The sequence below is a fragment of the Heterodontus francisci genome, chromosome 16 (assembly GCF_036365525.1).
Source record: "Heterodontus francisci isolate sHetFra1 chromosome 16, sHetFra1.hap1, whole genome shotgun sequence".
NCBI classification, from domain to species: Eukaryota; Metazoa; Chordata; class Chondrichthyes; order Heterodontiformes; family Heterodontidae; genus Heterodontus; species Heterodontus francisci.
Genome location: NC_090386.1, coordinates 54,057,152 through 54,129,240, shown reverse-complemented (window position 1 = coordinate 54,129,240; position 72,089 = coordinate 54,057,152). Strand labels below are relative to the sequence as shown.

The following is a 72,089-nucleotide window of genomic DNA, read 5'->3' as shown; positions in this document are numbered from 1 at the left end:
GGTCAAATGTGAAGAGGTTGGGGGCGAAGTTCGGGTTGAGACTAAAATAAATTTTCTGCATATAGGCCAATAAAAAAACCATTGGGGGGGTTGGGAAAAGGCCTCCAGCTTTTAATATTTTTTTAAAAAATGAACAATATTATACCTTTAAAAATCCAAATTTTTGTAAGGGTTTGAAGCCCTTTAAAAATGGTGCCGGTGCCCATGCAGTGTACACAATTATCGGGGATGGTGTGGCCGCTCCCTCTACATCATCGGGGCGGCCATTCCACCTCCTCCACTTAAATGAGCACCCGCACGTAATATCACGGGGGCTCGGTAGCGGCCGATGCGTGTGGGCATGCTGCCGACATCAGAGTGCGCTGCTGCGATCTGTGGCACGCTCATAAAATTTAGCCCATAGTTTCAGAATAAAGGATTGCCCATTTAAGACCTAAATAAGGAGGAATTTCATCTCTCAGAAGGTTGTGAATCTTTGGACTTCTCTACCCCAGAGAACTGTGGAGGCTGCGTTATTGAATATATTCAAGGCTGAGATAGACAGGTTCTTAAACTATAGGGTTATGGGGAACAGGCAGGAAAGTGGAGTTGAGGCCAAGATCAGAAAAGCCATGATCTTATTGAATGGCGGAGCAGGCTTGAGGGTACTCCTGCTCCTATTTCTTATGTTTTTATGTTCTTAAGACTTAACTTACTTACCCTTCTCAACTGCCACCAGCAATCCATTATAGTAAGTTTTAGAGGGAGGGAACAGATTATATCCTGATTTAATTTCCTCTGTTATCTAGCGTTCAAATGGCTAGCGGATGATTGTCATCTCTGTTTTTACTGCAACCCATGCTCCCTGCCATATCCTTGTTCCCAGTGAACACACCGCCCAGATCATTTCCTGTGACTTGTAATCCCTCTCTCATAGATACATAAAAAATAGGAGCAGGAGTAGGCCATTCGGCCCTTCGAGCCTGCTCCACCATTCATTATGATCATGGCTGATCATCCAACGCAGTAGCCTGTTCCCACTTTCGCCCCATACCCTTTGATCCCTTTAGACCCAAGAGCTATATCTAACCCCTTCTTGAAAATATACAATGTTTTGGCATCAACTGCTTTCTGTGGTAGCGAATTCCACAGGTTCACCACTCTCTGGGTGAAGAAATTTCTCCTCATCTCAGTCCTGAAAGGTTTACCCCGTATCCTTAGACTCGGACCCCTGGTTCTGGACTCCCCCACCATCGGGAACATCCTTCCTGCATCTACCCTGCCAAGCCCTGTTAGAATTTTATAGGTTTCTATGAGATCCCCCCTCACTCTTCTGAACTCCAGCGAATATAATCACAAATGACTCAATCTCTCCTCATATGTGAGTCCCACCATTCCAGGAATCAGTCTGGTAAACCTTCCCTGCACTCCCTCTATAGCATGAACACCCTTCCTCAGATAAGGAGACCAAAACTGCACACAATATTCCAGGTGTGGCCTCACCAAGGCCCTGTATAATTACAGCAAGACATCCCTGCTCCTGTACTCAAATCCTCTCGCTATGAAGACCAACATACCATTTGCCTTTTTTACCGCCTGTTGCAACTGCATGCTTACTTTCAACGACTGGTGTACGAGAACACCCAGGTCTCGCTGCATATTACTCTCTCTCAGTTTATAGCTGTTCAGATAATAATCTGCCTTCCTGTTTTTGCTACCAAAGTGGATAACCTCACATTTATCCACATTATACTGCATCTGCCATGCATTAGCCCACTCAGTCAACTTGTCCCAATCACCCTGAAGCCTCTCTGCATCCTCCTCACAACTCACCCTCCCACCCAGTTTTGTCTCATCTGCAAATCTGGAGATATTACATTTAGTTCCCTCATCTAAATCCTTAATATATATTGTGAATAGCCGAGGTCTTAGCACCAATCCCTGCGGTACCCCACTAGTCACTGCCTGCCATTCGGAAAAAGACCCGTTTATTCCTACTCTTTGTTTCCTGTCTGCCAGCCAATTTCCTATCCAGTGCAATACACTACCCCCAATCCCATGCGCTTTAATTTTACACGCTAACCTCTTATGTGGGAGTTTGTCAAAAGCCTTCTGAAACTCCAAATAAACCACATCTACTGGCTCACCCTCATCAACTCTACTAGTTACATCCTTGAAGAACTTTAGTAGATTTGTCAAGCATGATTTCCCTTTCGTAAATCCATGCTGACTCTGTCCGATTCTACCACTGGTCTCCAAGTGTCTTGCTATAAAATCTTTGATAATGGACTCTAGAATTTTTCCCACTACCAACGTCAGGCTGACTGGTCTATAATTCCCTGTTTGCTCTCTACCACCCTTTTTAAATAGTGGGGTTACATTAGCTACCCTCCAATCTGTAGGAACTGTTTCAGAGTCTATTGAATCTTGAAAGATGGCCACCAATGCATCCACTATTTCTACGGCCACTTCCTTAAGTACTCTGGGATGTAGATTATCAGGCCCTGGGGATTTATCGGCCTTCAATCCCATCAATTTCCCCAACACCATTTCTCTACTTATACTGATTTCTTTCAGTTCCTCTCTGTCACTAAGCCCTGTGTTCCCCAATGTTTCTGGTATGATATTAGTGTCCTCCTTTGTGAAGACAGAACCAAAGTATGCATTTAGTTGGTCAGCCATTTCTTTATTCCCCATAATAAATTCCCCTATTTCTGACATTTGTTTTCACCAATCTTTTTCTCTTTACATACTTATAGAAACATTTACAGTCAGTTTTTATGTTCTCCGCAAGCTTGCTCTCGTACTCTATTTCCCCCTTCTTAATCAATCCCTTGGTCCTCCTTTGCTGAATTCTAAACTGCTCCCAATCCTCAAATTTGTTTTTTTCCTGGCAAGTTTATATGCCTCTTCCTTGGATCTAATGCTATCTCTAATTTCCCTTGTACCTCCCTCCTGGCCTTCAGAACATCCCTGAAGACATATCTCTTCATGCATGCTTTGATAAGCTGTCCTAACTCTTCAACAAAGCACTTCATTCCATTCCTTTTCTCCTCTGTTAAACTATTCTGTGATGGTTTCCTACTTGAAAAGTATTGTATAAGTATTAAGTCAGTGTTATGTGCCATTCTTTCTGCATGAGACTTCAGTATGCATAGAATCATACAATCACTTCCGATTCTCTTTAGAAAGCCCGGATTGAATTTGCCTCCTCCACACTCAGGCGCCGGAATTAAGGAGGGGTTGGGGGGGGGGGGTGTGGGGGGCCATAAAATAGCGATGGAAGGTGGCAGGTAGAGCGCCTTTCGGTTTCCTGTTGCCTTGCGATTAAGTCAGGGGTATGAAAGGCCAAGGATGGCCTTCCACGCCCAGAGGCCAATTGATGCCCTTAAGTGGCCAATTAATAGACACTTAAGGGCCTTGTCCCACTGCTGCTGGTATTACAACAGCGGCGGAGGGGCATCCACCGTGAGGGGAGGTCTCCCAGTAAAACAAGGTGGCATTGCGGGCTTGAGGAGTGGGCCTCCTCCGTGGGCAATCGGTGGCCCATGGATGGCCTCCAGCATCAAAGGTCACCCCTCCATTTCCACTCTCCTGCCCTCAACGGCCACCCTCCCTTCACCCCCCTCCATCCCTGTCCAGGGCCTACTGGACTGGCCCCTGTGACCTCGCCACACTTACCCGAGGTCTGGGGCTCCAGCAATAATCCTGGCCCAGGGCCTCTTGTAGTATTGACAGTGGCCACCGCTCCCAGTAGAGCTGCCGCTACTACTGAGTTGCTGTCCTTAAAAGGATGGGGACCCTGGCACTAAGCAGTTAATTGCCCGAGTGCCATTAAATTGAGCCAGGGGTTTCCAAAGGGTTGAAGTGGGGTTCTCCTTGCCTTTTCAGCCCAGCATTGGGACCGCCACTGGCTGATTAAAATTCAGCCCAGCCACTGTGTTCCAGAACATAACCTGAACATAACTTTTCATAATGCTGGATTGTGCTTAAACCTAGATTAAACAAACCTTAATGCACTCACTGTTCAACAGGAAAATTAGTGATGGAAAAAATAATGAAATGAATTTCAAATTATTCTCCCTTCCATTTTAAATGTTATTTAAATTAGGTGAAGAATCACTTTGCTGACTATTGATGGCCAGTGGACCTCAAGCATTTTCTGATCAAGTATGGCATGTTACTAGTAAAGCTTCCTCACAAAAGCCTCCTTCGCTCCTTTGGAGAAGCAGCCTCCAATGCACCAATAAAAAAATTAATTACTCACAAGACATCCATGAACATCTCTGAATGAGAGTTGCAATTTGTTGAACTCAGGCACTGCAAACTCATTGTGTTTCTACTGTAATGAAGCTAAAAGGAAACCGATGGAAATTATGTTGCAAAACACATCTTAAACCCACATGTTGAGCTATACACCGAGCTGAATTGGCCATGATTACTCAACAGCAACAACAACAGCAGCACAGATGCTGGGTCATTCATTGTGTCATGCAGGCCCCAACCTGCCAAGAATGGGGCACAGATATTTCACCACATGGACATTAAATTTTAAAATTGTTGCTGGAAAGAAAAGGGGTTGCCAAGCCCCTGACTGGAAAGACATTTGCATAGTAACAGACAGTGCTTGGAAAGGACAAAGAGGACACTCCCTGCTCCAATTTAATCCACAATGGACTTTTGATTACCAGACGTTGAAGGTGGAGAGGCTAGCATTCCAGATTAACTGCTAAAATGGCCGAATGCATAAACAGATTTCTCACCTAGTTGTAACAGAAATTTGGGTCAGATGACTAACTGGCTGCTGGAGTTTTTTGAATTTGAACTTGCCACAGATGATTTGAACTGAGAAAGCTCTTTGCTCCTGGACTGAGAACGTTTCTCCCCAGTCTGCTCCCATCTCTTTCTCATGGAACTGAAGACCCATTGAAGATATATGAAACCCAAGAAGGTGAGGCTCAGCGAGCCGACCCAATATTGCAAGAGTTAGCACAGGCTGCCCAAATTGAAAATGAAGCAGAGGGAGTCACTGACTGTTACTATTTAAAGAATGAGGTACTGATGGGGAAATGGAGTTCTCCTCACAGACCTGAGAGCAAGGAGTGGATAGTAGATCACTAGTTAGTGGTGCCACAGAGGTACCGAGGAGAAATATTAAGAAGGGCGCACAAGACTACAGTGGCTGTACATGCCAGTATACGAAAGATCAAAGCCCACATAAGACAGAGGTTTGACTGGCCAAAACTCTACAAAGATGTGGTGGAGTACTGCAGGAGTTGCCACATGTACCAGGTTGAGTGAAAACCCCAACCTACAGTGAAATCTGCACCCCTAAGTCCTGTAAGGGGCCCCCGCCGAGAACAAAAAGGGATAGGCAGGCACACAGCTGGAAAAAGTTAAGAAGGAGAAGGGGAAACAGTGACCAAGAGGGCAGGTTAAAGGAAGTACGGGAGGAATCACGGATGAAAATCCCTACTGTCCGGTCTGCCAACCCCGAAAAATATGAAAAGTTAGACCCCACATTCTCCTATGTAAATGCAGATTCTAACAGCATTACAGGAACCTGGAGAGACAAAGAGAGACCTCTAGGGGGCACAGAAACCGTGAGGGTGATGCCTCACCTAGTTGAAGTGCCACAGGATGGCGCAGTCAAGTCTGCACACATACCTGCACGTAGGAGTGTCCCAGAAAACAAAAGGGAGATTAACAAAGAACCCTCCCCCACAGTCAGAGAAAAAGGGAACCACCCATCCTGGGAAGTCAAAAGTCTTTGAATGACTCAGAGAGTTCAGGATAGACCCATCCACTACTCCTGGAAAAAAACATTACCTCAACAGGAACAAAACCCTAGGCAGTCATAGCAATGGGCATACTGAAGATAAACTTCCCCAAAGAACCACATGGCTACTGGGATGCCAAAAAAGGGGAAATTAAAGCTGCACTGGCACCCGGAAAAGACAATTCTAATAGGCTTTAAGATTGATGAATGAATGGAAATGAATGAGAGAAATGCAGAGTTTTTCTTTCTTTATCTTATATTTCTCTCAAACCTTGTAATCAAATGTGTGTTTTTTTTCAAATCGCATTTCATTCCCCTGGGTGTGGTGGTGTCATGCAGGCGTCCACCTGCCAAGAATGAGGCACACATTATTTTGCCACCTGAATATTAAAACTTAAATTGCTGCTGGGAAGAAAAGAGGGCCTATCACAAGGATTTTCTAGGCCCCTCACTGGAAAGACCTTTTTTGCATACTAGCAGACCGTGTTGGAACAAAGGACCCAGTCCCTGCTTCCTCAATACACAGGAGACCTGGTCAGACTAGTTTAGTCACATGACTAACTGGCAGTTGGAGTTTTTTGAATTTGAACTTGCCACAGAGTTTTAAAACTCAGAAAGCTCTTTGCTCCTGGACTGAGAACATCTCTCTCCAGTCTGCTCCCATCTCTTTCTCATGGAACTGAAGACCCATGAACCCCAAGAGAGAAATGTCTCTTACGGTGAACAAGGTTTAAGATGAGTACTGGGCCCCAACAAAAAGCAAACTACTTACAAAAGGACTGCAGTGAGCTCAAAGCACAGTAACAAGAAACTCTTCTGATATTGCCTCAAACTTCTCTACTTTATTTTTTCTTCTCTTTTCTGTCTCTATGTGCATGTGCGTATCACGTATGCATGCTAGCGTGGGGCGTGGCATGTATCCGTAGGTGTTAACTGAATTAGAGTTTAAGTTTTAATAAATTTCAGTTTCCTTCTTTAAACCTAAGAAAGCCTGTTTATGCTCATTTATTTGCCTTAAAATTAGAAAGTGGTGAACAAGGATTCACCAAGGGGGAGCTCAAAAAACAGTGTGTTTAAAACATAAACCCTGTTACAATTAGACCAGGTGAAGGCTAAAAGGGACCCCTAGACACCTTTCTCACCTAGTCGTAACAGTGGGAATGGGCCGGGTTGGATTTGTCTTGCTTTTTGTGTACAGAACATACCTGGGCAATTTTCCACATTTCCGGGTAGATGTCAGTGTTGTAGCTGTACTGGAACAGCTTGGCTAGTCCTGGAGCACAAATCTTCAGTACTATTGCCAGAATGTTGTCAGGGCCTTTGCAGTATCCAATGCCTTCAGCCATTTCTTGATATCACATGGGGTGAATCAGATTGGCTGAAGACTGGCATCTGTGATGCTGGGAGCCTCAGAAGGCGACCGAAATGGATTAACCACTCAGCACTTCTGGTTGAAGATGGATGCAAATGCTTCAGCATTGTCTTTTCCACTGATGTGCTGGGCTATTGTTGAGGATAGGGATATTTGTGCCATTCACGACTAGATGTGGCAGGACTGCAGAGCTTAGATCTGATCCGTTGGTGTGGGATCACTTAGCCCCGTCTCTCGCATGCTGCTTCCACTGTTTGGCTTGCTAGTAGTCCTGTGTTCACTAGACTGGCACCTCATTTTTAGGTATGCCTGGTGATGCTTCTGGCATGCCCTCCTGCACTCTTCATTGAACCAGGGTTGGTCCCCTAGCTTGATGTTAATGGTAGAATGTGGGTTATGCTGGACCATGAGGTTACAGATTGTGGTTGAATACAATTCTGTTGTTTCTGATGGCTCACGGTGCCTCATGGATGCCCAATTTTGTGTTGCTAGATCTGTTCTGAATTTATCCCATTAGCATGGTGGTAGTGCCACACAACACGATGGAGGGTATCCTCAATGTGAAGACGGGACTTCGTCTCCACAAGTTCTGTGCAGTAGTCACTCCTACCAATGCTGTCATGGACAGATGCATCTGCAGCAGGCAGACTGGTGAGATCAAATATGCTTTTAATTCTTGTTGGTTCCCTCACCACCTGCCGCAGGCCCAGTCTAGCAGCGATGCCCTTTAGGACCTGTCCAGCTCGGTCAGTAGTGGTGATGGACATTGAAGTCCCCCAGCAGTTCTGAAGAAGGGTCACTGACCTGAAACGTTAACTCTGCTTCTCTCTCCACAGATGCTGCCAGAACTGCTGAGTATTTCCAGCATTTCTTGTCTTTATTTCAGATTTCCAGCATCTGCAGTATTTTGCTTTTATTGAAGTCCCCCATCCAGAGTACACTCTGTGCCCTTGCTACCCTCAGTGCTCCTTCCAGTTGATGTTCAATATGGAGAAGCACTGATTCATCAGCTGAGGAGGGGCTGTAGGTGGTAATCAGCAGGAGGTTTCCTTGCCCATGTTTGACCTGATGCCATGAGACTTCATGGGGTCCGGAGTCAATGTTGAGGACTCCTAGAGCAACTCCCTCCCGACTGTATATCAATGTGCCGCCACCTCTGGTGGGTCTGTCCTGCCGGTGGGACAGGACATATCCAGGAATGGTGATGGTGATGTCTGGGACATTGTCTGTAAGGTATGATTCCATGAGAATGACTATGTCAAGCTGTTGCTTGACTAGTCTGTGGGACAGCTCGCCCAATTTTGGCACAAGCCCCAAGATGTTAGTAAGAAGGATTTTGCATGGTCAACAGGGCTGGGTTTGCCATTGTTGTTTCCAGTGCCTAGGTCGATGCTGGGTGGTCCGTCTGGTTTCATTCTTTTTTATTGACTTTGTCGTAGTTTGATACAACTGAGTGGCTTGCTAGGCCATTTCAGAGGGCAGTTAAGAGTCAACCACATTGCTGCAGGTCTGGAGTCACATGTAGGCCAGACGAGGTAAGGACGGTAGATTTCCTTCCCTAAAGGACATTGGTGAACCAAATAGGTTTTTACAACAATTGACAATGGTTTCATGGTCACCATAAAACTGGCTTTTTTAATTTCAGATTTATTAATTGAACTCAAATTTCACCATCTGCTGTGGTGGGATTTGAGCCCATTTCCCCAGAGCATTAGCCTAGGGCCAGAATTTTACAGTCCCTAACTGGGAGCTGGGGGTGGGGGGGCTGTTAAGCTGAGTGGGAGGCTGAGGGGGCTATTCCCATTGCCTTCATGCCCCCACTGCAATTTTATGTGACGCAGCAGCGGCAAGAAACCGCCAGCCTGTCCCCAGGCCAATCAAGGCCCTTTAGTGGCCAATTAGCTGACACTTAAGAAACTTCTCCTGCTGCCGCTAGTATCTTACCCACATCGACTGAACGGCAAAGGCACGAAGAACACAGCCAGCTAAAACCTGGCGGCCTTCTTGCGGACTGGGGGCAATCCTCCTGATTGGGCACCCTGTGCCCCATGGAGGGCCGCCCCTAAGCCCCAACTGCCCCCACCGCACAACACTCCCCCACCACCCCCCCAACTGACTCCCCTTTCCTCGGTGGGGCCCGACCGGTTGTCCCCAGTGAGGGCCCAAAAACTTACCATCATTTGGGGGCCGTCGTCCTTTCTTGCTTCTGATGGCTGGTTGTAGTCCCGGCAGTGGCCACCGCTCCTAGTGCCATGCTGGGAATAAGAGCTGCTGGCTCGCTGTTTGGCCGGCAGCTCCATTAGGTGGGACTTCCTGCCTTCAGAAGGTGGAAGTCCCGCCCAAGGCCTGGGGAGCGAAAAATCCCTGCATGGCTCCCCAGGCCCAGCAAAGTCGGGCTCATCCCTGACCTTTTGGCCGGTGGACGGGGCCTCCCGCCCAATGTTAAATTCCAACCTAGGCCTCTGGATTACTAGTCCAGCGACAATACCACTACACCACCGCCTCCCTGAGCCAAGTCAACGGATTGGAATCTGCAGCTGAACTAAATCAATAAATTCTGACTTCTGGGTTTTGAGCCTCCAAGTTGCAGGTGTGATGTGCACCTGCATGACACAAATGACAGCTGTAATTTAAAGGACAAGTCCTTAAATGAAAATTGGACCAACCAGACGGTGTTTAGTATGGATGCATATGGATTAAGGGGAGCACCCAGATTTACTGACACATCACTGGAATTACTGCTGGGTGCAGTCAGGAACAGGAGGGACATACTTCTCCCTAGCAATGGAAGAAACCTGCGGCTCTCACCAAGAAGGCATGGGTGGAGATAGCTGAGGAGATAATGAGCAAGAGCATTGAGGCCCCGTCCTGATGCAGCGCAGCAAGCAGTTTAATGACCTGACCGGGTGAGGAAACGTGAGTACATTTGCTGATTCACCTCCATCCTGTGGTTTAAGCCCCCAACCCCTTTCACTCCTGTGGACCTTTCTCCTGTAAACACAGGTGATCCCACCACAGCATGGCATGGCTATGGTGGATGGTGGTGGTCTTCCTCTTCTGGTGTGCTTGTCAAACACATCCAACACACCTCCCATCCTGATCTAGTCAGTTTGAAAGCCTCCAAAGTTTAGAAAAAGTTGTATTCACACAAGAACTCTGTGTCAAACATTTGCCAGAGGGAACTGAGACACCAACTTTAATCAGTTAGATTTTATTCAGATGGGACAATGACAAGTTTAAATACCCACCTGAGCTGGTTGAATATTGCCTCTGTTTCACCAGTCTGTTTCCTGAGCCCCAGGAAACCCATGCTGGAGATGTTAAATTTAGATCTAAGTAAAATTCAGATGAAAAAACCTCATGATTGCCTCTAAAGGAACCAAATTGCTGTGCTAAGTGCCTGCCCACCCACTCTAAATAAAGTCCTGACTTCAGGGAGCAGGTTGCTCATATGCCTCCGTTAAACCTGAAAGTGGATGCATTGGAGCTGGGTTGTGGTCACGATCTAATCATTATTTTAACTCTTTATCTGCCCTCAACCCACCTATTCTTAGGGGTTAAAGCTCCCCCAGTGTTTGAGGAATGTTTCAACATGTTGCTATATACACGGGGTGAAACTATGCTGTGTGACGTTAACATACAAACACAATAGCACATTCATAAACTGTTTACTTTAGACATTTTTAATTCTTAGACAGAGAGATTTCATGTAATGTGTTAACACATTACTTCATAAACTTATTCCAAATATACAGAACTAAGGCTGTTATGTGAGGCAAGGGAGGAGATAGCAGGGGCTCTGACACAACTTTTCAAATCCTCTCTGGCCATAGGAGAGGTGCCAGAGGACTGGAGGACAGTGAATGTGGCACTATTATTCAAGAAGGGTAGCAGGGATAAACCAGGTAATTACAGGCCAGTGAGTCTAACATCAGTGGTAGGGAAACTATTGGAAAAAATTCTGAGGGACAGGATTAATCTCTACTTGGAGAGGCAGGGATTAATCAAGGATAGTCAGCATGGCTTTGTCAGGGGGTGATCATGTCTAACAAACTTGACTGAATTTTTTGAGGAGGTGACTAGATGTGTACATGAGGGTAAAGCAGTTGATGTAATCTACATGGACTGCAGTAAGGTTTTTGCTAAGGTCCCGCATGGGAGATTAGTCAAGAAGGTAAGAGCTCTTGGGATCCAGGGCAATTTGGCAAATTGGATCCAAAATTGGCTTAGTGGCAGGAGGCAGAGGGTGATGGTCGAGAGTTGTATTTGCGATTGGAAGCCTGTGACCAGTGGTGTATCATTGCGATCGGTGCTGGGACCCTTGCTGTTTTTAGTGTACATTAATGATTTAGATGTGAATATAAGAGGTATGATCAGTAAGTTTGCAGATGACATGAAAATTGGTGGTGTCGTAAATCGTGAGGAGGAAAACCTTAGATTACAAGATGATATAGATGGGCTGGTAAGATGAGCGGAGCTATGGCAAATGGAATTTAATCCTGAGAAGTGTGAGGTGATGCATTTTGGGAGGACTAACAAGGCAAGGGACTATACAATGGATGGTAGGACCCTAGGAAGTACAGAGGGTCAGAGGGACCTTGGTGTACTTGTCCATAGATCACTGAAGGCAACAGCACAGGTAGATAAGGTGGTTTGGAAGGCATTTGGGGTACTTGCCTTTATTAGCCAAGGCACAGAATATAAGAGCAGGGAGGTTATGAAGGAGCTGTATAAAACGTTAGTTAGGCCACAGCTAGAGTACTGTGTACAGTTCTGGTCGCCACACCATAAGAAGGATGTGATTGCACTGGAGATGGTGCAGAGGAGATTCACCAAGATGTTGCCTGGGCTGGATCATTTCAGCTATGAAGAGAGACTGGATAGGCTAGGGTTGTTTTCCTTAGAGCAGAGAAGGCTGAGAGGGGACCTGATTGAGGTATACAGAATTATGAGGGGCACAGATAAGGTACATAGGAAGAAACTTTTTCTATTAGCGGAGGTGCCAATAACCAGGGGGCATAGATTTAAGGTAAAGGTCAGGAGGTTTAGAGGGGATTTGAGGAAAAGACTTTTCACCCAGAGGGTGGTCGGAATCTGGAATACACTGCCTGAAGGGGTGGTAAAGGCAGGAACCCTCACAACATTTAAGAAGTATTTAGATGAGCACTTGAATAGCCATAACATACAAGGCTACGAGCCAAATGCTGGAAAATGGGATTAGAAGGTATAGGTGCTTGATGGCCGGCACAGATGTGATGGGCCGAAGGGCCTGTTTCTGTGCTGTGTAACTCTATGACTCTATGACTAAAGTGGTACTAAAAATTGCAAACTTTTGAGATAACAATTTATATGATCTCTTGATTGTTGTAAATATCTTATACATCTTCAACATACTGAATAATCTGTTTTGTTACCCTAGGTGGATCTGCACGATGCTTTCAGTGTTAAAAGTGATAAAAAATGTAATGAAATTTTATCATGTTATAGTAGATCTTTATCAGGCTTGTTGGGCAGTGTGTCTATTGCAATCTCAATATTTTCAGTTGGAGATGTCATGCTTCCAGTTAGCATCACAAATGTAGTTGTTAGTATGGGTCCGTGTACTGTATTGTTATCACTTGAAGTATCAGTACTGGCTTTGGATGTGGATCCTCCTGAACTCTGAAATTTCGGATGGTTACCAAAATGCTCAAATGTATCTTTGCATGTGTCGCAGGCATCCGGCATATTCACAAATCCATTTGGAAGCTTGGGCAAATTCAATGTCGACTGATCACCAATTGGTTTTAAAGAAAGATCAGGTCCACTGCTGCAGGGTCCACGCTGCTGCCTGCACAGATTGAGTAAGTGTGCCACTTCTTTGCTCAGAAACTTTCGAAAGTTTGGTTTAAACAGCAGATGGATGACTGGGTTGTATAATGTAGATGATTTTGCAAATATAGCTGACAGAGCAAATGCCAATGGTGGAACCTTGTTAGCATTCCCAAATGCCGCCCACATTGCTGTAATGGCATATGGTGTCCATGCTGTTAAGAATCCAATGCACACAGCCACACTCAACTGTAGAATAACAAAGAGCGAATGGTCACATTAGTTCACAGCAGCAATGACTGTGACAAAATTTAACCCTCCCCCCCCCATAAAATTGCGATCACTAGCTAAACTAGCTGTTCAGCAATTTAAATGGCAGTCCCGCCGTCTCGGGGCAACAATGCCGCCTCCGAGCTTTCCAGCTGCTGACAAACTCCGGAACAACACCAGGTTTCCGGGCAAACGTGTCCATCCTGATTTTTCGGACCCCCAAGCCTCCACTCCTACTCCTTCTGGCCGGACATAATTCAGCCCTACTTGTGCAGTTTTGGCTCCAAAGTGGCAACCACGGCACGTGTGCACACTTCTGGTGCAAACTGCAATGGACGCTATTTTGGTGAGGGTATTAGTGTGCGCGCAGGAATCGTCCACCGGAAGAATGCAGATCATGACGTCACTCAGCGGGTAACAATGATTTGTTACCGGCTCTGCCATTTTTGAGTTCAACATTCCAGCTAACGTCATCTCGTTACGCACAGTTGATCACACGTTCAGCAGCAGGATGGAACCCTCACCAATGCTATTGAAAAGCATCATCAACTACTTTCAGGTTAGTTGCTGATTGATTTCTAATGGCTCTTGCTGTGATTGCAGAGGTTTTTGGTGCTTTCTAGAGTTATATAAAGTTGCTAAAATCTACAGGGAGTGGCCTGGCATGTGTTGAAGGACTTTTTCCTGACTTCAGGGATTCTGCACAAACCACTTGCTCCCATGCAGCAGGACTACAGCATGACCTAGAGACTGAGGAAAGACAACAGACAGCAGGTCAAGCTGCTGGAAGAAAGAGGAGTTGGGAGAAGGGGTCTCAGCAGGAGGCCATATCTGCTCAGGGTGTTCAGGAAGCAATTCTCTGACCTGAACCTCAGTGAGGAACAATGTCCCAGATATCTATGCTTCACGAAAGAGCTCCTCATTGAAATCTGCCACCTGCTGCAGCTACAACTGAAACCTTAAAGCAGGGCAAGGATGGCACCGCCAGTGGCTGTGAAGGTGACCACAGCTAATAACTTCTATGCACCAAGCTCCTTCCAGGCTGGTGCAGGTGATATTTGCAACATCTCACAGTTTGCCATCTACTGTTGCTGATGCTCTGTATTCCAAGGGAACTGAATACATTTCATTTTCTCTTGCCAGAAAGAAGCAGCAGGAGCGAGCATGTGGTTTTGCGAGGATTCCAGGCTTCCTCATCGTGCAGGGTGCCATTGACTGCACACATGTTGTTTTGCAGGTGCCACATGTCAACTCTGAGATGCACCACAACCACAGAGGGGCCCACTCACTCAACATCTAGCTGGTGTGCAACCATACACAGTGTTTCATGAAGGTTAATCCTGGCAGCGGTCATGATGCCTTCATTCTGCGGCAGTCTGCCTTTGAGCCACACAGCAAACCAAAAGGGTGGCTATTGGGTGACAAGGGCTCTCTGTTGACACCATGACTCCAGTGCGTAGCCCATGCACACGTGTGCAGCATGCATTTCACAAAAGCCATGCTGCCACACAAAATGTGTTAGGGCAGACCATTGGCGTGCTGAAACAATGATGCTGCCTGGACCGCTCTGGAGGAGCCCTGAAGTACTTGGCAGAGCATGTATGTTACGATTCATATTGGTCTGCTGTTTGCTGCACAACCTCGTCATCATGAGGGCATCTCTCTTGCCACCAGCCATCTGGTGGCCAGCTGATGAGCAGGAGCAGGAGGGAGGAAAGGAAGGGAGGTGGCAACCAACGCAGCCTAATTCTGGCAGGGCTGTCCATGATCACCTCATACAGCTGTGATACAAGTAAATGCAACCCCAATTCCCCATTCAATAACCGTCTCACACTTACCTTCCCTCTGTTACTAACCATCACAGCATCTGCTTGGCCAAAATGCAAAAAGCCAGCACAAAATAAATATTCCAAATCAAATTTATAAATCAAACCATGCCATATTGCATACAAACATCAATTAATCACCCTTGTGTATTCCCTTAGTGCTTGCCTTCCATGTGCTTTTTCCTGTCTTTGTTCATCTTCTTGGCAGGCTTCCCTATGCACCAAATATTTCACTGTGCATAAAAAAAAAGCAGACACTGTGCATAACCAGGTTCTGCCCCAAATTCCACCCCCACAAATTAATCTAATATCGGCTGGAATTTTACATGGTGGCAGTGGTCCTGCCCACCAGCTGAAAAGTCGGGGGCAGGTCCGTCTCTGCTGGACCTAGAAGCCACACAGCAATTTTACGTGGCCCAGGCCCTTAATTGGCCACGGTCGGGACTTCCGCCCCTCTGAGGCAGGAAGTCCAGCTTTCAAGAGCTGTCAATCAATCAGAGAGCTGGCAAATCCTCAGTCCCAGCAGCGCCCCTGGAAGCACTGGCCACTGCTGGGACTGCACCCAGCTAGAGAAGCAACAGGACGCCAGCTCCGATAAAGGTGAGTGGGGTTTTGGGCCTCGCCGGGGACAATCAGCTGGGCCCCAGCCAGAGATGGGGGTTGATCAAGAGGGCGAGGGGAGGTGCTCCAGTGGGGGGAGACATGTGCTGTTCTGGGGTGGGGAGGGGGGGACATCCAGGGAGAACAGGGTGCCCGATCAGGAAGGCACCCCAAGCCCACAAGGAGGTCGCCAGGTATTACCAGTCAGCCCTCTCAGCTGGCAAGGTGCCCAATTAATTGGCCACTTAAGGGCCTCAATTGGCCTGGGGCGGGTGGGCTGTTCACCACCTCCCCCACTGCTGACAAAATAGCAATGGGGGTAAGTAGGTGATGGGAACGGAAACCCCGCCTCCCACTTGATTTTACACCCCCCGCCATCCACCTCCAGCCCACTCCTGGGTGTGTGGGGTGGTGGGGTGGGGGCATAAAATTTTAGCCATTAACTTTACATCAACACAAAAGCAAAATACTGCGGATTCTGAAAATCTGTAATGAAAGCAGAAAATGCTGGAAATGCTCAGCAGGTCTGACAGCATCTGTGGAAAGAGAAGCAGACGGAAAGGTGATCGACCTGAAACGTTAACTGTTTTTCTGTACATAGAGCTGCCTGACCTGCTGAGTATTTCCAGCATTTTCTGTTATTGACTTTACATCACTAGAGGCTAACAGTTTCTAGCCACGTTTTTCTGTTACTTACATTATGATATTTCCATACTTACCTTTATAATTAAGTTGTGAGCATTGCTTGAGTTTGTTTGTGTTGACACATGCTGTTGCACTGCTCTTCTTGATCCTTTTATAGTTAACAGGATGAGAGTGTATGACGTAGTGATTATACCACTGGGGAAGATGTAGCAAAACACAAAGAGTGCAACAATGTAGGACATTGCATTGGGATCTGTATTTGATGCTTTCCAATCTATGCAGCAAGCGGTCCCATAAGGCTCCAGTCCATAATGACCCCAATTTGCTAGAGGAGAAATAGCAAATATCAAAGCATATGCCCAAGCACAGGTAGCCAGGAGACATGCATATTCTGATGTAAATCTGTTGCCTGTTGTAGAATAAAAATGTAAAAACACTTGATTAGAGTCAAACCAGAAGTGCCAATTACAACAGAACACACACACACAATGCTAAGATCCCATGCAATTTACTCAGTTATGGACTGTTTCCCACCTATTTAATTTCCTCAGGGAATGCAATAAATAAATATTGCATCATCTCCTGGAAAAGCTAAATTTCAGAATATTTATCAATTGCTAAATTCAACCCTGGCCTGCTGCAATCTACAGGCAATGGCACAGTTTTTACCCCTACCCCCACAACCAACACAGTGGGCTAATTCTCAGTTTGGGTGCACATTGGGTGAAGGGCACATGTCTTTAATGAGGTGGCTTTATGTTTGGACTGAGGGCAGGCAGGCAATAGCTCGGAGGACTTGGGGGGTGAGGGTGCAGCAAGCAGGATCACACAAATTAGTCAGCTTTTCCACTTTTTTTTGATTCGTTTTGTGGGATGTGGGCGTCACTGGCAAGGCCAGCATTTATTGCCCACCCCTAATTGCTCTTGAACTGAGTGGCTTGCTAGGCCATTTCAGAGGGCAATTAAGAGTCAAATGTAGACCACCCCATATAAGGACAGCAGATTCCTTTCCTTAAAGGACATTAATGGACCAGACGGGTTTTTACAACAATCAACAATGGTTTCATCGTCACCATTAATCTAGCTTTTAATTCCAGATTTATTAATTGAATTCAAATTTCACCATCTGCTGTGGTGGGATTCGAACCCATGTCCCAGAGCATTAGCCTGGGCTCTGGATTACTAGTCTAGTGACTTTAGCACTATGCCACAGCTTCCAGCATTTCCTTTTAAGGATTGCTGGTTAGGTCACTCTAAGGCAAGTTGTTCTCTTATTTACTTTATGATATTTCCAGACTTACCTTTACTCTAAGCTCTGTATGTTCTACTGGGTGAAGCTTGTGCACGGCGCACTCAGCCCAGTAGAAACCCAAAATTGCATCAGGGTCCTACGTACAATAATGAGGCACCCGTCCATATGAAGGTCCCCAGCAAAATCCTTCACCTCCTGTCCCCAGAAAGGAAAGGCCTTTTTGGGACCAGGGTGAGGCCACTGCAGACACACCATTCTCTTGCGAGGTAAAATGGCATCATGGTCTGTCATAAAAGGACCCCAATTTGTATAAACTAAAAGGCTCCTGTCTGACTCAGGTGGGCACTGTGCATGCCTGAAAAATCAGGCATTTTAAAATCAGAATTGAGCAGGAATGGAGTGAATATTTCACCCTCTTCATTTTAACTACCTGCCTGCCCTTGCATAGCTTAAGAAGGGAATTAGGAATTGGAATGGGCCATTCAGCCCCTTAAGTCTGTGCCACCAAAGGAATTTTTATTTCATTAATTTTGTTTATGCAATATTTCAAAACCATTACAAAACCTCAAAACAAATTATCAGAAATAATTAGAAAAATTGCATTTTCAGTCTTAAGCAAATAATTGACTGCAGTACTGTCTGCCACAATTCTTGAATTTTGTAAATGTATTCTTGAAGAGAAGTGTGATGGAATTAATCTATTTCTCTCTTCCATATAGCTGCATGCTGCAACATGGGCCCAGAAACTAAGGTGAGCACTGTTAGTTGGAATTAATCCCCCCACCTGTCAGCTCCAATTATTTCTGTAACAGAGATTTTTGGAAATATGAACTAATAATAGCATGACGAGGTTAACAGGACACATGGGACCTCAGGAACATCAATGAAAGTTAAGATTAGAGGAAGAGGGCTGAATTTCCGCCGGGTCTGTTTTTGGGTCAGAATCCCGCCTCCGGTGGGAAACTGATTAAAGTTCAGATTTTCACGGCGGTGAGCCCTTAATTGACCTGGAGACAGGTTTCCTGTCCACTCAGATCCAGTGGGGGTAGGAAAGGAGGTGGTTCAGATGAAGGGCACTGGTGGGGCTCCTGGCGCCGAGCTGAAAAGGTGCAGGGAATCCCGCCTTGGCCAGCGGGAGCCCCCCTAGTATGATCATATGGCGTCGGGCCAATTAACAGCCTGGTGCTGGGACCCACATCCATTTAAAGATGGGGATCCTGCCTCCAAGAGCTTCCGGCCAATCAGTGGTTTGGATGCTCAGTAGTATAAGCAGTGCCACCGGGAGTGGTGGCCACTGCCAGTACTGCAAAAAACCTTGGGATCCAGGTCCAGATCCAGGGTGACTGAGGTGAGGTCACCGGGGCCAGGCTGGCAGGTCCTGGCGAAGTAGGGGGGAGGAGGGTGGGTGTTTAGTGCAGGGGGAGGGTGGTTCAAGGAGGTGCAGTTTTTCCCAGCAGGGGCCCCCGTGGGCCACAGATTGCCCACATAGGAGGGCTCCCCACCAAAGCCCGCACTGAGGTTGCCTTGTTATACTGGGCAACCTCCCTGTGTGGCGGAGGCCCCCTGCTGCTGGTCAAATCCCAGTGGTTGCAGGGAGAGGCCCTTAAGTGGCTGTTGATAGACCATTTAAGGACCTGAATTAGCCTCTAGTTGGGAAGGCCATATTTGGCATATCACGGCCCCGACAAAATTGCATTTTGATGGAGAGGCAATGGGCCCTCAACCCCCTGCCTCTATGGGCACCCCCCCCGCCCCTGAACCCATCTCGGGGGGCCAAGCTGATCTTTGGAAGGAGCCAGAAGTGAAGAAGTTCAAAGCTACATTGACTTTGATGGCCACTGGCAGGGCATGATGCGAGGTATGAGCTCTTCGGCGATGAGGGCTCAGATATCAGTGACCTGTCTGCCTGAAAGTCGTAGTCTCCTGTGGCACTGGTTCTCAGTTATCTCTACATTTTGCAAACAACTTAACAAACCATTATTTTCCTAACTCACCGATTCAATGAATTTCTTCAATTACATTTGCTTTCAAGGGCAGTGTTCAGTATACACCCTTTTTGTTTTGAACATAATCACAACACAAAACTTCACATCTAGGCACATGCTTTCTGTCAAGATTTGCTGCTTTGCAACTTAAAATCACATTGTTTTAAATCACCAGTTGTTGCTCCAAACTGATTGCCAATTTCATGTTCTGTCAATAAATCACACACAAAATCTTCATATCACTTTGGTGGTCTCCTCACGTACTGTGGTTTTCCTGTTGTCTCAGGAGCTCTTGTCACCATGTCAGGATTAGGAAGTGCTGTCAGCCCCACTGGAACCGATGTTTCTCCCTCTGGACACCAAGCTGTCTGCCTGCCAACAGCATCACTGGCTTGGATAACTGGATGTCAGCTTCACCTCAGCTCCTACATCTGGTTCATCTGCTGCTGTGTCTTTGTCACCATGATACTTTTTGACACATGAAGAATTTCTGTTATACAGTACTCCTTCTGGTGACTGCACAGTCACACTGTTTCCCTTCTTGGCAATAACCATGTATGGCTTGGGATAATATGGTGTATCCATCTTACTTGGACTCTCCCGTCTCAGCAATACTTCATCACCTGGCATCACATCAGATTGTCTCGCTCTCCTTCTGTGATCTGCATAAAACTTTGCAGCACCCTTTTTCTCAGCATCATGATCTCGAACCTCCTGATCACTCTAATGTCCCTCAGCTCTTGTATCTTGGTGCGTATTTTGCATTCAAATAATAACTCAGCTGGGCTCTTTCCTGTCATCGAGTGTGTAGTTGCTCTATACATCACATATGACAACAACATCTCCTTCCAGTCTTTACCCTCAGCCTGAGCAATGTTTAGTTTAGTTTAGTTTAGAGATACAGCACTGAAACAGGCCCTTCGGCCCACTGAGTCTGTGCTGACCATCAACCACCCATTTATACTAATCCTACACTAATTCCATATTCCTACCACATCCCCACCTGTCCCTATATTTCTCTACCACGTACCTATGCTAGGGGCAATTGCTAATGGCCAATTTACCTATCAACCTGCAAGTCTTTGGCATGTGGGAGGAAACCGGAGTACCCGGAGGAAACCCATGCAAACACAGGGAGAACTTGCAAACTCCACACAGGCAGTACCCAGAATTGAACCCGGGTCACTGGAGCTGTGAGGCTGCGGTGCTAACCATTGCGCACTGTGCCGCCCAATCCTCATCTGTTTCTCTAAGGATTGGTTTTATCTTTCCACTTCCCCATTTGCCGATGATCATTTGGGAGTTACTCTGTGACGGTGAATGCCCATGACTTGCATGTAATCTGCAAAGGTCTGTGAAATGAATTGTGGCCCGTTGTCTGAATACAGAGTGACTGGTAGACTGTACCTTGCAAATATTTCAGTCAATGCAAACACTGTTTTCTCTGCCGTTGTAGACTTCATTACCACATATCATAGTAAATCACCATTAGTATGGACTTTTCTGATGGAAGTGGGCCGAAGAATTCAACTGCCACATCCTCCCATGGTCCAGTTGGTAACAGTGTACTGCATATTGATTCTGGTTCATTGGGTCTGCTGACAAGTTAACATCCATGATTGCTGTTCATGTCCTCACTCACTGCATCTTCTTCAACTCATCTCACAGTTGTACTACTTTCATCTCTCTTTTGCATGGTTTGCCAGGCTTTTCACTCTGTTCAGCTTTGCTTCTGCACTTCTTGGCAAAATGGTCTCTGCCCCCACATCTTCTGCATACCTTTCCCTTGGCAGGGCAGCAGGCATCTCTTCCATAGTGCCCCAAGTTGCTACATCTGAAACACTCTCTCTCAGACTTTTGCTATTTACATTTACACATCCCTGGATCCTGTTGTGCCACTTGGTTAACCTCAGATTTTGTCGTGCTGATGGCGGAGGTGGGGCCAAGTTTCATGCTGTGAACTTGTTCATGCACTGCTTGGCGGAGGTGGGGCCAAGTTTCATGCTGTGAACTTGTTCATGCACTGCTTCCAATGCAGCCACTATTTTCAAAGTGTCATCCAACGTTAAGTCGCCTCCTCTTTCCAGCAGCCTGTGTCTCAACGTATCCAGCTTGCAATGTTATACCACCTGATCCATTATCTGGTTATTCAGATTCGTCACAACATAATTGTGCCTGCTTCATATGAGTCACAAATTGGGCTACCTTTTCCCCGTCTTTCTGTCGCATCTGACGGAAAACATGCCTTTGGAATGCAGCATTTGGTGTCACCACATAATGGTCCTTCAAAGCATTCACAGGACATTCATAATCCTGTTTTTCTCTGTGTCAGGCAAAGTCTTGAAAGTCTCCCTCACCAAAGCACCCGCTTTGAACATCGGTAAGGTCTGTCGCTGTTCTTTCTGCACCTCCATTGCCCCATCCAAAAACAAACTGCGACTGTCAGCATACGCTTCGAACTCCTCCTGCCACGCTTTCCATTTCACGTTGGCGGTACTGGCATCACCAGTGGGATCAAACGGCTTAATTCCTGGGACTGCAGACGTATCAGCTCCAGCAAATGCTGTGACACAATCCTAAATATCTCTGTATTTACCTCTGTACTTTTTCTTTTGATCCTCATTGCCAAGGTCACATCTCAGTCTGAAAGAATCACGCTTGAAGCCACAGATTTAACTTTGACAAAGATTTAACAAGCATTTAACGGAGGTTGTTTCTTAGTGCTGCTACATGTGCTATCTGACATTGCAACAACCCCCCAGGTCAGGTGACTCCCCATAGTACAGAGAGTTCCTTTCAGTTTCTCTTTCAAGTACCATATAGTATCTAACACTCAAGATCACACACACAATCAGTCATCATGATACGTCTGTCCCATGATGCCAGGGGGTGCTGACCCCATTCAAAGCCTGGCACTGAGTGCCCACTCTCCCTGACAACTGTGCAGCACCAAGCTCTTACCCAGTTCACTTTTGCTCCACTGACACTTGTCATGATACTTTTTTGGGGGGATATCTGCGGTATGTCTTTAAGTCAGCAAAGGATCAGTACTGCTTTAAGAACAAGCAAGCCTCAGGAGTTATCAAGAAGGTAAATTCTGGTAGCCATTGGATACAACCATACAGAGTGGAAGAACCAACCAATTTCAGCAGGTGCATCCTGGTTGCCTTGGACACAGTCATTCAGAGACTGAGAATCGATTATACAATGTTGCAATTAAGTTTTGAACTGGCTTTTAGTCGAGACAGACTGTTCTAACAGACAGACAGCTGGGTCAACATGAAATGAACAGAGTTCTCCGCTAATTTAAACTGAAGGAAGGGAAGTTAGACTGTGACTTTTATTAACCCTCAAAATTCTAAAGTCAAATTGATTCATTGAAAAGTGTTTGCAAGTGGTTGATCTGCGGGTGATCATCGCTGGATGCAAGAGGAGTTGAAGCTTCGGATGTTGGACATTCTTCTTCCCTCATTGGACCCTGGAAGAACACGAGTGGACTTTAATCAGAGGACTTTTTATCGGGAAGTGTAAATCTGCAAGGATACTAATGTTTCTATTTTTAAATGTTTTTATCTAGTAGTGTTTAAGGGTTTAGTGTTTCTAATAAACAGTTAATTTGTTGATCTAAAGACACCTGGTTTGGTGTGCCTCATTCAGGGGGGTGGAGGGGCGGGGGGGGGGGGGGTTAATAGATGGTTCAATTCGGCTATGGATTTCTTTAATTTGGAAAGTTTAAAGTGATACGTTAGGCGATCTGTGGAGCGACAGGACTGAATTGACAGTGCAGTCAGAATCATATATTTTGATTGGGGGCTTTGACTTGAGCGGTTGGTTGTAACATATCAATTTGGGGTTCACCATGATTGAATCATATTTTAATTAAGCAGCTCGTGTCTGGGATCAGAATGCGACTAATTGAAGCGCTCGCATTTGGAATCATATTAATTACTCATCTCTGGGATAACATATTTAAATTTAGATCTTGCATTTGGCATCATATTTAATTGCTCTCATGTCTGGGATCAAAGCAATTGCAAACTCGATTGTTGGGATCTAAATCTAACGCCAATTACAAAGGAAATAAAAGAACGAGGTCTCTTGTATAATAAGGTACAGCCTATACCATAATAATGGCATTAGTGGTTGCAGCAGAGATTTTGGGAATGTAGAATGTTTCCCTGAGTGACTCAATAACTTTAAGAACAAATTAAAAGTATTGGCAGCAAATTTGAGGTTAGAATTGAAATCAGGTGCCAAAAAAAACGAGATAATTGACATAATAGCCAAACATCTGGAATTAGTAGAAGAAGATGATGAAGGGAAACATGAGGAAAAAGAAAGTTGTAGGTCCAAGAGTGATGCAGTGATATTAGCTAGGATTCAGTCAGAAATCAAAACACTTGAGGTGGAAAAAGAATTAAGAAAACCTGAATAGGAAAAAGAAAAAAGGGAAAAAGAAAAAGCAATAGCAATAAGAAAACTTGAATTGGAAAAAGAGGAAAGGGAGAAAGAGAGACCATTTCGGAAAGAAAGTGAAAGGGAAGAGAGGGAATTTAAGTTAAAAGAGATGGAACTAAGATAAAAGGATAATCTTGAATTCAGGGAAAATTCGGGTCAGAAAGAATCTGAATTTAGATCAGGACCCAGCGAAAAGTTGTTTAAATTTATACAGGCTCTTCCTATGTTTGAGGAAAGGGACATAGAAGCATTTTTCATATCTTTTGTAAAAATAGCCAAACCGATGAAATGGCCAAAAGAAAACTAGACATTGCTGATGCAGGGCAGATTGGTAGACAGAGCTCATGAAGCTTATGCCGTGCTTCCTGAAGTGGCTTCTGCAGATTATGAGATGACAAAAAGACTATTCCGCTGTGTATGAGTCCCTGAAGCTTACCGTCAGAAGTTTAGGAGCTTACGGAGATTGAAGATAGAAACCACATATGAGAACCTTCAAGATTTGATTCTCGTAGAAGAGTTTAAAAACTCCATTTCTTCATTAGTGAGAACCCATGTAGATAACCTGAAAGTTTTGAAAGCTGGGCAAGCAGCAGAAATTGCTGATGATTTTGAGCTTGTGAATAAGCCATCTTCTTTTGTCCGTAACCCCTATAAACCCGAGAAGGATAGAAAGTGGGAGAGTGAAAGGAAGGCAAGTAGCCGGGGACAAGAATGAACAACTGGGAATGCCCCAGGATCACCTCGTTGGGTCAGAAAGGTTGTTTGTTACAGCCAGGTGAGAAGGGTGTCTAAAGGTTTGTTATTATCTTATTGTAACAGGGTTTATTTTTAAACACACTGTGTTTTGAGCTCCCTCTTTGTGAATCCTTGTTCGCAGCTTTCCAATTATAAGTCAAAGAAACAAACACACCAGGTTTTCTCAGATTTAAAGGAGAAAAGTGAAATTTATTAAAATTTAGACTTAAACTCTAATACGCTTGATGCTTACGGATATACGACACGCCAAAGCTAGCATGCACACGAGATATACATATGCAAATAGGGACAGAAAAGAGGAGAGGAAAATATGGTAGAGAGGGGTTTGAGGCAATATCAGAAGAGTTTCTTGTTTACTGTGCTTCGAGCTCACTTGATTGTAGGTAGTCTTGCTGTTCATCGGGGTCCAATGTTCTTCTTAAACCTTGTTCAGGTAGGAGACTTTTCTCTCTTTGAGGTTCACGTGTTTTCACAAGATTCAGTTCCATGGGAAAGTGATGGAGGCATGCAGGACTGGAGAGGAGGTTCTGTTCCAACTGGGAGCACAAGGCTTTCTGAGTTCAAATCCTCTGTTGGAAGTTAAAATTCAAAAACTCCAACAGTCAGTCAGTCATGTGACCAAAACTGGTCTGACCACTTCTTCTGTGTATTGGGCCATCTTAGTAGTTAACCTGGAATGCTTCAATGTCTGGTAATCAAAAGTCCATTGTTGGTTGAATGTGTCAGGGCATGGTCCTTTGTTCCTTGTTCCAACACTGCCTGCTACCATGCAAAGGTCAGGGGCTTGCAATTTTAAGTTATAATGTTCATGTGGCATAAGAACATAAGAACTAGGAGCAGGAGTAGGCCATTCAGCCCCTAGAGCCTGCTTCGCCATTCAATACGATCGTGGCTAATCTCATCTCAGCCTCAACTCCACTTTCCTGCCCATTCTCCATAACTCTTCAACCCATTACTAATTAAAAATCTGTCTATCCCCTCCTTAAATTTACTCAATGTCCTGGCATCCAACGCACTCTGGGGTAGTGAATTCCATAGACTCATGACCCTTTGAGAGAAGTAATTTCTCCTCATCTCTGTTTTAAATCTGCTACCCCTTATCCTAAAACTATGACCTCTTATTCTAGATTGCCCCACCAGAGGAAACATTCTGTCTACATCTACTTTGTCAACTCCCTTAATCATCTTATATACCTCAATTGATCTCCTCTCATTCTTCTAAACCCTAGAGAGTAAAGGCCTAAACCTCCCTTCATAAGACACACCCCTCATCTCTGGAATCAATCTAGTGAACCTCCTCTGAACTGCCTCCAATGCAACTACATCCCTCCTCAAGTAAGAGGACCCAAACTGTACGCAATACTCCAGGTGCGGTCTCATTAATGCCTTGTACAGTTGCAGCAACACGTCCCTACTTTTATACTCTATTCCTTCAGCAATAAATGCCAAAATTCCATTTGCCTTCTTTACTACCTGCTGCACCTGCATACTAGTTTTCTGCGATTCATGTAAGAGGACTCCCAGATCCCTCTGCACCGAAACACTCTGAAGTTTCTCTCCATTTAGATAATAATTTGCCTTTCTATTCTTCCGACCAAAATGGATAACCTCACACTTATCAACGTTAAACTCCATCTGCCAAATTTTGGCCCATTCACCTAACCTATCCATATCCATTTGTAGATCTCTTATTTCTTTATTGCAACTTACTATCCCACCTATTTTAATGTCATCTGCAAATTTGGCTATAGTACCTTCTATCCCTGCATCCAAGTCATTAATATAGATTGTAAATAGTTGCAGCCCGAGGACCGAACCCTGTGGCACCCCACTAATTACATCTTGCCAACAAGAAAAAGACCCTTTTATTCCGACTCTCTGTTTTCTGTTGGTTAGCCAATCCTCTATCCAAGTTAATAAATTGCCTCTAACTCCATGTGATCTTACCTTGTGTATTTACCTTTTGTGCGGCATCTTATCAAATGCCTTCTGGAAGTCCAGATATACTACATCTACAGGATCTCCATTATCTACTTTACTTGTTACATCTTCGAAGAACTCTAAGCAAATTAGTCAAACACGATTTACCCTTCATAAGACCATGCTGACTCTGATGGATTGCATTTTGACTTTCTAAATGTCCTGTTATTACTTCCTTAATAATGGATTCTAACAATTTCCCAACAACAGATGTTAAACTAACTGGTCTATAGTTTCCTATTTTCTGAGTCCCTCTCTTTTTGAATAAATTATATTAGGATTTTTCCAACCCACTGGAAACTTTCCTGCATCCAGGGAATTTTGGAATATTATAATCAATGGATCTACCATCTCCAATGCCACTTCCTTTAAGACCCTAGGATGTAAGCCATCAGGTCCTGAAGACTTGTCTGCCTTCAATCCTAATAGTTTGCTCAGTACTTTTTCCCTAGTGATGATGATTATTCTAAGTTCCTCCCTTTCTCTAACCTCTGTATTACCTGTTACTCTTGGGATGGTACTCGTGTCCTCCACTGTAAAAACTGAGGCAAAATATTGATTTAGTGTCTTCGCCATTTCTGTGTTGCCCACTATTGACTCCCCAGTCACATCCTCCAAGGGACCAACATTCAATTTAGCTACTTTCTTCCCTTTTATATACTTATAGAAGCTTTTGCTATCCGTTTTTATATTTTGCGCTAGTTTTCTTTCATAATTTACCTTTGCTCTTTTTTAAACTTTTTTAGTAACCCTTTGTCGATCTTTAAACATTTGCCAATCTTCCAGCCTGTCACTGGCCTTTGCAATATAGTATGCCTTAGTTTTTGTCTTATGTTATCCTTAACTTCCTTGCTTAGCCATGGATGTTTTTTCCCCCTCTTACAATCTTTCTTATTCTCTGGAATATATTTTAGTTGGGAGGAATTGAATATCTCCTTAAACATCTGCCACTGCTCATCAACTGTCCTACCTCTTCGACTTGCTGCCCAGTCCACTCGGGTCATATCTGTCCTCTTGCTGATGTAATTACCTTTAACTCCAGAACGGTAGTGTGGCACTCCAGTTTCTCACCCTCAAACTGTATTTGAAATTCTAGCATGCTATGATCTCTCTTCCCGAGAGGATCCTTAACTACGAGATCATTAATTAATCCCACCTCATCACATAATACCAATTCTAGAATAGCCTGCTCCCTGGTTGGTTCCACAACATATTGCTCCAAAAAACAATCTCTAATACATTCAATGAACTCTCCCTCGAGGCTACCCTTGACAATTTGATTAATCCAATCTAGATGCATATCAAAATCACCCATGATTATTGCCGTACCTTCCTTACAGGCCCCCAGTATTTCCTGGTTTATACTGTGCCCGACTGCGGAACTACTGTTTGGGGACCTTTCCCTGGTTATTTCTTATTTCTACCCAGACTGATTCTACATCTTGATCTCCAGTGCCTATATCATTTCTCACTGCAGCACTGATCTTTTCCTTTACTAACAAAACCACACCACCTCCTTTTCCTTCCGGCCTAACCTTCCGAAATAGTGCTTTTTAAAATCTAAAATAAAAAAAATTTAAAAAGCACTGATCTTTTCCTTTACTTACAAAACCATACCACCTCCTTTTCCTTCCGGCCTATCCTTCCGAAATAGTGCTTTTTAAAATCTAAAATAAAAAAAATTTAAAAAGCACTGATCTTTTCCTTTACTTACAAAACCATACCACCTCCTTTTCCTTCCGGCCTATCCTTCCGAAATAGTGCTTTTTAAAATCTAAAATAAAAAAAATTTAAAAAGCACTGATCTTTTCCTTTACTTACAAAACCACACCACCTCCTTTTCCTTCCGGCCTATCCTTCCGAAATACTGAGTACCCTTGGATATTCAATTCCCAAACCTGGTTTCCCTGCAACCACGTCTCAGTAATCTCCACTAAATCATACCCATTCGTCACTATTTGCGCCGTTAACTCATTAATTTTATTCCGAATGCTTCATGCATTCAGATACAAAGCCTTTAAGTTTGTTCTATTATCAAATTTCCCTACTCTTGTACGATTCCTTGGTGCAATATGACGTTCACACGTTCTGTCTCCACCTTTTATTTTCTGGTAACAATCAGCCTCATCACTAACCTGCACTCCTACCTTCTCCTTTAACTTTGACTTCCTAATTTTCCATGCAACTGAACCCTCCACCCCCCCCCCCACTATTTAGTTTAAAGCCCTATCTACAGCCCTAGTTAAGCAATTCACCAGGACTCCAGTCCCAGCATGATTCAGGTGGAGTCCGTCCCATCGGAACAACTCCCTCCTTCCCCAGTACTGGTGCTAATGTCCCATGAATTCGAACCCATTTCTCCCACACCAATCTTTGAGCCACGCATTTACCTCTTTAATCTTATTGACCCTGTGCCAATTAGCTCATGGCTCAGGTAGTAATCTGGTGATTATAGCCTTTTTGGTTCTGCTTTTTTAATTTAGCCCCCAGCTGCTCATATTCCCTCAGCAGAACGTCTATCCTCATTCTACCTATATTGTTGGTACCACGACAACTGGATCTTTCCCCTTCCACTCCAAGTTCCTCTGCAGCCCGATGAGATATCCCGAACCCTGGCACCAGGTAGGCAACACAGCCTTCAGGGCTCTCGATCCTGGCCTCAGAGAACAGTGTCTATGCCCCTAACTATACTATCCCCGATTACCACTACATTTCTCTTTCCTCCCCCAACTTGAATGGCTCCCTGTATCACAGTGCTATAGTCAGTTTGCTCATCCTCCCTACAGTCTTTGCTCTCTTCCACACAGGGAGCAAGAATCTCGAACCTGTTGGACAAGGGCTGAGGCTCCTGCAACACTACCTCCTGGATCCCTCTACCTGCCTCATTCATAGTCACACCCTCCTGTCCCTGACCACTGGCCGAATTTATGGTAGTTAATCTAAAGGGTGTTACTATCTCCTGAAACACAGCGTCCAGGTAACTCTCCACTGTGTGGAGTTTACAAGTTCTCCCTGTGCCTGCGTGGGTTTCCTCCGGGTGCTCCGGTTTCCTCCCACAATCCAAAAGACTTGCAGGTTGATAGGTAAATTGGCCATTATAAATTGCCCCTAGTATAGGTAGGTGGTAGGGGAATATAGGGACAGGTGAGGATGTCATAGAAATATGGGATTAGTGTAGGATTAGTATAAATGGGTGGTTAATGGTCGGCACAGACTCGGTGGGCCGAAGGGCCTGTTTCAGTGCTGTATATCTAAATCTAAATCTAAATCTCTCCCACCCCTTAAGTGTCCGAAGCTCAGACTCCAGCTCATCAACTCTGAGCAGAAGTTCCTCTAGCAGACAACATTTGCTACAGATGTGGTCACAAGGAACCACAATGGGGTCCACCAGCTCCCACATCATGCAGGTACAACACATCGCCTGGCCCTGCATCTCTATTTTATTTAATTAGATTTTTTAAATTTCCGACTGGTCTTTAGTATTTAATCCGCAAAATATTTCTCCTATTCACCTTTAATCTGAAATCAACTTAGAATAGGTAATTCAAATTAGCAGTTACTTATCAACCAATGAACTTACGATTTTCCTGTGATGTCACTCTTTGTTTTTTTTTCACTCTGTTTTTACTCCCTTAAAATACCCCAAAATTAGATTGTTTACACTAGGAACCTTGATTCCCTAAAAAAAACCCTACCTACTATATTAAAAAAGAACTGGAGAGCTTTCTCTTTACTTTAGTTACTTACCCAGCTATTTAGAGTTATTCCCTAACAGCTGTTACTCACCAACCAATCACCTTGCAGCTTTCCTGTGATGTCACTGTTGACTTTTTTTCAAACTCCGGCACGCCTAGACTGCTCTAGGCACAGGTTCGACTGTTCTCTGCTTCCGGAAGGCAAAATGATGTGTGCCTCAGTCTTGGCAGGTGGGGGGTTTGCCTGACAAAGGTGCTGAGGGTAGAAGTGAGGTTCACAAGCCAAAGTGTTATCATTGCCACAAAACAGGTCATCTTCATTCAGAGTGCTAGAAATTGCGAGGTAAACCCATAGGACTTGTTGGGGTATGCAAAGCTAGTGCAGAGGAAAAGACTCTGACTGAGAGTATAGCAGACCAGGCTATAGCTTTAATGACAGCTGTGAAACCAGAATCTAAAACTGAAAGGAGTGTAGAGGTTAGGAACAAAATACCTGAGCGTTATAATGAATTTCTATCAAAGGGGGGAGTAACTTCGTATCCTGTAAATGAGGCAGGAAAACCTATCATTATACTTAGGGACACAGGAGCAACCCAAACTCTCTTGCTGGGGAAAGATATAAGGTTTCCACCAGAGAGCACCTTGAATGCTAAAGTTTTAGTTAATGGAATTGGCGGCGAGTATATACCTGTACCGTTGTATAAGGTATGCCTAGAGAGTGGGTAAATACCTGGGATAGTAACTGTAGGTATTGTCCCTAGTAAAGGGAATTGACCTACTCCTAGGAAATGATTTGGCTGGATCAAAAGTATCTGTTTCTCCTATAATTACAGAGGAACCAATGAAATTAAGGAAATGGAGCAATTACAGAAACAAGTTCCAGGAATATTTCCTGTGTGTATAGTCACCTGAGCAATGGCTAAACAGGATCCATTGTCGGAGGTAAAAGGAGCACCACAAATAGATAGCCAAGTATCTGAAACCTTATTTGGGGATTTAGATAATACAAATGAGATGTTTAACAGATCATCTATTATTGCAGCACTGCTAGCTGATCCAGAGATACATGTGATAGCACAGACGGCTCTGCCAGAAACTGAGGCAAAAGCAGTTGGGGTTTTGAGCAGGAAATGGAGATACCTCATAGACCTGCCGATGAAGAATGGACAGTTGTTGAACAGATAGTGGTACCACCTAAATATCGCCAAGGATTATTAAGGTTAGCACATGAAATGCCTTTTGCAGGACATCAGGGAATTCGGAAGACCAAATCATGCATAAGACAACATTATTATTGGCCAGATCTTACAAAAGATGTGAGACAATTTTGTAGGACATGCCATATCTGTCAAATGGTGGGAAAACCACAACCTACCATAAAACCAGTGGTTGAATTATTAGTGTTGTTACCATTACAGGGAGAACCATTAAAATCACGGTTCAGTGGCCCATATAGAGTGATCAAAAGAGTGGGTAAGGTAGATTACTTGATTGACATCCCTGATTGCCAGAAGAAGAACCTGTTGTGTCACATTAATATGCTCAAACCATATTACCGCAGGGAGGGTAAGACAGTACGGAAATGTCAGGTAATCGGGACTGTTCAGAAGGAAAAGGGTAGTGAGGATGAGGGAGAAGCAGGGCTAGAAAATTCTCAAATTAAACCTCCAACTATCAGATTAGCGAATACAGAATAGCTTGGAAAATCAGACAATATGCTTTTAAAGAGGCGTGAAGATCTAACCAGGTTTTTCACAACATTTAAAAGAGTTTGTAGGGAGAAGCCAGGACGTACAACCACAGCCATACATGATGTGGGTACAGGGGGAACCATTCCTTTAAAACAACATCCTTGCCGCTTAGGTCCAGACAAACAGGCTCAAGTGGAGGCAGAGGTAGAATGCATGCTACAGGGCAGCTTAGACTAACCTTGTCAGGACACTGGAATTCGCAGATGGTCTTTATGCCTAAACCTGATGGGTCGGCTCAAACTTGCATGGACTCTAGAAAAGTCACTGCGGTAAGGAAGGCAGACTCCTACCCAAATTCTTATTTAAAGGACTGTATGGACAGAGTGGGCAACACAATGTGTATTAAAGAGACAGATGTGTTGGAGGGATACTGTAAAATTCCTTTGACGCCCCAAGTTAAGAAAAAGACAGCTTCTGGACAGGGTTTTCTAGTGTCAAGTTAGTGTCACATAGGTTAAGGGGTACTCAAGAAACTTCTCAGAGAATAGTGAACTCAGTAGTGGTCAGTGCTCCTAGCTGTGCAGTTCACCTGGCTGAAGTGATGGACAATAGGGACACTTGGAAGGAAAACACAAAACAACTGGAAGACTATGCTTGGAAATTTGAAATGGCTTAATTGGGACAACCTTTTGAAAATTTAAAGTTGAAAATGTTCTGGTAGAACTTGTTGCTGTAGTCCTAATATTTTTGAAAAAGTGTATGCCTATAAATGTAGGAAAGAAATGTTAGTCTTTTTTCAATTACTTTTTTTTGCATTGTAATGAAACGCATTTCGGGAATGGCGTTTCATTCCGCCGGGGCGGAGGTGTCATGATACTGTTTTTGGGGGGATATCTGCAGTATTTCTTTAAGTCGGCAAAGGATCAGTACTACTTTAAGAACAAGCAAGCCTCAGGAGCTATCGAGAAGGTGCATTCTGGTTGCCATTGGATATAACCATACAGGGTGGAAGAACCAACCAATTTCAGCAGGTGCAACCTGGTTGCCTTAGACACAGCCATTCAGAGACTGAGAATTGATTATACAATGTTGCAATTAAGTTTTGAACTGGCTTTCAGCTGAGACAGACTATTCTAACAGACATACAGCTGGGCCACATGAAATGAACAAAGTTCTCTGTTAATTTAAACTGAAGGAAGGGACATTAGACTGTGACTTTTATTATCCCTCAAAATTCTAAAGCCAAATTGATTCATTGAAAAGTGTTTGCGAGTGGTTGATCTGTGGGTGGTCATTGCTGGATGAAAGAGGAGTTGAAGCTTTGGATGTTGGACATTTTTCTTCCTCATTGGACCCTGGAAGACTGCGAGTGGACTTTAATCAGAGGACTTTTTGTCGGGAAGTGTAAATCTGCAAGGATACTAATGTTTCTATTTTTAAGTGTTGTCTTATCTTAGTAGTGTTTCTAATAAACAGTTAATTTGTTGATCTAAAGACACCTGGTTTGATTTGCCTCATTCGGGGGAGGTTAATAGATGGTTCAATTCGGCTGTGGATTTCTTTAATTTGGAAAGTTTCAAGTGATATGTTCGGCGATCTGTGATGCAATGGGACTGAATTGACAGTGCGTTGCTCCCACCACAATCAGAATCATATATTTTGATTGGGGGCTTTGACTTGAGCGGTTGGTCATAACACACTCTTTGGAGGCCGGTGTGATGCCCTGGGCAGCAATGGCTGACTCCCCACTCTTCATCCACCTTCAGATAAAGTGTTTCTGCAGATAACCTGTCCAGCCCTTTCAAAGTCAGAACTGGAACACCGTAAATGTTCTTAACGAGCTTATAAACTATCTTAATTGGCTGAAATGGAGGCAGAGTAGGATTCTGTTCCACCCGCCCCTGCGCTGCTCATTATTGCCGGCACCAGGACTGGCGCCTTGTAATCAACCTGCCACTTGGCGCAGGTACTGTTGAGACAGCCACCCCACCTCCATTCTGGTCTTTGGGTGGGCCCTGGAAATTCAGCATAGCAACAGAGCAAACTACAGGAAAGGAAATAGGTTGAATTAGAGTCAAATTAGCTACAAGAAGATAATTAAAGAGAGGGAAAGAAAGACAATGGATTGAGAGAGAAAAAGAGACAGAAAGGAAAGGTAAGAATTTTTTTAAAGTGTAAGATTTTTAATTTTCAAAGTGATTCTTGACAACGCAGCCGGCGGGGACGTCATCCGACTGCGCCAACTGCACGCATGCGCAAGCGGGTTCCTGCTCTCTGCGCGTGTGCTGCGTTCCGCACCTGCCAGGACTGGTTGGCGCATGCGCAGATGATGTCATCCGTAAATTGCCAGGACTGGTACACGCATGCCCAGATGACATCATCGCATAACGTGGGAGAGAGCAAGTGGGGAGAGAGCAGGGAGGGGGAAGCGGGGAGAGAGCGGGGTGGAAGTGGGGAGGAGTAGCAGGGAGAGAGCTGGGGTGGGGGGGAAGCGGGGAGGGAGCAGCCTAAGACTTTGGTGGCCATTCCACCCCCCCGCACGCTTTCTCCGGCCATTCCCCCCCACCTCGCCCGCTCTCTCCGGCAATTCCCCCCCACCCAGCCCGTGCTCTCCGGCCATTCCCCCCCACCCTGCCCGATCTCTCCGGCCAGTCCCCCCCCACCCCCCCCGCTCTCTCCGGCCATTCCCCAGCCAGCCGATCTCTCCGGCCATTGTGTGCTGTCATGTGTGTACGTTGCCTTTGTGTGATTATTTGAGCAGCGCCATATTTAATCCTGGCAGCTGCCTGACTGTTACTGACTGTGACGTTTTAGTTGAACAGGCTGCATTTGCGCATGTGCCAGTACCCGTGGCTGCATTGTCAGCAAATGCAGCCTTTAATTTTATAAAGCTCTAGGAACAATTTACTATCTGCGGGAGTGAGAATTCAGTTTCATTGTTCCCTTTCTGGGCTACCGAAGTTGACTGGCGTGTCCAGATCATAAATCACGCCATTAACAGAGTCCTTACAACATGAATTACTTGCCCAAATTGCCGTGGTGAGATTAATTCGTATTAATCCAGCAAATTTCATGGTACACAATAAGGAGGCTCATGGCGAAATGGCAATTTTTTTCTGTTTTGGCAAGGTTAATGGTGAAGCAGTGCAAGCTGTCTGGCTATTTGAATCAGAACTCATTGGCATATCTCTTTGCCACAAATTGATGGATTTCTTTCGACACTAATAATGGCAGCATGGTGAATTCAGCATTATTTTCCCAGCAATTTCTGGGCCATTCTTATCTTAGGTAAAACACTGCTAAGGTTCAATGCATAATTTCCTTAATTCTGTTTGAATAATGCCCAACCTTAGAAAGGTTTGTTAGATTAATGTGACATTATAAACATTAACGCTGCTAATTCTACAGACCTTTCGAGCTTGACGGTCCAATTGGTAGTAAATGTTTGGCATTCCTGTGTGTTTTATGTTGCCTTACAGGAGAAGTTGTAGAGCAGGGTTGTCCAACATATGGCCTGAGGGCCAGGATCCGGCTCGTCAAAGGTTTCCATCCAGCCCGTGGATGTAAACTGTACCCGGGCCGTTCCTCACCCTCACCAGGGATCCGTGACTAGAAATTAGAAATTTCCCTTTGTCTTCTTCTTGCAGACCGTTTAAAAAATAAATCACACTGTGTTTCATAGCTGGCAGTTGCTTCCATCGAGAACAGCAGTTACTGAACTTTGGACAGATTCGGGATTTTTTAAAACCCCGCTGGAAAACCCGAATCTGTCCGCAGTTCAGAAACTGCTGTTCCCGATGTAAGCAATTGCCAGCTGTGGAACTGACTTGAGTTTTTTTTAATAAACTGATCAACCACCTGCTGAGCATTCCTGCTCTCTGCAGCTGTCAGAGAGAGAGAGAGAGAGAGAGAAAGAGGGGGACAGAGAGAGAGATGGGGGCAGAGAGAAAGAGAGAGGGGGAAGAGAGAGAAAGTGGAACAGAGAAAGAGAGGGGGCAGAGAGAAAGGGAGACAGAGAAGGGGTGACAGAGAAAAGGGGTTGGCAGAGACAGACAGAGGGAGCAGATAGACAGAGGGAGCAGAAAGACAGAGGGGGCAGAGAGAGAGAAAGGGGGACACAGAGAGATGGGGGAACAGAGAGAGAGGGCAGAAAGAGGGGGAGAGAGTGTGATCAAGATCACTCCTGAAAAATGACATCTATACAAATACACCACATCACTACAAGTTTGCTGGCAAACATGGACTACTTGTGTAAACAAAAAAATGCCAGGTACCTCACTAAATCAGTGTCCAACATGGTGACCAGAAAGTAAGTCAATAAATCAGTCTTCTCATGTAAAGCTACTTCACAAAAATGCACCTTAGTTGTTGTTTTGATTAATGGTAGGATAAATTTTAATGCCTTTATCTTTCCAAAATTGTCTCATTGGCCACCCCCCCATGTAAGACAAAAATTGTAGTGTGGCCCCCCCCACACGAAAAGGTTGGACAACCCTGTTGTACAGGATATGGAAATGCTGCATAATATGGATGCATTTAAAGGGAAGCTAGATAAGTATGTGAGGGAGAAAGGAATAGGAGGATATGTTGATAGCGTTAGATGAAACAGAGTGGAAGGAGGCTCATGTGGAGGATAAACACCAGCATAGACCAGCTGGGTTGAATACCTGTTTCTGTGCTGTAAATTCTACGTAATTCTATGTCGACAAAGCAGTTGATGTGTTATTGCAAATATTCCTGAAATTGCATTTGAAATTCAATATGTATTGTAAAATTGTTCAACTGCTGCAATGTATGATTTTAGAACTTACCATATGCAGGATAACAGACCTTCATACAGCAGACAACGCTCAACACGGTCAGATTAGTAAGGCTGCAGAGACCGAACAACACACCACAGAAAGCATAATAGATGCACGAAGCTTGACTAAACAACCATCTGGAAGAGAAATCTCTCTGTTAGTCTTGTAAAGTATATAGATAAAAAGTTAGAATATCCTGTATCGTGGATTAAGGTGGACAAGACACATTTTAGTGTTTCATGCTGTTGAGACATAAAAGTTTTTAATCTAAAAGCAAAATACTGCAGATGCTGGAAATCTGAAATAAAAACAGAAAGTACTGGAAATACTTAGCAGGTCAGGCAGCTTCTGTGGAGAGAGAAGCAGCATTAATGTGGTGGTGGAGCAGTTCTGATGAAAGGTCACAGACCTGAAACTATAACTCTGCTTCTCTCTCCACAGATGCTGCCTGATCTGCTGAGTATTTCCAGCACTTTCTGATCTTATTTAAGTTTATAATCTAATAAGATTGCCAAATATCCTTTTTCCATCTGTTTTTCTAATCTCAAGATGGAGATGCTTTGTGCTTCTTTCACAATATGTCAAAAATGTTGAACTCAACTTGATGAATAATCCTTTACATTAAGCCCTGAAGCACATGTTTGTAATTGAAGATATTATTTGCTATTCAGAGCCAAATATATTTATATAGTTTTCCTGCACTGTGCACTATTCCTTTACATCTTACCTGCTGTCAGGCACTTTTGTAACCCAATATTACTCAGTATTTTGCCTTGCCTCCATTACATTGTCACTTATTTTCTACATCTATACTTCACTTTAATAAGTTTAGTAGTAACTCAATTCTCTACTCTTACTTGTCCACTTAGACACATTTTTTGAATTTTTCCACAAGTAATCACATTTGGAAAGTTTCAAAAAAAATCAAAGTATTTGTGGAAAATGTGTAAAAATAATTTTTCATCTAGTAATAACTTTGTGAATTGACCCCTATAGCACAATTTTCCAATGCTCTGTACTTTTCTATTCCTTGTAAAGGATCTATATAGAATATTTGCAAAATGGGATAAAAACATTTATCAGAATGGTACAGTGACAATTGTTTCAGAGCAATGAAAAAGAAAATCATAAAATGTTGGTCAAGTATCAACCAGTAACAGATTAACAAATTGGCTAGCTAGGTAGCATAAGAAATTTTCATGAATGTTAAAATTATATTTCAGGAGGCATAGTTCATTGCTAAGAAAATAGCTTTCGACATCTTTCAAAAGAGAGTAACTCATTTTATGATTGTAGACAAGCTGAAAACTACTTGTTGCTTTGACCAGTTTGTGTTTGTTTCCAATATAATGCATATGCTAGTATTGCAAACTACCAGAAAAACATCTGACTGTTTCAAGGCTAACGTATAGACCAGTTGTATGACTATCATAAGACATTTGTTTGAAAAGTTGTATGGCCTGCATCTTCTTGTATTACTTGATTTTCTTTTGTCCTTAATCTCTGTTACAATGCTTGAATTAGGGAACTCTTGTCCACAATTGTATTTGCTCTAGCCATAGTCCCAAAGGACCATAGGCATTGCTCCCCATTACAGAGAGACAGTTGGTGATGTATTGCTTCAGGGTCACCACTCCTCAAGTGTGGAGTAAGGTGAGGAGGCAGGCCTCCATGAACTACCACAGCTGGCATGGGAATTGAACCCACACTGTTGGCGTCTTTCTGCATCGCACGCTTGCCATTCAGCCAACCGAACTAACCGACCCCCAATCCACAATTGTATGTTAACATCTAAAAAGCAAGCCCTTTCTCCTAACTCACCAAAAACTCAAATTTAAAATTATCATCTTTATGCTTAATCTTATCATGACTTTACCCCTCCCTAACTCCATAACTTCCTTCAGGTCTACATCAGCTCCAAATCTCCATGAAAGTTCAGATCCTCTGGCTTTGGCCACTTGTATATCCACCCCTCCCTCCCCACTGTGGCTTCAGCTACATAGGTCCCACTTTCTGGAATTTACTTCCCAAATCCCTCTGCCTTTTCAGGTGCCTCTTCTCCTTTAAAACATTCCTTAAAACCCACCTCTTTGACCAGCTTTTCATCACCCCTCCTAATTACTTCTTCTTTGGCTCAGGATTTGCTTTATCTTTATTCTTTCGTAAAACACCTTGGCACATTTTTCAAATTAATATCGACAGCTAAAGTTCACAGAAATAGTTTACACATAGGCCGGAATTTTGCGCTTACCAGTGGCTCTGGGGCCGATGCGCCTGGCCGCCGGCATCACGCGGATCACCTAATCGGTGGGCCCATGGTGTAACTCTGAGAAGAAATGGCGTGTGCGTGCGGGAACGGCAGTATCATTGGGGGTGGGGCCACATACGTGGAAGGCTGATTGTAAGCCCTATGTAAAGGAGTACTAAGCCCTATATAAAGCAGTACTGAAGTTAAAGAGAGCAGTGAGTTCGTCATTGGATGTCAAGGAAGATACAGGTGTCATAAGTTCTGGAGATTTCAGAGGCTCCATACCTTGAAACAGAAAGACTGGGAGACAACAATATTACTGGTAGAGGTGATGGAGGGCAGAAGCAATCACGTTGGCCCCCGATTCTCTGACAATTCACTGCAGGTCCTCCTCCAGGCCATTGAGGAGAGGAGAGACATTCTGCAGTTCAGATGGGAGAAGGAGATCCTCCGAAGTGACCAAGAGGGCCTGGCTGGAGGTTGCAGAGGAGGTCAGCAGCCGAGGCATAGTGAGGCGTACATGGATACAGTGCCGCAAGTGCCTCAATGACCTTCTTCGCTCTGCCCGGGTAAGGGGCATTCCTCATTCATCTAATCGTTTATGTGCCAGTAGTACTCCTTTACATAGGGCTTACAATCAGCCTTCCACGTATGTGGCCCCACCCCCAATGATACTGCCGTTCCCGCACGCACACGCCATTTCTTCTCAGAGTTACACCATGGGCCCACCGATTAGGTGGTCCGCGTGATGCCGGCGGCCAGGCGCATCGGCCCCAGAGCCACTGGTAAGCGCAAAATTCCGGCCTATGTGTAAACTATTTCTGTGAACTTTAGCTGTCGATATTAATTTGAAAAATGTGCCAAGGGAGGTTTTTTGTGTAATAATAAAAGCAAAATACTGCGGATGCTGGAAATCTGAAATAAAAACAAGAAATGCTGGAATCACTCAGCAGGTCTGGCAGCATCTGTGGAAAGAGAAGCAGAGTTAATGTTTCGGGTCAGTGACCCTTCTTCGGAACTTCGGAGGTTTTTTGTGTACTCATGATGTAATGTGGAAGCCCTGTATGATCAATGCTTGGCTGCTGCCTTGAAATGGGATGCATGATGGGGAAGTCTGAGATGAACGCTGATGCTGTGGTGTTAAAGTTGTGCCCAGCACTGTCACAGCAGTGAAGTGTAACACCAACCCTTTGGGTGACAGCGTCATATGCCATTGACTATGTATAAAATGAGTATTTTTGTTTATTTAGGAAAAGAGAGCACACAATGCCCAGGAGAGGTCACGTATTGGTGGTGGCGTGGCCACCCAGGCATTCCTCACCAGAATGGAGGAGGATGCCTTAATTATAGAAGGGGAGGAAGGAGGACGCGCCGTGGCAGATGGCGAGGCCGGTGGACCTGGCCATGAGAGTGACTGATCCAGAATGTGGTGTAACACCTCATTATGGGGGGGGGGGGGGGGGGGGGGGGGGTGGGGTGTTGGTGAGGCTGCGCTACTGTGCCAATGATTTGGTGAATGTCAAATGCACTGAATGTTGCCCTCAATTGTAACATCATCCAGATATAACCATGCTGGAGGCACAAACTTGTGCTTAACTCTGGATTGATGATGAAACTGATCACAATGCTTTTCCCAACAGGTGAAACACAGCATGTGCCAGGAAGCGTTTCTGTTGCCAGACCATCCACCTCTGAGGTGGAGGACGGCGCCTCAGAGGGTGCACCGTCATATCATCGCGACGCACCAAGTACCACAGCAGATACTGACACTTCGGTTGGGATGACAGTGTCTGGGGAATCAATGTCACATACTGGTGTGAGCACAGCACAGTTGCCGGGCCAGCCACCAGAGGCAAAATCGGCCGATGCATCACACACCCGGAGGAGAGTGGGATGCCATGCCAGTGCAGAGCGATGTTGCAGGTGCAGAATGCGATCCATGGAAATCTGGCAGAGTTGTCTGAGACGTTGCGCACTATGACTCATACTCTGGAGACATCCATCCAGAGTACGAGTTCAGCAAACTCACAGGCCTTTGAACATCTGGCTTCCTCCATTGATAGACTGGCGGCTGCAGTGGAGGGACCAGTTCTTCATGCAATTCGGGACCTCAGAGCGACTGTGGCCTCCCTGGACCAGAGCATCAGAGAGCATAATCTGATGCGACTGCGCCAGGTTGAGGCCACTCAGTGCTCTGGTGCCACCATTGAGGACCACCAGAGCCTCACGAGGGCACAGGGGCAGCAGATCGCATATGGGAGCTCCTCTCACGGCGCCTCTGATGCATCCTGCAGTTCCTTGCTCCCTCTGCCAGGGACATGTGAACCGTTAAATCCCGGGGTGATAGAGGGTGCTCATGATATTTGTCATGAGAACCCTGAGATGCCAGGGCCCTCACGGCCGCGAGCATGCAGAGGACGTCTGCCCAAGTCACCAAAAGCAGGGCGGCAATAAGATCAGCCACTTGCCTCTGGTAAGTCTGGGTGGCGAGGGACCATGCACACGAATGAGCACGCGTAAACGGATTAAGAAAACACTTTAATTTCACTATTGGTGCACTGGGTGACTTAAAATACATTTATTTGATTTTTTAAATAATAGTGTTTGATTAAATTGGAGATTTTACAATTGGACATGTCATTCCTGAAGTCAGATACTACATAGTTAGTCAACTCAAGTTGTCTCAAATGTGAGGTCACACATTTGGGTCGCGTCCCTCATGATGTGATGGATTGGTTATTCGCTTTGTCTCACCCACTAAAGGTTAGAGATTTTGCACTGTCAGATCCTCACAATGATTAATGTCATAAATCAGATTGACATGTGTGAAGATTTATATCATTTCAACTGAAACGCATTCCTATTAGAGATTCCTTTGTTTCTCTAGTAGTTAGAGCCAAGTTACATTCAGCTTCCTCTCCATGATCATCATTAGACTGATGCCCATCTTCCTCATTGGAAAGGTCATCATCATCTGACGACACATCGCGCTGACATTGATCATCCTCTAGGGCATCTCCATGTTCAATCGCCAGGTTATGCAAGGCACAGCAGACGACAATGATTCTGGAAACCCTTGACGGTGCGTACTGCAGTGATCCACCAGAGCCGTCAAGACACCTAAATCTCATCTTTAGGAGGCCTATAGTTTGCTCGATTGTCACTCTGGTGGCCACATGGCTCCCGTTGTATCATTCCTCCGCCTCACCCCTTGGGTTCCTCACTGGTGTCATGAGCCATGTCTTCAGAGAATGACCCCTGTCGCCAAGTTCCATCCTTCCATTCTGTGTGGAGGACTGAAAATTGCAGGCACCTGTGAGTTGTCAAGAATGAAAGAATCATGACAACTACCAGGGTAACGTGCACACACCTGCATGATTCACTTCTGATCATCTCAGACGAACTGAACGTTCATTGAATGGAATCCCTTGCGGTTCATGAATGTCCCCGACTGTCCAGCTGGTGCTCTAAGGGCCACATGAGTACAGTCTATCACGCCCTGTACCATTGGGAAGCCAGATATAGTGCTGAAGCATCTGGCTCTCTCAGCTGACTGGTGTTATCCGTCTTGGACGTGACGAAATGGTCAGCATGTTGAAACAATGCATCAGTCACAACCTTTATACAATGGTGCACTGCTGATTGTGAGACACCGCACAAGTCTGCAGCTGAGGCTTGGAAGGAGCCAAAAGCATAGATATTAAGAACTATTGTAACTTTTAGAGTGACTGACATTGGATGGCCACCGAGACAGTTTGATGCAACATCCAATGCCAGCATCTCACAAAGAGATGTGACAGTCTCCTGTGGCAGCCGCAGTCTTCTTCTGCACTGGCGTTCTGACAGCTGCAGGTAGTTCAGACACGTTCGGTATGCCCTTACTACTGGGTAGGTACGTCTCCTTACATTTGGTCTCTCCCGGGCGACTCTGCGAACTACTCTCCCTCCAACAGCACGAGGATGCACTGGTGCAGCTTGCTGTCCATTCCCCTGACCATTTGTACTTCTGTCACTCATTGAATCACTGTCTTCCTCATCTGATGATCCACCTCCAGAGTGATCAATTGCCTTTGTTGAACAGAACAAATGCTTTGACCACAGGTAATTGCTTCCAGCTTTTGTGACTGGCTCACCTCAGGTACTTCCTTTCAGGCAATAATTAATATTAGATGGGTCCCACTCAGCAGTGCATAACATTCAGATTAAACCTTCTGCACAACCTGCAACTTACACCCCTTGTTAGGACACACAAATAACATCAGCATTAATTAAGTTCAATAAATACATTTTTACCTCCAACTCCCTCATGATTCAATGCCTGCCGCCCTTTTGAACCTGCCGGGTTCCCGACACACCCCACGACCAGATTAACGGCCATAAAATCAGATATGTAGTGTAAAATCTCTGTCAATTGGATTCTGAAGTACCTTAAGTACTTCTCAATTGATGTTAGTCGGGTGGCGAGTGCAAACTTGATCGTGCTCGACTTCCCACGCTGGTTAAATTGCGTCAGCATGTAATGATGCCGGGGACCCGGCTCGATGTCGTCGCGCGCCATTTTTCCCTCCACACGACCCCGACGGGACCCAACTCTTACCAGTAAAATTCCGGCCATAGTTTCCAAAATCACTAATATTTCACAGCATGACACAAGCAAAAGCATATAGAACGTTTCAATTTACAGGAGATTCGGGTTTATTCAGCATTTCACTTTAATAATTTAAGTAAAATAAAAATTATTTTCAAAATTATTTCAAAGACATTTTCTACAACTCTGCCAATAAATTTTGCAATATGCTGAAAACTGTTATTTTGGCAAAGCATATATAGTGGTAAATGGATAAACTGGGCTTTGCTAAATCAGACTGTTCTACACATAACATTGGAACAAGAATAGGCCATTCAGCCCCTGCAAACCTTCATATTAGTCAAACCTGTCCATGTGGCATTTTTTTACATGCGTCGCCTACTTCGGCAGTAGACTCTTAAAATGCAGCCCCAATAGTCACATCCTGCCAATTAGAGTACCCGCCCATTATCCCTACTCTGTCTCATGCCACTCAGCTAAGTTCCTTAACAGGTCAATAATTTGCCTTCAATTCAATGAGCTTCAACTTTAGCTGACAGTCTCTTATGAGGAACTTTATCAAATGCCTTCTGGAAATCTATATAAATAATATTCATAGGCATTCTCCTGTCCACTACTTCAGTCACATTTTCCTTCATTATGGTCTCTAGTAATTTCTCGACAACAGATGTTAGGCTAACTGGTCTGTAATTCCCTGGTTTCCTTCTTAAATAGCAGAGTGACATGCAATTTTCCAATCTAAAGGAATGGTTCCTGAATCGAGAGAATTTTGTTAGAATATAGTAATGGCATTTGCAATGTTCTCACCCTACTTCGTTTAGAAGTTCATGGCTAACTTTTTCAGCAAGATCTCTAGCCTCTTCACGGTATAAACAGGTTCTGTACTAAATTCTTTTTTGAACACCTCCCGCTGATCTCTCTGCTTACCTACTAACAGATTTGCCCAGTTTACTGTGGACAGTCTCAATCTCACCCCACTGAAATCAGCCTTACCTAAATCTAGAATCTTAGCAGCTGTTTTACCTTTCTCCCTTTCAAAGCAGGAACTTTACTTGCTTTTTCTACTTTCTAACCGATGGGCACAGAGTTTACATGTACAGCTCCTGCCATCACCCAGGCTGGAATCAGCTAACTCAACATAGACTGGAGATTAAACCTGGAAGATTCTGGATAGACCAGCGAAAGGGCACACAGTTTTCTCTGCAGTGGGGAGCCTGAAGCAGCTATTTAACAAACCACTGCAAAACACTGCTCTAAACTCACTGACATACTCCTCTCTCTCTTGCAGGCAACACAAGCTAACTTGTAGGGTACAGATATGGCTACATGTCCTCACCCTGATGGAGGAGACAGTGCCTATCATCATTGGAGTGGCCATGAAGGTGACGGTAATCTCATACTTAAACTCCTTTTCACATCCCATTTCCCCTTTATCCCACAATCTCTTCTGATTTACAAGCTGCAGATGTTGAAGAATGCATCTTTTGCTTTGTTCCCCTCCTTCACAACAACACGACCCTTGCCTTTATGCTTTCAGATACCCAAGCACTGCAACCGGCTCAGGCAGTGATGCAGGAGCAAGAAGTGGCAGAGTAAGAAGAAGCTGATGAAGAAACACTATGTCGATTTCACACTCGCAGCTACCAGCTCAGGTACTGACACTGCATGTACTTTAGAGGGTAGCACAGAGGTGGGATCTGCACATGGTGAGACACTGGGCATGAGTGGCTTGCAGCTAGGGCAGGGGGAAATGGTAGCAAGATGCCAGCTTGCTAGAGGATAAGGTCACACACGAGTTCTGCTGCAGAGGTCTTAGATGAGGACTTCGATGGGGTAGTGTACAGAAACAGGTATGCACAAAGTGATGCTTGATGCATTGGCAGGCCTGCCAGAAAGCCTGCGGTAACTATCAATAAGCATGGAGGAGTCTGGCACCAAACTTTCACAGGGTTTTGTGCTGAGCATCCTTTCCTGCGTGGAAGTGGTGGCCAACTCCATGAGAACACTTGCAGACCCAACCATGATGTAGCAACTGATGGCCAATGTCTCAGCTTCCATTGCAGCACAAGCAGAAGCCACCCAATGTCTGAGTGCTGCAGTGAAAGCAGCGGTCAAGCAAGCTCAGCTTGATGCCCTGCAAGAGCAGACTGCTGTCATCATGGCTGCTGATACTAGTGCTCAAAGTGATTTATAGGGTCGCACAGCAGTCCAGCAATCTGTGCTCCAACGCTGGGGCAGTGACTCCTTGTAATATGAACCTACTGTCCTGTCTCAGGATGACAGTACTCGTCCTCCCACCACTGCCACTCAACCAGAACCCTTGCTGTTGCCTGTCTGCCAGCCAGCCCAGACTGCTGCTGCCTATGCTGAAATGCTGCAGTCCGAAGCTGGGTCTTTTAGGGTCAGAGCTGCATGTGGTGGGCCTGTAAGGCCATCTGCAGTTTCCCCCAATGAAAGTCGGCAGCCTTCCGCCAGCCATGCGGCAGCCATTCGGTAGTACTGTATAGCAGCACTAGGACAGGCACGAAGAGAATGCAAAAGGGTTGTCTTTTGTTTGGAATATTAGTTTGATTATGTTGGTTTGAAATGTTTGTTTTGTGGTGGCTCTTATTTCAGCATTGTGGCTAAGGGGACCCTATAATTGTCCGTAACAGAGGGATGGTAACGTATGGGACTGTTTTGAACTGGGGAATTGGGGTTACATTCACTGGTACCGCAGTCTGGTGAGATGATCACAGACAGCACAGCCAGAAAGGGAATGTGTTCATTGCCTCCACCCTCCGTCGTCCGCTTCCTCCCTCAGCTCCTTAGCTGCTCGCCGTATACTTGGTGGCCGTTTACTTGGGTGGGGGACGTCAATGTCCATCACCAAGAGTGGCTCGGTAGCACCACTACAGTCTGAGCTGGTTGAGTTGTAAAGGACATAGCTGCGAGACTGGGTCTACGGCAGGTGGTGAGGGAACCAACAAGAAGGAAAAACATACTTGACCTCGTCCTCACCAATCTGCCTGCCGCAGATGCATCTGTCCATGACAGTATTGGTAGGAGTCCCGTCTTCACATTGAGAATACCCTCCATCGTGTTGTGTGGCACTACCACCATGCCAAATGGGATAGATTTCGAACAGATCTAGCAATGCAAAACTGGGCATCCATGAGGCACTGTGGGCCATCAGCAGCAGCAGAATTGTACTCAACCACAATCTGTAAATTCATGGCCTGGCATATACCCCACTCTATCATTACCATCAAGCTGTGGGATCAAGCCTGGCTCAATGAGGAGGGCATGCCATGAGCAGCACCAGGCAGACCTCAAAATGAGGTGTCAACCTGGTGAAGCTACAACTCAGGAATACTTGCATGCAAAGCAGCGAAAGCAGCATGCGATAGACAGAGCTAAGCGATCCCACAACCAACGGATCAGATCTAAACTCTGCAGTCCTGCCACATCCAATCGTGAATGGTGGTGGACAACTAAACAACTAATTTTAGGAGTTGGGTCCACAAATATCCCCATACTCAATGATGGGGCAGTCTAGCACATCACTGCAAAAGATAAGGCTGAAGCATTTGCAACAATCTTCAGCCAGAAGAGTTGAGTGGATTACCCATCTCGGCCTCCTCCTGAAGTCTCCAGCATCACAGATGCCAGTCTTCAGCCAATTCGATTCACTACACGTTGTCAGGAAAACCCCACCTGCCAAGACTGAGGAACACATTATTTCGCCACATGAACATTAAAACTTAATATCGCAAGCCCTGACCGGAAAGACATTTCCATGGTAACAAACTATGCTGAAACAATGGAGATCCAGCAGTTGCTTCCCCAATACACAGAAGTGACCAGACCAGTTTTAGTCACATGGCTAACTGGCTGTTGCAGAGAAATTTGAACCTTCAACCAAGGATGTGAAGAGACTGTTCCATATAAGGAACTAATCACATGACTAACCTACGGGGCAACTTGGGAGTTTTTTTGAATTTGAACTCCCATCAAAGGGATTTGAACTAAGAGAAAGCTGTGTGCTCATGGAGTAAAGACCTCTCCTGGAACTAAGAACATCTCTTCTTCTGTCTGCTTGCCTGTCTCCTATCTGTCTGCTTTCATCTCTTCCCACGGAACTGAATCTTGTGAAAACATGTGAAACTCAAAGAGAGAAGGGATTGTCACGTGAACAATGTTTTAAGAAGATTACTGGGCCCCAACGAATCGCAAGACCATATCTTCAATCGAGGGTTATAGCGAGCTCAAGAAACAGTAAAAGGATATTTCCTCAAACTGTTCTACTTATCCTTTCTTCTGCTCTTTTCTATTCCTATCGGCATGTTTATATCGCATGTTCATGCTAGCTTGAGCGCATCGTATATCCGTAGGCGTGCACTGTATTGAGTTTAAGTTTAAGGTTTTAATAAATTTCCTCTTTCTGCTTTAAACCAAAGAAAGCCTGTGTGTGCTCAGTTCTTTGCCTTATAATTGGAAACTATGAACAAAAGATTCACAAAAAGGGGAGCTCAAAACAAAGTGTGTTTAAAATTAAACCCTGTTACAAAAAGACCAGGGAAAGACAGCCAAAGACTCCTGGACACATTGCTCACCTGGTCGTAACAGTGTGATATCAAGAAATTACTGAAAGCACTGGATACTGCAAAGGCTATGGACCCTGACAACATTCCAGCAATAGTACTGAAGACCCATGCTCCAGAACTTTACGCGCCCCTAGCCAAGCTGTTCCAGTACAGCTACAACACTGGCATCTACCCATACACAATCCACCTGCTTCTCTCTAGAAAGAGTGAATACACTGTATTCCCTTCTCTTTGCATTCAGTACATTAGTCACTTACCTTATATAATAGTAGATGGCGAGCTACAAGATTTTAGAGATGGCCTCTGCTCTAGTCTGGAAGGAGCCTGCGTGAAGAGTTTCATGGCCACAATCACTTTCACAGCCATTTGCAGTGCCATCCTAGCCCTGCTCTGAGGTTGCAGGCCTGCTCGCAAGAGGTGGCAAATTTCAGTGCGCACCTCCTTATTGAAACGGAGGAATCTAATGTACTGTTCCTTGCTGAGATTAAGGAAGGAGAATTGCTCCTGTTAGACTGTGGGTGGATGTGGCTTCCTGCTGAGAACCCTTCTCCTTCTCATCCTCCCTCTTCCAGGAGCATGTCCTCCTCTATGTAGCCTCTGCTTATACTCCTATCATGTTGCAGGCCAAAGAGGATGGAAACTACAATATTTATGATTGGGAGCAAGTAGTCTGAGCAGAATCCTTGAAATGAAAGCCAAAACCTTCACCATGTGCCACACCATGTACACTTCACCACATTTAAATGGCAGTACAAAATGCCACCAAACACTCTACTAGCCCAGCAACAACTAGTAGAAATCAATCAGCAATAAATGGAGTGTGGTCGATGATTCCTTTAAATAAGTCTGACAGGGTGGTGGGGGGTGGAGAGGGGTTCTTCCTGCTGCTGAACGATTGTTCAGATGTGTGAAGTTAATGCTAATGTGTTAGCTAGAGCATTGAGGTGGAAAATGACATGGCCAGAGTCAAATCAGCCATACCCGGTGACTGACATCACACTATGTTAGTGACTGACATCACACAATTCCAGCTTAAGCTCCTAGTGATCTACTAAAATGGAGTCCGGCATGGCCTGCACCAAAACTGAGCACACACGGCGCAGATGCCACTTTGGATGTAAAACAGCGGCAGCACCAAAAACGTGGGCGCTAAGGAGACAAATTTTACAGCCCATCTGTGTTTTGTGATGTATCCTTTTTGTGGTGTAATTACATCAGGGCTATACTGACATACATGAGTTTGTTAAATGACCAGACTTGAGTTATAATTTCCTATTCCTCCATAAAACAAAATTTTGGAGGATTTTGAATTATATTTATGGAAGTGAGGTAAAATGTAAAGTTGAGCCAAATCTAACTGAATTGGATAAATCTGGGCTACATTTTCTTCTGACCTAATTCCTTGCTGATCTCTACACAGTTTGTGACAACAACTCCTGAAATACTCAAATGGAATTTGTTAAGAATTAATTTGTGTGTTTTAATTACCTGTGTGCAAAAGATGATGGTATGGCCAGTGGTAATAGAGTTAATATCATTCCAAGGTCACTTATAGCTAGGTTTACAATGAAATATTCAACAGGTTTAAGCATATGTCTTTTCCGGTATGCCACAAACAAGAGAACACTGTTTCCAATCATGGATAAAATACCTGTGAAGACACAATGATCGGTTTTCTACAGTTAATATCAAAAGCATTTTGCTGTAGGAATATCTGTTTTTCATACATACATAATTCCAAGCAAAAAGACTTGTTATAAAACCTTGTCCATAGATCAAGCTTTTCTTAACAAGTATAAATTTCAACATCCACAACTGCTAGTGAAAGCATAGACTTCCATTTATAAAGCTGAAATTTGATATCTAACTTGACCAGTATTTTAGATAAGTTATAAGTTGTGCTAATTCTTGGTTTGACCACCTGTTAAACACAATGGCTTGGATTTGCAGTAGTAATAATGGAGAGACTCTCAGTGCTGGCTGCAATTACTGGATAAAACTGACAGCAACTTCTGGCGTCTGCATATGTGCAGTTAAATGCGGAAATGCAAAACTTGCTGTCAGTCCAAAGGCTGCATTTTTTCAATCTTCGCTGATGGAATCAACATAGAAATTACTGATTTGACATGAACTTAAACTAATTACCCACTATTCTCACTGTAAAGACTAATAACATTTTAAGCCTTGTTCAATCAGAAGTAATTGAGCTTTTAATACTGTACTAAGTCATAATTACTGCTGAACTACCTCTATGATCCAGAAAAATTAATTTTACAAGAATGGAGTCTCATTCCTTCAGAAGAAAATTTAAATATTGCAGATTTTTAAAGAAAAAAAAGTTTTTGTTTTGCTATTTAGGATCCTCCGTTACCCCTGTGTATGTCACAATATTTATTTTGCTTTCTCTAGAATGATTCAAAGGTAATTTGTGTTTCCTGCTATTTACTTCCTGCTTTGAAATCTCAAAATACTTCAAAATGATTGGTTGATCAGTCTACCTGTGACCTGCCCTGTTTACAGACCCAATAGAACCCTGGTAGAAGGCCAATTCAAACTGACATCAGAAAAGCGGAAGTCTGCGCTCGAGAGTCCATTAAAACTTTGTTGACAGCTTTTCTTGAGGTGAATGTGAGCACCATTCCTCCGCTAATGACGGCAAAATCCAGGCTAATGTGATTGGGAGTTCAATCTCAGGAGAAAAGACAGTGAAAGAGAAATAGGAAAGAATATCTGATGTCATTGTATCTTGGAATAACACTGTTACGCTCATGAAAAATTACAGAACAAAACTGAAGAGGTATGAAAAATTGGAACAATCTTAAAGAGACTGGTACATGTGCTGTCAACAAAATGGAGGACAAGACACATGACCCTCAGTATTTCTTGCACTCCAATCCACATCCATGTCCACTAAGACTGAAAATCAATTCAGACCGTCTGCATGGAAATGCAACAGATCATTACACCTGGATGTGACCTATACTCAAACATAATGAGACAAAACTTTCTTTTTCAGATTTCTTATCTCCGAATAGCCTCCATTACAATGGAGTGTGAACCACCCTCATCTCCTCAGAATGGGGTCATCATCAAGGCCATTATACAGCCCAGCTAGGACTGATACCTGAAGTCAGATTGGCGAAACCAACCCTTGTAAAATTCACCTTAAAAGGTGATCGTTTTGAGGAACAAAGGGGGATTCCTTTCAGGACAGGACTAGAGACAACAACATCAGCCTTGTCTCTCCTCAGCCACACACTACAACAAAAAGCCATCCTGAGTTCGAGCAAGGCTGAGAGAGAGAGAGAGAGAGAGAGAGTGATCATTTCCAGCCAAAACAGTTGAACCCTGCTGAGACAAGTTGGAAGCTAGCTACGGCAGAGACAACAGTGTGCCTTTGCAAAAGCAACTTTTCTACTGGTGAGAATTGACCTAAGACATCAGCACTGTCTTCAACCCAAAGTGAACTGCCAGGAGATTGCAACAGCCCAATGACTACCAGATGACCAGCAAACAGGCCTGCAACTTTAAAAATTCACCTTCTGAGGAGGATCCCACAGGTTATTCCTGAAGCAGCAGACTTTTATAACCTGAACTCTGAACACCTCTTACCCTGTACCTTTTTATCTATCTTCTCTTGAGAGTGCATGTGAGAGTGAATGCGTGTGCAAGTGGTGTTACAATCATTTTGGGATTTCTTTTTTTTTACCTACGAGAAAACCTGCCATTTGTCTGTTTATTTGGCAAATAAAACATAAAGGGTTAAAACACTAGTAACAAAAACACTTGCTGTGGTCAGTTGGGAGGTGAACAGTGGATACCAATTACGCCAAGCCCACCTGGCCATAACAGCACTGAAAGAGTTTGAGGGAATGTCTGTTGAGCAGCTTCAGTAGTTCTGCTTTCCTGCATCACAAAATGTAAGACATGTATTTGTACCCATAATATTAACTCCTATGGTGTGCTCTCTGACAGCAATCTCCACCAGAACTGAGGGGTATTCACCATCTAACCACAGGGTTGCCAAATCAGGTTGAATGTATTCCTGGAGGTGTTATCACAAGACTTCCCACCTCCAACAGTGTTATATAATCAAATTGGCTGTTTTCCCATTTCTAATATTTCTATAATGAATGAATGAAAGTGTTCAAAGAAAATGAAAAAGAAAACTTGTTTTTAATGCCCTGATGATTTTCCTCCTGGGTTTTACGCAGAAGTGTCCAGGAAATTAATGCTCATTCCCTGGAGACTCCTGGATAATCCTGGAGGATTGGAAATCCTATTTCACAGCTGGCGTATCAGTGGCATAGGCCGAAGCCAGGGAGAAAGTGATCTTCCAGTTCTTTCAGGGGTGGCCAATGTGCAAGCAGATTAAAGAAAGAAAAAGTAAACTTGAAATATTACATATTGTTACCTCTCCAAATGAAGTATGTGTGTCTGCTTTCTACTTTTATAGAAACATGATTATTTCAGGCAATTTTGAACTATTAATTTGAACCTTCAGAAACTATACAAATACAGAAAAAAATGCTTAATTTGATAATCCTATTCTTTCTATTCCATTGTATATATAGAGGTGAGAGATAAATTCTTGATTAAAGATTAGAATTGTTAACTTGCCAATTCATTGTGTCATGAAAACCTTATATGCCAAATGGGAAATATTAATTTCATTAGTTGGAAATTTACATTTGACTTTTAATGGAAAAATCCTACAAGTTAACTTTATAAAAAAAACAGCAGCCAAGATGACCACTGCAACTTACATTTGAAACACTGGGAGATTAAACTGGGGACGAAAAGTCTAATCAAGCCCAGCCAGAATAATCGCTTGCTCTCAGTGATTGAATTACCTAGAATGGCTTTCTCAACATGGTCTTCATGGCCATCTACACCCATTGACTTTGAAAGAACCAACTCCCTCCAAGTGTGATTGGACATCCTGAGACATGTAGTACCTTGAATCTCAGAGAAGATTCCAGAAAAAAACCTCATTAAAAACAGAGTTTTGATAGAGCCATGTGACTGCTTGCACAGCTTTGAAGAAACGGAAAGCTTTGTCACACAGACAACAGACAGGCAGTAACTGAAAAGCCAGCAATGAAGCAGGCTCGCTTTCTCTCTCTCTCCCCAGAAAATATTAGGACAAGATCCGACTGCGACTGGGAACCCCCCCACACCAACACCCCCCCGCCCTACAGACTGCTACAGCCAGCAACCAGGGGATGAGAATCAACCACCACCCTTATGCCTTTAGGAACCCTGAGCAAAGCAAACCAACCACCGTGCACAAGGCCCAGCGAGGACGTCAAGACTACAACTTCAGCTGAGGACTACTGGACTTACAGACTCTATTTAAATTCCATTTATTCCAGAGTTTAATCCAACCATCTAATCTGTTTCCCTCTGTCATCTATTTCTGTGTGTGTGACTCTTGTGTGAATGTGTGCATGAATGTATAGCGTATTTTTAGTATTTTAAATCGGGTTAGACTCAAGAAAAACTCAAGAAAACCTGTCTGATTGGTTCTTTTGCAATCACATTAGAGGAACAGGAGCAAATGCTCACTGAGGTGGTAAGCTCAACCACTGTGTTAAAAAAGGATCAATTGTGTTGCGGTCAAACAAGAGAAAGAGCGAAAGGGGAACCTGAGAACTCCTCCTCACCTGGCCATAATAACTACAGCACTTTCATTATCAAAGGAGCTTTCAAGGTCTCACAGCGGTCCAGCAATCTGTCCTCCAAACAGATTACTAGGATTGCAGAGACGCCACCCATGGGGAGTGGCAGTGTCTCCATGGAGCATGAACCTGCTGTCGTCTCTCAGGATGACAGCATTCATCCTCTCATCACTGCCACTCTGCCAGTGCCCTTGCTGTTGCCTGCCAACCAGACAGCCCAGACTGCTGCTGCCCATGTCAAAGTGGTGCAGTTTGAAGCCAGGCATTCTAGGGTCAGAGATGCTTGAGGGCATCCTGTAAGGCCATCTGCACACATCCCCTCTGGAAGTTTATAGCCTTCCACTAGCTATTCTGCAGCCACTTGGGTAGCACTGTGCAAGAGCAGTAGGCCAGCCAAAGTCATCCGCAAGGCAGGCATTAAGGGAATGCACAAGGGTGATTAGTTGAGTTTTTTTTATTCATTCATGGAATGTGGACATCGATGGCTAGGACAGCATTTATTGCCCATCGCTAACTGACCTTGAGAAGGTGGTGGTGAGCTGCCTTCTTGCACCACTGCAGTCCATGTGGGGTAGGTACATCCACAGTGCTGTTAGGAAGGGAGTTCCAGCGACAGTGAAGGAACGGCAATATAGTTCCAAATCAGGATGGTGTGTGGCTTGAAGGGGAACTTGTAGGTGGTGGTGTTCCCATGCAACTGCTGCCTTTAGCCTTCTAGGTGGTAGAGGTCGCGGGTTTGGATGGTGCTGTCTGAGGAGCCTTGGTGCGTTGCTGCAGTGCATCTTATAGATGGTACACGCTGCTGTCACTGTGCATCAGTGGTGGAGGGAGTGTATGTTTGTGAATGGGGTGCCAATCAAGCGGGCTGCTTTGTCTTGGATGGTGGTCGAGCTTCTTAAGTGTTGTTGGAGCTGCACCCATCCAGGACAAAGCTGCATCCAGGCATGTGGAGAGTATTCCATCACACACCTGACTTGTGCCTTGTAGATGGTGGATAGGATTTGGGGAATCACGAGGTGAGTTACTCGCTGCAGGATTTCTAGCCTCTGACCTGCCCTTGTAGCCATGGTATTTATATGACTACTGCAGTTCAGTTTCTGGTCAATGGTAACCACCAGGATGTTGATAGTGGGGGATTCAGCGATGGTAATGCCATTGAATGTCAAAGGGAGATGGTTAAATTCTCTTTTGTTTGAGTTAGACATTGCCTGGCACTTATGTGGCGCGAATGTTACTTGCCACTTATCAGCCCAAGTCTGGATATTGCCCAGGTCTTGCTGCATTTCTATACGGACGGCTTCAGTATCTGAGGAGTCACGAATGGTGCTGAACATTGTGCAAACATTAGCCAACATCCTCACTCCTGACCTTATGATTGAAGGAAGGTCATTGTATGGAATATTGAATGGTTTGTTTGATAAAATTGGTTTGGATTGGTTCTGTGGTAGCTTTCATTTCAGCATTGTGGCCAAGAGGATGCTGTGATGGTCAGTGACAGAGGAAAGGCAAGGCGACTATTGTTGAATGGGAGTTGGGGTGGTGTTCACTGGTACCTCAGAGGGATGAGGTGAACTCAAACAGCCTGGCTAGAAAGGGTATGTCAAAAGCAAAATACTGTGGATGCTGGAAATCTGAAACAAAAACAGAAAATGCTGGAAATACTCAGCAGGTCAGGCAGCAACCGTGGAGAGAAAAACACTGTATGACCTTTTATCAGAAAGGGTATGTGTTGATTGCCTCCTCAGCTGCTCACAGTAACTCTGGCAGAAAGGGCTGTGTTCTCATGATGGCGAAGTTATGCAGGATACAGCAGACCAGATGAATTGTGGCACACTTGATGGCAAGTACTTGGTGTATTCTATAGGCTACGAACTAGTGGGAAAGATATAGAGGAGCAAATTTGCTGGGAAATTACAGATAGGTGCAATAACTATGGGCAGGATTTTCTCCTGGACTTCAGGACCCCGCTGTCAGGGTCAAATTGTGGTTAGAAGCCTACACTATGTGGGGACCAGTCACTCATCTGTGATTTTCCTCTAATTGGCCAATTAGTGGCCAGAGGGTGGGCACGCTGTCCAATTAAACATGGCGGGCAGGCTCTCAAAGATGGAGTGCCAATCGGAGGCCCTCCAGCTTGGAAGAAGCAATAGCTGGTTTTTCAAGGTAAGTGCGAGAAAAGGCGGCCCAAGATAGAGGTGCCCTCTCTCTAAATTTTTTTAAAATTAGAATAAAAAATGCCCTTACCAGCCGGGCCACCATTGTGGAAGGGAAGCCCCTCCACAGGGTGGCATGCAGCTGTAGCTGCAGTCAGGCTGGCAAGGAGAGCCTGTAAGCCTGCCTGGAGCCACCCTGTCTGTTGCCAGAGACACCCTCCAGGCAGCTACACTGTTCCCCGACACCTCCTGGGACCTGCAGGCAGACTGGAAAATTCCAGTCAGACTCCGACTATGTGTATAGGGCATAACAGGGTGGATGCAGATAGGACGTTTCCCCTTGCTGGTGAGTTTAGAACAAGGGGACACAGTTTCAGAATAAGAGACAGGCCATTTAAGACTGAGATGAGGAGGAATTTCGTCACTCAGAGGGTGGAGAATCTTTGGAATTCTCTACCCCACAGGGCTGTTGAAGTTGAATCACTGAGCATGTTTAAGACAGAGTTCAATAGATTTCTGGAGACAAATGACATCAAGGGATATGGAGATAGTGTAGGAAAGTGGCATTGGGATAGATGATAAGCCATGATCTAATTGAATGGCGGAGCAGGCTCGACAGGCGGAATGGTCTATTCCTGTTCCTATGTTTCTATGTTCTTATATGTTATATTTTTACGACCGAGGTGGGAGGAGTGCACTGTTTATTCTAGTCCCACTTCTCCATAGGTCACAACGTATATTTACATTTTCCCACTTATGGTCAATCATATACTTTATTTTTCCCAGAATAAAACACCAGGTTTCTTTAATAAACAACAAAATTACCAGTTTATTGTAAAACAAGTCTTAAACAGTAATGAAGTAAAGCATAAAACACACAGATTGAAATATTAAAGTTCCCTTTTTACCTTAGCCCCACAGACTCAAATACACACATCGGTTAACCAGAAAAATAAAAAGGATTTTTGGTTTTAGAGCTCTATTAAAAAAAGACAAAAACAACCCACTTATGCTGAATACTTGCTCATTCTTGAAGAAAAAAGAGAAGATATGGAGAAATTCCTTTGTTTTAGTTTGGCATCCCAAATGTGTATATGCAGTGTCATTGGGATCTTCCTAGAACAGTTCTTTGCAGGCGATATTGAAGATCAGTTTGGGTAGACTTTCCAAGAAATGCAGCTACAGTGGCTTCAGATAGGCCTTACAGCAGAAATGCAGCAACAAAGGTTTCAGTTCCTACACATTCGATATGCAGGGTTTCTTCAAATACAAGTGGAGACTGATACACTGGACATGCATGGTTTCTTTCAAAGGGAGAGAAAGAGATGAGCTGGGTTTCCTTGGCAGGCAAAAACCAACTGTCTTCCAAGCAGTTTACACTCCAACTCACTGCCAAAGTGAAACCAAAACAATGTCATAAGAATCAAGCCTCCTGAGCCCTAAAGATCTTGACCTGTCACTTCTCTGTAAACATCTTCTCCAAGTTTCTGGGAAGACATAATGGCTCCATAGTACCCAGAGCATCAGCACTACAGGTGCCATTTTGGTATCAAAATGGCGTCCCCACCAGTCGTGTTCACTTCTGGTGTCATCTACCTAACAGCCATCTTGGTGAGGGTGTTAGTGCACATGTTAGGAGTATGCATTGGATATGTGCAGAGTAGGCAGATCATGATGCGAGTCAGTGTGTATTGCTAATTTGACACCAGTGCTGCCATTTTGGACCTGACTGCTCCAGTTACTGCCCTCTCTTAAACACGCACAGCTGAACATGTGCCCTCCACAACCTGGCAATCATAAGGGCACAGCCCTTGCCACCAGCAATTTGGCAAGCATTTCAGAAAAAGGAGAAGCAGGCAGAGAAGAAGGAAGGGAGGAGGTAGCTGGCACATCCATGCCCCTGATGGGCTGTCTGTGAGTGCCTCATACTACTCAGGTTTCTGTGAATACAACCCCAGATCCCTATTGTGCAACAGCACACAATACCATCCCCCTGTTACAGACCATTGTAGCATCCTCTTGATCACAATCCTGAAATAAAATATACCACAATTTGACCATTCAATACCACCTTTATCCAACAAACCATCAAATATTCCATACAAGACTCAACTAATCACCCTTGTGCATTCTCTTAATGTCTGTCTTGCGGATGGCTTTGCTTGGCCTGGTGCTCCTACGCAGTGCTACCACAGTGGCTGCAGCATGGCTGGTGGAAGGCTGCTGACTTTCACTGGGGGAGACTGCAGATGGCCTTGCAGGATGCCCTCGTGCAGCTCTGGCCCTAGATGGCACAGCTTTGGACTGCATCACCTTGGCACAGGTGGCAGCAGTCTGGGCTGGCTGGTGTCCGCAGCTATGACGGCAGCACTATAAGACTATATGGCAACCAGCTGAGAGTTCATGACTTCAGTCTAAGCTTCCTCTGCAGCACTCAGACATTGAGTGGCTTCTGCTTGTGCTGCAATGGAAGCTGAGACATCGGTCATCAGGTGCTGCATCATGGAGGATACCACAAGTGTTCTTATGAAGTTGGCCACCACTTCAATGCTGGAAAAGATGGACTCCAAGCTCTGCACAAAGCCCTGCGCCAAGTTGGAGCCAGACTCCTCCATGGTCCTTGACAGTGACAGCAGGCTTTCTAGCAGGCCTGTTAATGCACTAAGCATTGCTGTGTGCATACCTATCAGACTTTTCCTGTAGATCACCCCATCGGAGTACTCACCTGAGTCATCTGCAGCAGAACTCATGTGCGACCTGACTCTCCAGTGGTTTGGCACTCGCGCTATCCTTTCCCCCAGCCCTGCTGCAACCCACTCGTTCCCGGTGAATCACCACCTACAGCTGCTGCTTCAATTATACCCGCAAAAGTACACGCTGTGTCAGTACCTGAGCTGATGTTTGCAAGTGTGATAGTGAGTGATGATGTTTCTTCTTCATCAGTCTCTTGTTCCTCTAGGACTTCATGCTCCCGCACCAGTTCCTGACCAGATCACAGTTCTTGGATACTGAAAGCACTAACGCAGAAATGTAGGGTTGGGGTGAAGAAAGCTTGAAAGCAAAAGGTGCATAGCTACACTAGCTGCATTTGTAAATCAGAAGAGATTGTTGGATGAAGGGGAAATGGGATGTGGGAAGGTGAATTAGGTAAGAACTACTGTCATCCTCTATGGTTTCAGCCCGGCTGCCAGCCACAGCCTTAATTGTGTCCACTCCAATGATGGCAAGCACTGTCTCCTCCATACGGGTGAGGAAATGTTGTTTTGCCTGCCCCCCACCAGTTAGGTGCTGTTGCTTCTGATTATGTGCCACCTTGTCCTTCAAGAGAGAGGGAAATGAGTAAGCGAGTGTGATGCAATGTGTTTAGGTGAGGTGCCTACCACAATTGAATAGCTGGCAGTGTGTGCAAGCTATGTTGTGAGTGTGAAGCTTGCAGCAGTGCTAAGTATGTGAGGATGAGGTGAGGCTCTGAACCTTGAGTATGAATTGTGGTTGATAGAGATTGTTGGTAAGTGAGTGAAGGGGGTGTGGTGAATGGAGCAGTGTGTAACACTAGTGGTTCATTTGTAAGGAAATGGCATGTGAAGGTGCACTCACTGACCTTAACCACTTGTGTCATTAAACACATTGGCGCTAGACTGCTGGCACTGACTGCAATGGCTAGCTACTTCTCACTGCCTTATTACCATCTGCCTGTAGGGTCCCCAGGCTCCTGGGGGAAGAGGACCTCTCTCCTCCTGTGCATCTCCTGCACCAAGGCCTTCAGTGATGCATCAGAGAACCTTGAGTCACACTCTCTGGCCTGTTGCCCTATTTTTCAAGGTACTTCCTGCTCATTAATTCCTCTGTCACCACTTTCAGCCCTTGTTGCACCAGAATCCACCTTTCCTTTAAGTCACCATAATATTTAATCCAGAAAATTGGGTTGGATGCAAAATGGGAGGAAATCTGAAGTAAAGGATCATGACCCATTCTTTTACAATGGGTTCGACTCATTTTAGATTAGATTAGAGATACAGCACTGAAACAGGCCCTTCGGCCCAACGAGTCTGTGCCGACCATCAACCACCCATTTATACTAATCCTACACTAATCCCATATTCCTACCAAACATCCCCACCTGTCCCTATATTTCCCTACCACCTACCTATACTAGTGACAATTTATAATGGCCAATTTACCTACCAACCTGCAAGTCTTTTGGCTTGTGGGAGGAAACCGGAGCACCCGGAGAAAACCCACGCAGACACAGGGAGAACTTGCAAACTCCACAATTTATACCCAATAATTGAAAAAATCTATTCTGAAGTATCCAAAATTACTTGATCCAAATTTGACATATTAAGACACCCATGACATGGAAAAATGTGTTTCTCTAGCATATAAAAGACTGGAACAAATACCAATAAACCACTAGATATTTAGATACACAATGAGATATATATCTACCATTGAACTATTGAGGATTGACTGTATTCCCTTCATAAAACTCAATTTCCGTTCTAAATCACTGGGAACTGCTTGCATGCTAAGCATCTTACCAGAAATTAATGCCACTCACTGACCAGACCACCAGAGACTAGGCACAGACCACTATGATGATGTAGCATACCCATATGCTAGCTTGGCAAAGATTGGATGGGTGCAACCCACTACAAGATCAAAGTTTCAGAATATATGCAAAATCTTTGTCCTTCTACAATCCTTGTATGTCTTTCCAGTGTTTCTGTTTCATCAATCTTGGATGAGCTGAAGTCCAAAGTGGCCAGAAGCAAAAATCACAGACAGGACATAGTATTAACAGCTTAAAGCAGGGTTTTCAAGAGGCCAGGCCACATCATGCCAAGTTTTTTGTTGGCCAAGACCTGCCATAACATTCTCATCACTCTTTAAACCTCATAAATATTGATCCTGGCACCAGGAAGTTTGCAATTAATTAAATGTAAAGCCTGCACTGTTATTCACCCTTTTCTTCTTTATTCCTGTTTTTCTCTTCTCTTGCACATCTTTCTCTGACTCTTCTTTTTAACTTCTATTTCTCTGCTCTTCACTTCATTTTTTCTTTCCTATTACTTCTGTATCTCTCTCCCTTCACTTCTGTCTCTTTCCTTCACTTCTCTCTCATACCTTCCATTTATGTCGCTCTCCCATTTGCTTCCAAGTATATCTCCTTCACTTTTGATTCTCTCTTTTACTGATCCTTTTTCCTGTTGCTTCTTCACATTCCTATAGACAGACTCCTCATTCTACATGATAACAAAGTCATTGGAACTGGAGCAGGGATGTAAAGGAAGACAAGGCATGAATTCAAATCTCACAAGCTGGTAACTGTAAGTGAAAAAAATCTGGGATCTACTTGGGTTGAGGCAGTGGAATTGAGGCTGGGCGTAGATGTCTTCCTGGGCCTGATATCAGGGATGGAAGTAAATGAAAGCTAGCAGCAAGCTATGCACCAAGAACAATGTGGATGCAAATGTCCAAACAGCTAAAACAAACACAACTTTGCATGTAATATATCAGATTTTTAAAAAGGAAATCTCAAAAAGCTGGAAGAGCAAATCACAAGAGAGCCCATTTTTATAAATTGGTGACTTCAACATAAGGAACTGCTCCGCCATTAGCAAAATCCCGGCAGCCTGTAAAATGACCTGTAATTGGGCCCTTAATTATGCAAATCAGCTGCCTGCCTCTGTGGAATAGGCAGCCAATCTGCCTCGCAGCCCACCTCCCGCCCGCTGCTGGGAAACTACGCCTCTGTTCTCGCATCCGGTGGGGCCGGTAAAATTCAACCTACAGAGTCTAAACCAGGAAGTACAAAGCAGGAAGTACAAATTAGATTTAAATCATGTACAGAAAGTGGAATAAAGATTGGGAAAGACAGATGGGATTACGAGAGAGATAAAAGAGACAGACAGAAAAAGAAAAAGTAAAATGATTTTAATTTTTATTGTTTTTTTAAAATCTCCAACACCTAATAACTTTTGAAAGAATGAGACACACAAACCCATTGAGTGTTTGTCCACTAATATCATCAACAATAATTTGTAGGTTTAAATAATATAAGGGTGTGCAAAAATAGCCACGTAACTGAGTGTAAATAGTACACCTGCAGCAGCTGCAGTGCTATAAAATTTAAGTGATACCAACTTTGCTTTAAAAAAGTCAAATGTTTTCATAGTTCACTGTAAATTATAAAATTATTTTAGCATAGATTTACTTATTGCTTTGGGAAATATTCCAATAAGCATATCATAATTATACAAAAATGCTAAAATCAATATTGTTTATGAAAGTACAGTTAGATTTGATACAAAGCAGTAGGTGTGATATATATTTTAAAGTCAAAATTTTTGGGAGATACATTAAATGTAAGAGGCTTAGCTGCAATGATTTGTAATTTCAGATTAAACAAAAGGGTTTCTATATTGTTTGCATCATCACATCAAAATATTTAATTATAAAAAAGAATCAGGACAGGAACATATTTTTGAAGAAAATAGCATTGGTGTGCTGTTCATTCTGTATGATTCAATCCACTAACAGATTCTCCACAGACTCATTTTACGTCACACCAGTAAATATGGCTCCACAGCATTGGGATGTACAATTATTATGTCATTATTTATTATAAAGCATTATATAAACTTACTTTCTCATTATTATGATTAACATGGCAATGTTATTAACTGGATATTACTCTTTTAAATTTTATGTAAAACGGGATAGTGCTGAGGTTAAATTAATATTCAGTGAGATGTCTGTCCATTTATGTCCCTCCCTACTCCAATCATTTAAAATTTACAACATTAAATTTAACAGAGTATATCAAAATGTCTAATGTAGCTTATCTTGTTAGTAACTGCCTCTTACCATATATGGAATAAACTATTCCAAAAACAATATCTTCCTCCTTTGATATAGAAGACAGGAAGATGTTAATCTCATCACTGGTATTTCCCATCTGCAAAGGAAGGTTGCATTTTTTCAGTAATTAGTTATTCTAATATGGTTTCAACCTTTGACGAATAGAAATTAGTTATTCACAGGAAAAGTCAAATACAGCAGATATTTCAATTATCTTCACTCTGTCATTTTAAAGCAGATAGAAAATAAACTATCTTTCAGAATCCTGAACACGCTATAATTATCTATTTAAGCAGATAACAGCTAGTGGCAGGAGTGCTTGCTCTGCTTCCACTGGGACTTGTCCGGGGCACATTTTCCTATTTTATATTTGAGATAGAAATAAACATCTGGATGAATAGCACAGAGGAGAATCAGATGAGAATCAGATCCCATCTAACTTCCTGTCTATTAAACCCCAAAAATCCCCAGGCAACATGAATGAGTGGAGACCTAGCATCACAGATTTCTGGCCCCTTTTTCTTGCCTTTGCAACAAGGAACTGAGCATTCCCTTGGTGCACATGAGAAGAAATTAAGCCGTGTCATGTGAACCCTGCTCATACTCCATGCATGCATTTTGGTTTGATAAAGAGCAGTAGAGGATACAAACCCAAAGAGGGTGAAATTTGTCTTGGGCGTTAGCGCAAAGCGGGTGACAGTAAATTGGCAGTCCGTTTTATACCCTGCCTAATTTTCAATGGGAAAGAAATGTACAACAGGCCTCCAATTCACTATTGTCACTGCCCAAGATGAATTTCACCCCCAAAGTGTGTTAAGAGGTACTTACAGCAGTTTCTTGCTTTCTTGTCCTAAGTATCAAGGTGTAACTTAAGAACTTGAAATTTTTGCAATGATGGTCCTGTCATGATCTTCAAGAGGATTGATAGCCTGGTTACATTTCTTCATTGCTGTGGAGATGTGGTACTGTAGACCATCCTTACCTAAAGAAAAGGTGTTTATATTGCCTTACGTAGTTTACACATAGTCCTTTATTAATTTATTTGTTGTTGAATAGTTAGGGGAACAGTATCATCCTTCACCTATCATTTTCCATTTTTGGACAGGGCTGCAATTATAAGTTTGAGCGAAATCCTCCAGCATTATGTATTTAAACAAAGCAATGTGCCAGTATTACATACATATAGAGATACAGCACTGAAACAGGCCCTTCGGCCCACCGAGTCCGTGCTGACCAACAACCACCCGTTTATATTAATCCTACATTTAATCCCATATTCCCTACCACATTCCCACCGTCCCTCAATTCTCCTACCACCTACCTACAATAGGGGCAATTTACAATGGCCAATTTACCTACCAACCTGCAGGTCTTTGGCTGTGGGAGGAAACCAGAGCACCCGGTGGAAACCCACGCAGTCACAGGGAGAACTTGCAAACTCCGCACAGGCAGTACCCAGAATTGAACCAGGGTCGCTGGAGCTGTGAGGCTGTGGTGCTAACCACTGCGCCACTGTGCCGCCCAAAGCATTATTTTTGTCAATTGCACAATCTGGCCCTAAATTTTATGAGCAAAACAGTCACAAAGGGGAAAATGATTTTCTTTAAACATTACTTAAACAAATGAAGGAAAAACTAAGTTTCTACCCCAAGTGCATTAGCATTGTTAGGAATCAGATTTACAAAGGGTAAGATTTACACCACCTCGGTATTTTGCAGCTTTGTTTACAGTCTTCCATTCCCTGGAATTCCATTTAGTAGCTTGCCACTTCACTACTAAATAGTAGTGAAATATTGTTAATTATATTAATTTGTTAAAACTTGTGCTAACAATGGGCTGGATTTTATTCGCCCCCAGGCGTTGAGTTCCGTGGCAGAGGTGGGGGGGGAGGTGGCGCCTGACGATGGCTCCGGATGAGGCCTGCCACGGATCTTGACGCCATGAGGGTGGGGGAGGGGGGGGGCAGAGAATGGGGTCAAATAAACATAATGGGCTGAATTTTATCAGCGCGCCATGCTCCGTGGCGGCACGCTCTGAATGCGGCGGCCTTCCAACACGGACGTGCCGCTGCACAGCCCCCATGATATTACGCGTGGGGGCTGATTTAAAAGGAGGAGGCAGAGTGTCCGCCCCCAATGATATAGAGGGGATGGCTGCTGCGTCCCCAGCAATGGCATCCGGTGCCACTGTGCAGGTGCCATTTTTAGAGGGTTGCAAGCCCTTTTAAGTTTTTAAAGGTCCTGGTCTCCAGGAAATAAAAATAACATTTTAATTCAACTTTAAATCCTGTCTCCCACCCCCTAATGGGTGATAAATTGCCCGCTCCCCGCAGAAAAAACTTTTATTTATATCCCGAACCTGCCCCCCCAAAATTTGTTCCCTTTGACCCTCAATCCCCTTCCACCATCCCTGCAACCAATTATAAGTGTTTTCCTCACTCCCCTCTCCCTTCCCGTCCTGATAATTTTATTCCTTCCCCCTTCCCACCAGTGTCTTGCCTCAGAACTCCAACAGAGTTAATTATCCTCATTTTAATATAATGAAGGTCCCGCCACCAAGCGACAGGGGGGGGCGACACTGAGGCCTCGCCACCACTGCTAATATCCAGCGAGGCATTCTCGGTGTCGTGGGTCGAGGGGGGCCGCTCCCACTAGCATTTTATGGGTCTCCCCGCCATAACCCACGGCATGGAGGGGCTGGTATAATTCAGCCCAATATGTGTAGGGGATGGTGAGAAGGGTTGATCTTTAAACTTTGTGCAGTTTGGGTGGGGGGGAAGGTCAGATGTAAAAGGTAAGTGTTTTGGGGGAAGGGAAAATAGTAACTGTAATTGTTATTGGGGGATGGGAAAGGGGCATTATAAATTTATTTATTTAATTTTGGGGGGTTACTTGTTAAAGAATTTAAGTGTGCTGACAGGGCTGGCAGCCCTTTAAAAATGGCACCAGTGCCTGCACGCAGGCAGCTGACACCATTGCCAGTGATGGACAGCCCACCCCCTCCACATGATTGGGGGCGCGGGCCGCCCTGGCCATTTAAATGAGCTGCCGCGCGGAAGATTGCGGTGGCTCTTTGGCATGTGGCTGGCCCGCATTTGTGAGCTCGCCGCCGTGTGTTTCTTGAAAGTATATTAAGTGTGTGGTGCCATGCAACATAAAACTTTGTTCTTCAATCACAAAAGATGAAGAAATTATTTATAAAAGAAACTAAGGGCTGAATTTTACAGACACCCCCGACATCGTGCGTTGTGGTGGTGGGGGGTGGGGGGGTGGGTTGCTGGGAAATGCCTCTGGGAGAGGCCTGCTACAGGCCTCGACACCAGGAAGGCCGAGCCCTGTATTGCCGGTGGCGGCCAGGCCTTGTGGCGGTGCCGTTCCCTCCCCCGCTTGGTGACAGATGCCCAATTTCAATATGTAAATTCATGTAAATACCTGAATTAATGACTGTCGCGCTCCCGTCCGGGGATCCGAGGCGGAGCACTGGTGGGGAGGGGGAGCAGGTAAGTTTTACAGTCTGGGAGGGTAGCAGGATCAAACTACAGTGTAGGAGGGTAGTAGGATCAAACTTATCTGACTGGTGTAGGGGATGGTGGGAAGGGTTACAGTGCGTAATTCATGAACTTTGTGGGGGATGAAGGTCAGGTGGGCAGGGGGAGTGTTTGGTGGGGGAGAGGGCATATAATGAATTGCATGGTAACTGGGGGTGGGGTGGGAGAGGGGCAAATTAAGTGATTTAAAAATTTTTTTATAACCTCTTTCTTTAAATAAATCAAATGGAAGGGCGTGAAGCCCTTTAAAAATGGCATCAGCGCCTGCGCAAAGGCTACTGGCGCCATTGCCGGGGACGGACAGCCCGCTCCATCCACCTCATCGGGGTGGACGGTCCGCTCCGGCCATTTAAATGGGGGGACCACCATTGTTTTTGTCCGCCGCCGATTTCGGCAGCCAGAATGTAAAATGCAGTCCTAAAAGATTGATAGCCCTCACATAATTGCGTCATACAATGTTATTAACAAACTTGTTAATGTGTTCCTTTTGCATTCCGCTGCCTGCTGGTTTAACTTACTTAAAATGAAATGGTTTACCTCTCTGTCAAAATAGTGACGGAGAACTTTCATATAAATCGATTTAACTTTTGCTACTAACATTACACTGAAATTTCAACACAATTGTGTCTTTTTCAAAAATACATCTTTTGTTGCAGAGTGTGTCACACAGCCTACAATCAAACCCAGACAGATAAATATAGACAACTTCCTAACATTAAAAAATTCCATAATATTTCAATGTGTTTCTAATCTTGCCCTCTCCTTAGAAAACCTTTGCTCAAAATCTGTTTTTCAAACTTGTTTCCAAAATTGGAATACATTATAACACTCCACTATAAAGGCCTGCTACCCGACCCGAACCCGATGGGACCCGACGACATGTGTCAGGTTCGGGTCGCTCTTCTGGGTCCGGCTTTCGGGCTCGGGTCGGGTCGGGCTGGGTCTGGGTCGGACACACACAGTACTACCTTTTGCTCTTCTGGGAGGAAAAGGGAAGTTGAGTAAGTAAGCGTCAAAATTTGAAAAGCCTGCCTGATCTGGGAGTCCGGGACGTCAAGGAGGGAAACGTGCATTCGGACTCCACAGACTCTGAGTCTGCACAGTGAGCGAGTGAGCATCTCTATGACATCATCGCGATCATGCTGCAGCTTCCTTCCATTCCATCCATCCAAAAGTGGTAAGTACAGTGAGTGCACTATGGTCGGGTGAGGCTCGGGTCGGGTAGGGGTTGGGTTGGGCGTGGGAAATAATGGAAGGACTCGGGCCAGGTTGGGCTCGAGTCCGGTGTGCCTCTGTCGGGCTCGGGTCGGGTTTTTTTTCCAGACCCAAGCAGGCCTTTACTCCACCATGTCAAAAAGGAACATATTTCTGTGGATCCAGAGGATTTTGTGAATCAAAAACAGATATCAAGTAAAAAGCTCAAAGCATAATGTTCCAATTGCTTGGCCAATTCAGTGCACTATTATCCCAGTGAACTGTGACATTAGGCTATATTCACCAGATTGTATCAGCACCGCACAATCTGGTATGAAGTACAAGCTATAGATGGCGTAACCATGCACCACTTGCTTTCCGCCCACCTCACCACCCCCCCATAAATCCTTCCCTCACCCAACCCTCACCAGTGCACTTCTGCTTTCAGAGACCCAGGATCTGCCACCTGACCAGCCAGTGGAGATGCATGATGAAAGGCGAGAAGAAGAGTACATTTCTGAGGAAGAAGTACTATCACTTGATCTGGCACTCGCAGTCACCAGCTTAGCTACTAGCACAGCACATACTTTAAAGCAGGGCTGTCCAACCTATTCACCTGGGGGGCCACTTTTGTCTTACATGTGGGCCCGGTGAGACAATTTTGGAAATATCAAGGCATTAAAAATTTACCTTACTATTAATCAAAACAACAACAAATGTGCATTTTTGTGAAGAAGCTTTAGATGAAAAGATTAATTTATTGACTTACTTTCTCATCACTATGTTGGACACTGATTTTGTGAGATACCTGGCATTTTTTGCTTGCACAAGAAGTCAATGTTTGCCTGAATACTTGCTGTAGCAATGTAGAGTATTCTGGACAGATGTCCATCTGTCATCTTGATCACTCTCTCTCTCTATCTGTCTGTCTCTCTCTCTGTCTCTCTCTCTCTCTCCTTGTGTACCCCCTCTCTGTGTCATCCCCTCTGTGTTGTTCCACCCCCCTCCTCTGTGTTGTCCTCATACTCTGTGTCGCCCCCTCTCTCTGTCTCCCCTCTTTCAATCTGTCCCCCCTCTCTCTCTGTCCACCCTCTCTCTTTGTGCCCCTCTGTCTGTCTGTCCCCTATCTCTCTCTGTCCTCCCTCCCCCCTCTCTGTCCTCCCCTCTTTCTCTCTCTGTCCCCCTCTGTCTCTTTGCCCCCTCTTTCTCTGCCCCTCTATCTCTCTCTGTCCCCCCTTCCTCTCTCTCTCCCCCCTCTCTCACTATCTCTCCCTCTCTCTGATCCTCCCTCTCTTTCTCTGTCCCCCCCATCTCTCTCTCTCTCTCTGTTCTCTCTCTCTCTGTCCCCCCTCTCTCTCTGATTCTCCTCTCTCTGCCCCCCCATCTCTCTCTGTGTCCCCCTCTTTTTCGCTCCCTGTCCCCCTCTCTCTGTCCCTCTCTCTCTCCCTATTCCCCCTCTCTCTGTCCCCCTCTCTCTCCCTGTTACCCTCTCTCTCACTGTTCCCCTCTCTCTCTCTACCCACTCTCTGTTCCCCCCCCACCCCCCGACAGTTGCAGCAAACATGAACGCTCAGCAGAGCTGCTTTGTGGTTGGTCAGTTCTTTTTAAAGTCACGTCAGTTTCATAGGTGACAGGTCCTGGGAACGGGAACAGCGGTTTCCCAATTTCGGACAGATTCAGGGTTTTCTGGTGGGTTCTGACTTTTTTTTTTAAAAGCAGTCACTCTCACCTCACCTCTGGAAGTTCAGCTCTTTTGTCCATGTTTGGACCAAGGCTGTAATGAAATCAGGAGCCAAGCAACCCTGGCAGAACCCGAACTGAGCACCAGTGAGCAGAAAGCCATGCGTTCACACCTTAGAGACATGGCAACATTCATGGCATGGATGGACTCCTTCACGTCTGCTCACGGCTTTGCATTGTGTCTGGCAGCTCCGCCAGATATTCCCTTACCTGTCCCGACAAGAACTCTAATGAATTTTCCAACAGAAGAGGCATTGGACTTGAGCAATTCAAGAAGGCAGCTCACCACCACCTTTGTAAGTGCAATTAGGGATGGGCAACAAATCCTGGCCTTGCCAGCGATGCCCACATCCCATGAAAGAATTTTTAAAAAGAGCCCCATGGAGAGCCAGATCCCAGACATGCGCGCAGACCTGCATCGCCTTGTCAATGAGCTCAATGCAGCAGTGGCTGGAGGATGAGGGAGGCGAGGCACCTGAATTCTTCACCAGGTCCTCATCCTGCTCTAGTCAGCAGGGAAGTTCAAGTGAGCCTTGAAAGGAAGGAAGAGAAGTGAGTTTCTGCATCTGGGGGCTCCCCTCAGGGCATTCTCGTGTGGACAGCGAGCTTCAATAGTTGTGAAGACAGAAGAGGGTCCTGCACCTATGCAGGGGGCCCTCCAGACCTCAGGCAGCCAGAGGATCACCACCAAAGTCATTCCAGGACACGGAACAGCAGTCTGCTTCTACCTGCAAATGCAGGGGGAGCACCTCATAGAAGTACACAAAAGCACATTAAAAAGAGGACCTAGATACACTTCGGGTTTACGAGTGTGTAAACTTTTCACTTGTTAATAATTTCCAGAACAGTGTTAATAAATAGATGTCAAAGTCATTGTGATCGTTCATGCATTGATTGCTGCCTTGTCATATGTCACCTTCACCCTTGCTCCCTCAATGGGCTGCCAGTGTTGGGGCAGACTGTGTCTGGTCACCTTCTCAGCTGTATTAGTGCCCTTGTCTCCAGTGCAAGGGGCTCATCATCCTGTGCTGTCTGCTCAGCAGCCTGATGCCACATGTCCTGGAAAGCCTACCAGATGATTTCTCGACATCTCCAGAACGAATTGCTTCTGAAAAGATCCCAGTGACCCGTCTCCGTATACCCGGACGCCAGACCAAAAGAGACAACTGACTTCCTTCCGTATCTTCTCTTTTATCTTCAAGAATTAGCAAGTATTTGCCAAAGTATTCTTTCTTTGCCTTTTTTTGTAACGGACCTCCGCAGAGAGAATTTCTGTATTTTTTCTGTGGGTGTGTGAGTGTGTGTAGGGAATTTAAAAAGGGAACTTTCATATTTCAATCTGTGCGTTAATGCTTTACTTCATTACTGGATAAGTCTTGTTTGATAATAAACTGATAATTTTGTTGTTAATTAAAGAAACCTGGTTGGTGTATTTTCTTCTGGGATAAGGAGTAGAGTATATGATTGACTGCATCGGTAACTGGGTCAACATTTAAATATATGTTGTGACCTGTGGAGAAATGTAACTAGAAAAGACAGAGCACTCCCCCCACCTCATAACATATAATTGGGGGCTCTGTGCGGGATGATTTGACGCTGCAATGTGCAATTATAGGTGGGATAATAATAATTGAAAAGAGGAAAAGTAAAAAAACAGGTTTCTTGTGCATTAAAGTTTACACTACCGGAATGTCGTCGTTAGTTGCTACAATCTTTCTGGGGATGGAGGATGTATCCGAGTGATTTGAGAAACTTAAGCAAGGTTAGTCTCAAGGAATTAGCAGAAAAGTTGGTGCGAGAGTTAAAACCAGGAGCTAAGAAAGCAGATACAACTGAGGTAATAGCACACCGTTTGAAATTGTAAGAAGAAAAAGGAAAACCAGATGGTAGTGCAGTTAAATTAGCTAAAATTAAGTTGCAGATGAGACAGCATGAACTTGATAAAGAAAAAGAAAAAGAAACAGAATTGGAAAAACTTAAGCTTGAACTGGAAAGAAAATGAGAAGGAAGGGAATTCAAATATAAAAAGATGGAACTAAGACAAACGGGTGGTCCTGACTCCAATGAAAATTTTGGTGGGAGAAGATCTGACTGCAGCCCAGGACCCAGTGGAGAGCTGTTTAAATTTGTACAAGCCCTCCTGAAGTTTGAGGAAAGGGATGTAGAGGCATTTTTCATTACTTTTGAAAAGATAGCCAGACAGATGAAGTGGCCAAAGAAATTCTTATGCAAAGCAGGTTGATGGGCAGAGCTCATGAAGTTTTTGCCATGCTTTCTGAGGAGGCTTCTGCAGATTATGAGATGGCAAAAAAGGCTATTCTTGCTGCTTACAGACAGAAATTTCAGAAACTCTAGAGATAGCCTGATCAGACTTATATAGAATTTAATAGGGTAAAGCAAATTAATTTTGATCATTGGATGTGGGCACTAAAGATAGAGGTATGAGAACCTTGGGGAATTAATTCTCCTGGAAGAATTTAAAAATTCACTCTCTCCGTTAATAAGAACCCATATAGAGACCCAGAAGGTTCCAACAGCCAGACAGGCAGTGGAAATCACTGATGATTACGAGCTTGTTTACAAGCCC

The 72,089-nt window shown here is 44.5% G+C and overlaps 1 protein-coding gene across 1 annotated transcript; it reads right to left on the bottom strand.

Moving 5' to 3' along the window:
• Positions 1–12,611: 12,611 nt before the first annotated feature.
• On the bottom strand, positions 12,612–50,962 carry LOC137378276 (opsin-5-like). The gene is made up of 6 exons (XM_068048520.1): positions 50,879–50,962; positions 49,812–49,999; positions 36,911–37,038; positions 34,947–34,952; positions 16,357–16,691; positions 12,612–13,190 (listed from the first exon to the last, which is right to left on the bottom strand). Exons 1-6 carry the CDS (start codon positions 50,960–50,962, stop codon positions 12,612–12,614), a joined length of 1,320 nt encoding a protein of 439 aa, XP_067904621.1.
• Between the last annotated feature and the right edge of the window lie 21,127 nt (positions 50,963–72,089).

Bases quoted from the DNA above. Each gene is read 5' to 3' on its own strand.
- LOC137378276 (XM_068048520.1), bottom strand. From the start codon at position 50,962: ATGGTGCTCACATTCACCTCAAGAAAAGCTGTCAACAAAGTTTTAATG. The intron at 50,000-50,878 runs GTTTGAATTGGC...TATTAACTGTAG, and splicing joins CTTCCGCTTTTCTGATGTCA to AAAACCGATCATTGTGTCTT. The intron at 13,191-16,356 runs GTAAGTATGGAA...GTTATTCTACAG, and splicing joins CTCACAACTTAATTATAAAG to TTGAGTGTGGCTGTGTGCAT.